Source organism: Drosophila rhopaloa, unplaced genomic scaffold, assembly GCF_018152115.1.
Source record: "Drosophila rhopaloa isolate 14029-0021.01 unplaced genomic scaffold, ASM1815211v1 contig_133, whole genome shotgun sequence".
Taxonomy (NCBI): domain Eukaryota; kingdom Metazoa; phylum Arthropoda; class Insecta; order Diptera; family Drosophilidae; genus Drosophila; species Drosophila rhopaloa.
The window spans coordinates 1,111,300-1,183,388 of record NW_025335010.1 but is presented as its reverse complement, the minus strand read 5'-3'; the positions used below and the strand labels follow the sequence as shown (position 1 = coordinate 1,183,388).

Below are 72,089 nucleotides of genomic sequence, written 5' to 3'. Positions count from 1 at the left end.
TTGCAACAGATTTGAAATCGAAAAGGTGGTTTAAGTAACCAGGAAGTTCAGACTGAAAATGTTAATACTCTTTTGAATTAACAACAAACGCGAACTTGTGTTGCAGCAGCTACGCATTTGTTTATTAGGGCCGAAAATGTGCGTGAGTTGAGACGACGAAAAGGAGTTGCTTCGATCGAATTCGATTTAGCACTGACTTTTTAATTTTCACATAACTGTTTTTTAAGCCTATGCTGACCTAAGGGGGAGGGACGGGTCGAATTCGCAAGAGCGAATGAAAGTTCTATTGGCTCCCGTTCTGGCCTTACAACTAGTTATTTTTAAATCAAAGCGCCAAGTTCGCAAATAAAGACAACGGTGGAAAATATGAAAATGTATATAGACTTATCAGTAAACGATAACTTTACGCAAATAAATTAAAGAATTAGTCCTCTCTGAAGTGAGCTTTGAGTCCACGCCAATTAGGACTTCACCTCTCCGTCTAAATGGAAGGTCAATTTTTACGCTGGCTGCTCTTATTTTATGTTTTTACGCGTCGCTACCCAAATCCCACAAACTATAGAGGGAGACTCAATAATTGCGCTGAGGCTTTTCCATCTATCTTGGCTGAGTACAACATTTGGTTTACCCGCTAGCAATTAATAAAACCGTTATCCCAAGACTGCAACGAAATCGATTGAGTGGTCTACATAGCCGCCGCGAAAAGAATGCAGCAAGTGAGGCCAATTGGTGTTATTGCTGCTTACGTGATCGTCCGTGATTGAGTACAAAAACACCGTCGAGCAAATTGAACTGTCTTTTACAACTAGTTGTGGTTACCATCGTTGCACGCGGGCAATCCATTGTCGAAATTATTAACTATTGTCGAATTACACTTACGCTAAAGAATTTGATTTTTTTTTAAGATTCGTTTGACCGACTCTATAATTCTTCGCCTCGTCGGAAAATAATAACTTTTGATGGGACAATAGACCCCATTACATTTATTTAGCACCTCGAGGAACGAGCCACTGCTTACGAAGTCAACGTTGAAAACAAGCCGCAAGCCATTCCCCGTCTCTTGACGGACACCGCGGAACACTGGTTCAGGACAAGCCTGATACTCGGAAAATCAAGGACAAATTTCAAGAACGTGTTTCTGGATTTCTTTCTGCCACCGAGATATTTTCAGAGACTCGAGGACGAGATCCGCACCAGGAACCAGCGCCAAGGAAAAATTTTTAAACAATACTTGGTAAATATTCGACATATGATCCAACGAGCGAGATACAGTCCGGAACAGGAATTGGAACGAATATATGAAAATCTACGAACAGATTACCAGCTGTTCACCAGGAGAAACGAGTTCGCGATACTGGAGCAACTGACCGCCTTAGCGGTAAACTACGAAGTTACACGAGGTCGAGATATAGGAAATCATACCAGGAGGATGGCCGAACTGCAGCCATCGCCGAGGAGAACTGACCACGGAACCGCGGTATATTCAGGCGAGCCACCAATGAGTCGCCAGAACGTCACGCCAAAACCCAGACGAACACCACTACAAGCTGCTGCGATTCCAGAGCAGATTCCTCAAGTGGGAAATTTGTCAACGGTGCCGAACTTCAGACTCGCTTGCATTGTGCAGAATAGGGACATCTTTCACACGAGTGCCGCAATCGCAGAGTTTTCTTCTGTTGGGAGTGTAGTCGCCAAAGAATACGGACAGTAGAATGAGAGGAGTCTTCGCTATCTCGGGGAGCGACAGGAGACAGCAAGGAGGAATCCCCGGAATTAGGAGATATTCAACAGGTCCATGCCAGCAGAATTATCGCACAGGTACGAATTAGGGGTCGGGTGTTCAACGCAACCATAAATACAGGGCCCAGCTAAAGCTTTGTGAGCGAAAGAGTCGTCCAACTCGTAGAAACACCACATAACGTACGGACGGTACGCACGCAGGTTAGCCTTCATATGGTAATAACGGAGCACCTCGCCTTGAACTGGCTCAACTCAATCGATAACCCCACTGGCCAGATCGCACGGTGGGCGTTGGAACTGCAGCAGTACCAGTTCGACATACCGGCGCGGGAACCAGAATATTGTCGCGGACGCCAGGAGGATATACCTGCATGCACATGCAATCAGCGGATTCAAACTCGTCCAGGACAAGCCAGAAGATTTCCCAGAGTACGTGTACGAAAACCAACAGTTATATAACATATTGGATAAAGACCCGACGATGAGGACATTGTGCCATGGAAACTGTGTGTGGCTAAGGAACATCGACAGCGGGTGCTGTCGGAGTATCATGACCAGCCCACGGCAGGACATATCGGAATCAGAAAGACAACCACCCGGATCGCCCAGAGGTATTACTGGCCGTGACTCTTTCGTGATGTAGCCAGTTATGTTCGTAAGTGTGATACTTGCCAACTGTTCAGATATGCCAAAACAAACCAGCGGGTAAGATGTTTACCAGGCAGATCAGTGAACCCTTTGACACCGTCTCCGCCGATTTTATTGGACCCCTTCCGCGGTCTAAGAGCGGAAATACAATGCTTCTGGAATTTTTGAACGCCTTTTCAAAATGGGTTGATTTGGTCCCCTTAAAAAAAGCTACATCAGCGCATCTTGAGAAATCCTTTTGCGAAAGAATTCTAAATCACTTTTGGATTCCATGCAACCCGTCCTTCGTTATTTAATGCAATGAGCCACGACTCCCAGGGGCCCTGTATGATGAGCGGTGCTCCCCGATCACCCGTCGTGAAAGCGGAAATGCTTCGAGACGTGATCAAGGTGGCCCAAACGCAGAGTAAGCAGCGCAGAACAGCATCACTCGGAGACCTGAAGGAAGCGATCTACGATCCTGAAACCCAGAGCCTGGTACCCGAAAAGCTGGACAACACAAAGGACGCCAAGATGACAGCTCAAGCTTAGCGGTCGAGTGACGCTAAACTCCAGAGCAGCAGGAAGCCCGCACGACGGCGGCACAACATCAGGAAGCCCCCACGGCGGCAAAGCATCTAGAAATACAGATCAAGCCACCAGAACCCCACTCCCCTAAGGGGGAAACTCAAGGCTCCCAGTGTCTACACTTAATCACCGCTCGAAAACTAACACTTAACATCGACCACAAACGCTTGGCCCCTTAGTAAACGTAAAACTAATAACACCTCATTCCCCACAGATATGACGTCGGGCGACTTCCCCGATTGGATGCACCTGGTGCAGTGCATCGAGGAGGCCATTGCGTTATGTCCAGGCCACACGTACAAGCACCTGCAAGGAGCCGGACGAGAACGCACCGCATTTATTGCGGTCAAGACGGGCGGTCCCATTGCAGTTCTGGAGGGCCTCGATCCGGAAGGTGTCGTCCTCGATTACCCGGGGACGGCCAGACCACGGTCACCATGTCAGAGACGATCACCATATCGGACTAGCGCGAACCCGCCGAATCCCCGCCGGTTGCCACGGGCGGCAGCTTTGAACAGAAAACAGGCCATAGCCCGAATCCCCAAGACGACAAACTTTCGTGGGAGGTTAACAGCTTGGACCTTACCCAGCCCCGAGACCCCGGCCGAAGCAGTCTGCTCGGAGACACCGACAGCGCGCCGGCTTCCCCACTGATCAGGCATGGGAGCCACACTGACGACCGTGGACAAGCCGTGGATATGCAACCCACTGTGCACACTGCGCGGAAAGATCCACCAAGGCCAACGACGGAGGGACACTCGAGCCTGGGTCGAGGCTCACGAATACGCAGATGTGGACAAGGAAATACCAGCTCTGATTCCCCGCGACGCTCCCGACGATACAGACACCTGAATGCCAGCTTTGATGCCATTCTGAGGACGCGACACCAACATTTGGAAGCTGGGCAGAAGATATGGACTGGTAAAACAAACAACGCGAGGAGACGCGAGGAGATGCGAAAAGCCATCCCGAGTCCATCGCGGTGACGCCCCCTACTCCATACACTGACGAGGACTGGGTCCGGCCGCCGGGCCACTGGCACATTCGAGTAGATGGGGGTCACATTTCTCGCTCGCTCATGGACCATCTCCACCCACAGGAGGGCACCCACCGGCGAGTGGACCGGAAGTTCCTCTGCCTTGCCGGGAAACGGAATTCACGGTCCACATTAACATGCTCGTCGAGATCACTATCTCTCAATGACGAAGAAGGGCGATTATAAGCATTAAATATAAGTAGTAAATAAATTAGATTTAAGACCAAGAGGCATAACGACAGTTAAAAACAACGCTCATCCCTAGCCCAGACTCGCATCGCTAGCCTGGAAAGCTGGCCGCACACGAGCATAAACATCCCAACGCAAACACAGAAACTCACCAAACAGTGGAGAAAATACGTGTTGGATTGCCACTTCTTGGGCAAGAGGAGTGAAAGCGACCCGTAGCCAGGTGGTCGCTTGACACCTGTGGCGATCCGGACCTAACGAAGCCCCTACCCAGCAGCAGATCCGGGCATAAATAAGGCTTACCCAGCAGCGCCAGGCCTAGAGTCCCATCAGCAGTCGATTGACGGTGACAGCGCGGCCTATCGGAGCCCCAGGAGGACCACGAAGAAGAATGGGTCTCTCTTCTTGTCGAGTGACGACTGGAGACAAGGAGAAGACCAGCTGAGGAACGGTTGTGACGGCCCAGGACCAGCGGCGGAGCGCAAGCCTTCCCACAGCGTGCGTGTGTGTGCGCGAGACGGGTGAGTGGAACTAGGTGAAACCGCATTGAGTGGCCTGAAGAAATACCACGAGGAAAAGAATGAAACAATACAAATGCAACGGGAAGAAAACTTGTAAAACCTAGAAACTCTTGGCAAACTTATTTCTCCTAAATATATACACATGCGCATAACCTATTTACTTGGCAGGTGTCAGGCGAAGCCGACCATATACATCGCTTGGGCCTGATAGCGAGTGCTGGCAATGGTGCATTGGACACATGGTGGCGACCCTTTCAGAGAGTGCCAGAAGTGATCCCACATGGCGGATGCATAGGATCTCACGAGGAAGCCATGTCTTAGAACTGTGAAAAGCGCTCCCCGATTTATTCCTTCTGGTGACCTCATAGCGTGTGCCGTGAGTCCGGCCCAATACGCGTTGCCGCTGACCCTTTTCTCTTAATGCTAGAACCAAACAAAACCGGTTTCCTACTTTATAACCCGGTGGCTAACAACCATCCTACGTCAGCCCACCGTTCATCGAAGACCCTTGTCTTATCTTTATAAATTTTCTGTAAAAAGATCCTGGCGTGAAACTACTTCACAGTATGGAAGGTAGTGGTTTTCTAGATCAAAAACAATGAGCTGAGTCGGCACTAAGCGTGTCGAGCCAGGACGCAACTCCCTTTACAAATGATGACATATTGGACTTTATGCTGAAAAAAGGTGGAGTGTCCTACGAGGGCAGTCCGATAAGTACTTAGGCTCACCGCCCGATGGTGTCACTATCGCAAGAGAAATTTACAATCGTGTAGTTCATTCTCGTAGACGGCTACTGTCAAAATTTCAGCAGAATCGGACTGTAAGGACTTTTTCATAGGCTGGGATAGGCTTCAGTCCGGCCAGAGTCCTCTACAGTTAAATTTGTAGAAACACAGGAGACGAAACGGGACTGGGAGTGGCCGCCGGGGTTTTGTTTTTCGAGATCACGTGGCCTGGGTCTCCGCCTTTACGTAGAGTAGATCGCTCGGGGGCGTAACGTAAACTGCGCCGACACAAATTAGCACCCGGGGTCTCAGCTGGGAGCGAATACGCGGATGCACGTGAGGTATTGGCGATACTTTACTCGTTTCCCAGTTCGGCGGGCGTTCGTATTGCGCAGAGTAAGCCTCGGAAGCGCAATACGGGAACTTGTCCGACGCGAACGAGCACGCGTACAGCCTCGTCGTCCGAGTTGCGTAGAGAAAACGAACCTCGGAAACAGAACACGAAAACGGGGCCGCCACAAATTAACTCGCGTGGAATTCGACTGGGCGTGAGCGCTTGGTGATCGGGGGGGAACGCGGGGAAATCGACGGAAATTATCCCGTCCGGCAAGCGTTCGTATTGCGCAGAGTAAGCCTCGGAAACGCAATACGGTAACCGCGTTGCGTAGAAAAAACAAACCTCGGAAACGCAACACAGAAACCTCACTGACCCGAAAAAGCCCCTCCGCGAAATTCACTGAATCTTATTAGCCAGGCTTGGGGTTTTAGATTTTTCACGAAGTTTGCTTCCCTTTATTCTAATTCTGATTTTTCTCCCTAACCTGAGCGTTAGTAGAAAAGGCCGGCGATAGTTTCCCGCGCTTTTCTCCAGTCTGGTAAGTGTTCGTATTGCGTAGAGAAAATAAACCTCGGAAACACAACACGAAAACATGCCCGACCTGGAGTAACACGTGGGTAGCTTTGGTGTCCGCGTTGCGTAGAGAAAACAAACCTCAGAAACGCAATACGGTAACCTAGCCGACCCGAAAACACTCCGCGAAGGTAACTAAATTTTAAGAGCCAGACTGGGGGGTTTAATTTCACAACTTTATCTTCCTTTTATTCACTTTTTATTTCTCCCTAACCTTCGCACTCAGTATTGTCTATTTTTCTGTTTCTGTGCTTCTTATTCTTATGCCGGAGCTTGGTCTGATGTTGCCGTCCACGGGTCCCTTCCGCTGTTTTGTCCTGCTGGTCCGTTCAGCTCGGCCGCCGCAAAAGAATGAGGCCGATCTCAACCGATCGCGGTTCCACGTCGACACGCTTTTTCCCTTTACAGCACGCTTGCGCTATTAACAGCACTAAGCTTGCCCTTAATCGCACGCTCTGCGCTTAACAGCCCGGGCGCTCGTTCACGGGTGATTGCGATAACTTATCGATACTATCGGCATTCGACCCGACTGGCCAGCTGACCGATCTTTGCTGATCAATACTGGAAACCTCGCGCGCGCATATTTGAAACTAGGATGACTTAAGTTTTAGGCTTAAATATATGTAGGAGATATAGGGTCAGGTTCCTCGGCCATTATAAATCAGGGTTTCTTCATCATTGCGCCACGCTCAGCAGGGATTCGCTCTCCTTCCCCACTGCGCTCTCACATTAAATCTCTCTCTTTCTGCAATATTCTTTGAACTTTATTTATTCTGCATAACTTATACACTGAGAGACTTACAAATAATAATTAAATCTAATATTTCAAATAAAACTCCGACATATATATTTGGAAACTTAACATCTAATGAAACCTTCGGTGGCTTTGACTTAATAATGCCTTCAATGGCTGAGATACTGGGTAAGTGTTTGAGATGAGAGGCGCCTATAAGCGTCCTCACACCCCCCTTTACTTCGGGTTAAAGAGATGGACGGAGGGCCACGGTGACTACTCCCCGTGCGATCACGCTGACGCGAAACTTCGCCCCGTCTATGTGGCGGAGAAACCGCACGCGCCGGCGATCCTGGTTCACATATTGTGCTATCATTGTCTTGATAGTGCGGTTGGCGAGCTCTGTCGGATTTTGCTGGGGAGAGTACGGAGCGGTGTATTCCAGCTGAATACCGTTGTTCCGGCAGAACGCCCGGAAGCTTCGACTGGTGAATTGCGTGCCATTGTCGCAAATCAACCACCTGGGGGCTCCAAAGCGAGAGAAGATCCGGAATCCGAACTCCAGTTGGGCGGCAGTGGCTTTCTTCAATGGGATGAGTTCCACCCACTTAGAGAATATATCGATGAAAACCAGGAGCATGGTGTTTCCTCGCCGAGTCCGGGGAAGGGGTCCAACGAAGTCGGCTCCGACGAGTGCGAACGGCTCCGTAGGTTGGCGGGTGAGTATCTTGTCGGCTGGTTTACACTGACTAACCTTATACTGTTGGCAGGTCAGACAGCTCGTGACATACCGTACCACGTCCCGATGAAGTTCAGGCCAGAAGTAACGCTGGGCGATCCTCCAGAGCGTCTTCCAGATGCCCAGGTGCCCGGCGGAGGGATGGTCGTGGAATTCTCCTAGCACGCGTTGACGCTGTTCTCAGGGCATGCATAGCTTCCAGGGGTTGCCTACCCTGACGTCTGTGGGATGCCCTATGTGTCTATAGAGCTGTCCATTATCCAGGGAGTAGTCCGAAAATTTCTCGGGACGTCTTTGGACCTGCTCCTGCATCTTTCGTACCCATTTGCAGTGGCACTTAAGTTCCGCGAGTAACTGGGGTCTTCCGAGTGGTTGCCGGGAGATGGCGTCGGCGACCACGTTGTATTTACCCTTCCGGTAAAGTACGTCGAACTGATACTTTTGGAGTTCCAATGCCCACCGGGCTATACGTCCCGTGGGATTGTTAATGGAGTTCAACCATTTGAGAGCCAGGTGATCCGTGATCACGTCGAACTTATAACCCTTCAGGTAGCAACGTAACTTTCGGGTGGCCCACACAATGGCGAGGCACTCCTTTTCAGTGGCCGAGTAATTTTCTTTCGCCCGCTCGAGTCGACGGCTCACGTAGGCGATTACTCGTTCGTCGCCCTCAATGTTCTGGGTGAGGACAGCGCCGAGTCCTTTGTCGCTGGTGTCCGTCTGAAGTTGGAACTTATACTCAAAGTTTGGGCAGGTCAATACAGGGGCGGACGACAGTCGCGCCTTAAGTGAATGGAATGCCTGCTGTTGGGGTTCTTCCCAGGTCCACTTTACTCCCTTCCTCAGGAGTCGCGACATTGGTTGTACTAGGGAGGCAAAATCTTGGACAAAATGTCTGTACCAAGATGCGATTCCGAGATGGCGGCGAAGTTCCTTGACGTTAGTCGGGGGATGTAGCCCCTGGATTGCCGCTATTTTGTCGGGGTCTGTCCTGATGCCTTCCTCGCTGATCAGGTGACCCAAATACACTAATCTTCTTTGGAAGAACTTGCACTTACCCCGATTTAAGCATAGGTTCGCTTCTCGAAGGCGAAGGAAGACTTCCCGCAGATTGCGCGCATGATCCTCCCACGTTGCCCCGATGACGATGATGTCGTCTAAATAAGCGAATATCGGGGCCGATGACGCTGTCCAGAGCCCGTTGGAAAGTCGCTGGGGCGGAGTGGAGTCCAAACGGCATGACTTTCCAGTGAAAGAGTCCACGTCCGGGGACAGTGAATGCGGTGCATTCTCGACTGCCTTTCGCAATGGGAATCTGCCAATACCCGTTTTTGAGGTTCAACGTGGAGATGAACCGGGCGTTCCGAAGACGTTCCAGGATATGGTTGATGCGCGGAAGCGGATACGCTTCGGGTATGGAGTGTGCGTTGAGTCGAGAGCAGCAGTTCGTCCACCTGCTCGTTGATGATACGCTGCATGGACGGGTTCTTGGGATAATACCGCTGCTTCAGCGGTCTATCTCCCCGAAGGGTGATGGTTGAAATGCCTAAGCTCCTCTTGGAGCGTTACTGCGTCGAGAGGTTCTTCAGACACTAGCGATCCCGGCGGAGATTCCGCGACTAAGGCCGGGTGTCCGTGAGGGCAATGCTTCCGGAACGGATTGCGCCTCTGAGCGTCCTCTGTATCCGGTTGAGCGAGTAGCTGGTACTTCCCGATTCCTTGCTGGGTTCCCGGAGAAGATCGTGGCGTACCCGGGTCGTCGGGGAACGTTCCTGTCGTTGTGCTGGCTAAGCGGTCCTCACCCCCGAGATACCTCCGAAAAGGGTTCCTTTTCTTGGCCACGGCGGCATCCGGTAGTGGCTGGAGGCTGTACTTGCCTTCCTTGACAGTGACATCGGCCTTCGTGATTCCCGTGGTAGTGTCGGGAAGGACCGGTGGTGGCGAGTGCTCCGATGGAACTGGGGCTGGGTTCCGTCCCGTGGCCGACGTGATGCGTCAAGCGTCAAGCGGAGCGGTGGATCTAATGGTGGGGGAGCATTCCCGGACGAAGTAACCCACCTCAGCCCAGCGACTACAGGCTCGGGCCACGTCGATAGGCGTTTCGGCCTCCTGGGAAACCATCCGGTTTGATATCACTGGATTCGGTGTGCCGAAAGGCGTCGTCGAAGGGCTGCTCCTCGTAGTGTAGCTCCCACTGGCGGGTGGAACTAGTGCTGCTTGTCGTACTGGGTCCCAGTCCCGAGCAATTTCGAAAGCGGTGGCTAGTTGCGTCAACCCTTCCAGCGAGGAAAATTCATGACGCCTTATGAAGAGTTGATACTCCGGCAGCAGGTTCTCGTAGATCCTTTCGAGCTCCTGTTCGAACGAGTAGTTCGCCCGCTGCATCATCAGGCGTAGTTCTACCACATAGAACTTGAAAGGCTCGCCGCCGTGCTGCTGGCGGGTCCTGATCGCATCCTCCAGGCGCTGGTAGTACCGTGGAAGGAGGAAAAACTCCAAGAACTCCCGCTTGAAAGTTTCCCAGGGCACGGCGTGCATCTGGTAGGCTCGGTACCAGCCTTCGGCGCGGCCCGATAGCAATCCGGCGATGGCCCGTGGGATGTCGCTGTTTCGTACGCTGTATGCTGTAGCGCCTTCCTCGACTCGTTCCATGAAGTGCAGGGGGTCGGTTTGCCCATCAAAAAGGATGCCCCACCCCCGAAGCTTCTCGGCGAATGCGGCTGCGGACATGTGCTGGGTTGGTGATTGGGCAGCGGGGTGGGAGCCTTGGGCTCCGCGTCCTGGGCTCGGATGACGGTGTTCTGGGGGCGGCACGAAGAGAAGGGTGTCCCCTGCGCCGGGCATCGGTGAGGTGGACCGGTTGGTCACTACCTTTGGTGTAGGAGCCTCCGGGTAGATGGCCTTCAATGCTGCGAAGCGTTCCCGGAGCGCCGGGTTGTGGTTGGACCCTCCGATGAACGATGCAAGCCGGGGTCGCAGTTCGTCCACCTGGCCGTGGGTGTTCAGACCGAACTCCTTGAGTAGAACTTGGAGTTCGTCCTTCCGCCGGTAGGAAATCCACCTGACTCCCATGGCTCGGGTCGCGGATGCGTCGTCGGATTCGGAGCAGCGCTCCTCCGGCGGCGGACGAAGCTGGTTTTTGATCGGCGCCCTCCGACGCTTTCTGTTCCCGGTTCGTTTTCATCGGTCGACCCGGTGAACGGTGCGGCTGGGTGATCCGGGGTCCACGGTGAGCGTGGCGATTGTTTTCCTCGTCGCGGTGAGTGCTGTAGCTAGCGCTGTAGATGGCGCTGCTGGGACGCAAGCCGGGCGGCGAAGCTGGCCTCCGGCGGGCTCCTGGTGTGAGCGGCCTCTGGGGGCGCTCGGTGGGCGAGCGCTGCTGATCGCTGGGCTGCTCGTGGTGCGAGCTGTCTCTGGGGTGCTCCTGAGGTGAGCGGGCTGGGAAGGCGCTCGGGGCGCAGTTGGTCGCTGGGATGCTCGTGGTAAGCGGCGCAGTTGCGGAGTAGATTGGCGTTGTCGTAAGTGGCAGTACAGATTCCCCTATTTACTCTTTAACTAGGCTTTTAAATCTTGGGTGCTCCTAATCAAAAAATGGACATGGGTCTTTAACTGCGCCGACACAAATTAACACCCGGGGTCTCAGCTGGGAGCGAGTACGCGGGTGCACGTGTGATATTGGCGATACTTTACTCGTTTCCCAGTTCGGCGGGCGTTCGTATTGCGCAGAGTAAGCATCGGAAGCGCAATACGGGAACTTGTCCTACAGCCTCGTCGTCCGTGCTGCGTAGAGAAAACAAACCTCGGAAACGCAACACGAAAACGGGATTGCCACAAATTAACTCGAGAGGGATTTTCGACTGGGCCTGAGCGTGGGCGATCGGCGATAGCTTTTCCGGTCCGGCAAGCGTTCGTATTGCGTAGAGTAAGCCTCGGATGCGCAATACGGGAACTTGTCCGACTCGAACGAGCACGCGTACAGCCTCGTCGTCCGTGTTGCGTAGAGAAAACGAACCTCGGAAACGCAACACGAAAAACGGGGCCGCCACAAATTAACTCGCGTGGATTTCGACTGGGCCTGAGCGGTTGGAGATCGGGGGGGGAATGCGGGGAAATCGTCCGGCAAGCGTTCGTAGCTTTGGCGTCCGCGTTGCGTAGAGAAAACAAACCTCGGAAACGCAACATAGAAACCTCACTGACACGAAAAAGCCTCTCCGCGAAATTCACTGAATCTTATTAGCCAGGCTTGGGGTTTTAGATTTTTCACGAAGTTTGATTCTAATTCTGATTTTTCTCCGGCCGGCGATAGTTTCCCGCGCTTTTCTCCAGTCTGGTAAGTGTTCGTATTACGTAGAGAAAATAAACCTCGGAAACGCAACACAAAAACTTGCCCGACCTGGAGTAACACGTAGGTAGCTTTGGTGTCCGCGTTGCGTAGAGAAAACAAACCTCAGAAACGCAATACGGTAACCTAGCCGACCCGAAAACACTCCGCGAAGTTCACTAAATTTTAAGAGCCAGACTGGGGGGTTTAATTTCACAACTTTATCTTCCTTTTATTCACTTTTTATTTCTCCCTAACCTTCGCACTCAGTATTGTTTATTTTTCTGTTTCTTTGCTTCTTATTCTTACTCCGGAGCTTGGTCTGATGTTGCCCTCCACGGGTCCCTTCCGCTGTTTTGTCGTGCTGGTCCGTTCAGCTCGGCCGCCGCAAAAGAATGAGGCCGATCTCAGTCGATCGCGGTTCCACGTCGACACGCCTTTTTCCCTTTATAGCACGCTCGCGATATTAACAGCACTAAGCTTGCCCTTAATCGCACGCTCTGTGCTTAACAGCACGCGCGCTCGTTCACGGGTGATTGCGATAACTTATCGATACTATCGGCATTCGCCCCGACTGGCCAGCTGACCGATCTTTGCTGATCAATACTGGAAACCTCGCGCGAGTTACCGCACACATTGTTGCGGACACACCGCCGCCCCCCAAACCTCAGCGACTCGATGCTCGTAGTGCATCAACGTCCATCAACGAACATATTTGAGCCGGAAAAAGGGTTTATTTTCATTTTCAACGGAAGGAACACCACCCTTAAAGCAACCTGCAACGACGAAATGCTTTTAAATGGCTCTTTCTTAATACGTTATAGGAATTGTACCATATGGATAAACGGAATAGAATACAGCGACAGAGAGCTTGTAGAACATGATCACTTCACTTTCGTACTTCCACCAGTCGTCAGAATAACCAAAAATCAAACGATCAAAACATTATTATTGGAAAAATTACACTTAGAAGCCCTTTCGACAGCTGGAAAAATCATCAATATGGATAACATAACACACTACAAATTTACGGCCATATACTCAGCAATATCATTGACCCTTATCTTGATCGTCGTCCTCCGATTGTGCCATAAACCACAGACCATCTTCCTCCCACACCTACCGACCGTCACTACCTTGGTGGAGCCGACCATTCCTTCGTTATGGCCCTCACTCCACTCTAGGGGGGAGGAGTTACCGCACACATTGTTGCGGACACTCCGCCGCCCCCCAAACCTCAGCGACTCAGCCAAATGGTCATTAACCCAAACACTGGATGTATAAACGCTGAGTTTGGGAACCAACGGAAGTAAGCAGAACCAACACTTAACAGCTATGCAAAACCACAAACGAGCCAACAGTTCAGTTACGGCAAACTTGCCAACTATGCAGATTCTCATTATGCGAGTTCCCCATCATACCATTTCATTCCCATATATTCCACTGTATTCCACAAGTTACACTTTATGCCCTCTTCCCATAGAGTCCATCCGTCTGAAACGGTTGGGATTTTTGACAAATGTGAAACTCCGATTCCCACAGAGCACATCCACCATCCACCATCCGATAACAGCTGATCTGAACAGCTGTGGCTCATCATTTTAGCCCGTTGCATTTTGCACAACATTTAAAATGAGCACAACAGCGTTATAAATGATACTTGGTAACAGACTGCAAGTGATCTACGCGAACATTCAAAACGAACTAATACGTCTGCAGATTTTTACCAGCCTGCAGACAAAATATGAACAGCTATTGCCCAATATTGTCTAAATGGTAACAAATCAAGTTCATTATATATAAATGTTTGTTTTTTGTTTTATTATAATTTCATATTTTATTTCATTTTAAATGTTCTGCTTAATGTTGTGAGTAAGGTATGCGCCTAGGAAAGAGTGGAGCAACACCTAATGCTGCCACACGGATGGAGCAGTAATTAATTAATTATTACAAGTATAAACTGCATTTTTTGAATTGACGCCTTCCTGTTCAAAAGTTACCCGCCATTATTTTTTTTAAATTTTCGTATTTAATGTTCCAATTTCCACTGTCAAGAAGAAGAACTCAGAGTTGCACCAAAAAAACATCGCCTAACTATCGCATAAAAAAGTCCGTCAAATTTGGATGGGGAACTAACTGGGAATTTTCGGAACGGCAAAACCTTATGGACCATCCGTTCAACGGATGGTGGATGGTGGATGGAGCTCTGTGGGAAGAGGGCATTAGATTGTAGAACAATAAAGATTCATTATAATTTTGACCGAAGTCGAAGAAGGTTCTCATTTATTAAACTCAATCATATCAAAATACATTGAAAACACCCATTGGACTCAACTCGCAGTATACTGGAAGCACCCATTGGACTCGACCCCCAGTATACCTAGATACTGTAATTGGCGCAGCCGGATTCGGACCAGGAGATCGCAAAATGCTCCAGCTCCTGATCATACTATACCTGTAAGATAGGTAAGTGAACAAATGGTGGCGAAATTAAGAAAACAAAAAGAAAGGAAGAATGGAACTAATAAATTAGCCAAAAATATAAAAAAATAAAGAGAAGAAGAAGTGAAAAGTGGCGAACCAAATTCAGGCAAGTGTACAAGTATTAGTGTTCTCAAAAGTTGCGACCGAATATGTGCACATCAAACGCTGATAAGGCACCGGGATCGCATTCTTGAAAAATGAAAAATTCGTAAAATCACATACAACCAAATGCAAAGAAAAACTTTCAATTATACAGATTTGTGACCGAATATGTGCACATCAAACGCTGATAAGGCAACGGGATCGCATTCTTGAAAAATGAAAAATTCGTAAAATCACATAAAACCAAATGCAAAGAAAACTTTCAATTATACAGATTTGTGACCGAATATGTGCATATCAAACGCCGATAAAGCACCGGGATCACGTAATTAATAAAATACAAGATTTTTTTTTCTATAAATAAAAAAAAAAAATATTTACAATTGTTAAAATTTGTGACCGAATATGTGCATATCAAACGCCGATAAAGCACCGGGATCACGTAATTAATAAAATACAAAATTTTTTTTTTCTATAAATAAAAAAAAAATATATATTTACAATTGTTAGAATCTGTGTCCGAATATGTGCATATCAAACGCTGATAAAGCACTGGGACCACATTTAATAAAAATACAAGAATTTTTTTAACACATTAACTGAAAATATTTGCAATAGAAAAAATTTTGTTTTTCTTCGTGACCGAATATGTGCACATCAAAAGTTGATAAGGCACCGGGATCACGTAGCTGAAATATAATTTTTTTATATTCTCTTGTTCTCTCCCCTCACTTGAGCTGAAACTGTTGCATCAGCAGCCTTCGCTTGATGTGGCTTTGCGAACAAATAAGTATCTCCAACTGTACACTAAACGGGAAATTGGTTCCAAACAATTACGTCACTATTACCTCGTTCGAAAATATCCACCTCTTTTTTCTTTATAGTCGCCATATGTTCGCTTGCCTATATTAAATTATATCACCAAATTTTAAACAAATCACTAACTCTATATATATATACATTACAGTCAACACTAAAAAAAACGACACAGGGAGTGGATACCAACGAGAAAACACGCAACAACTAATTACAACAAGTAACATCTACACAAATACTAAACATATTATTAATAATATAAACATATTACATTAAAATTACAAATTAAGATAAATCATTCAGACTCTGGTAATGCATCGGGTTCCAAAATTTGCCAACTTACGAGGGTCCCTCTGACAACCTAGAAACTTTTATTACTAGCGTTGAGGAATTACTAATACTCATTCGTTCCGTAGATCAGACGGCGTATGGACAGTTGATCCTCAGGGCGGTTAGGAATAGAGTGAAAGGCAAGGCACACGATGCATTGACCCTGTGTGGCACACCACTCATCTGGGACGACTTTAAAGCAAATCTTAAACGACTTTACACTAGCAAGAAGACGGAAGCTATATTAATCCGCGAAATCCAAACACTACCAAGCGGACTCTCAATTCATAAGTCATTCATCGCAATAGCAAAATTGAGAGGCCAACTGGTATCATTAACTAATGATTCGGGCCGTGGTGGTCAGAACACCACGGAAAAACACGCCCTTTATTCCGACATCTGCCTTAATGCGTTTATAGTCGGACTAAACGGTCCACAAAAACAATAATTAGATCCCGGAACCCAGACTCTTTGGAAAAAGCTTACGAATTGGCACAAAGAGAACAGAATTTTTATTACCAAAACTCCAAAACTCCATAATAATCGTTACAACGAGAATTCTGGTGAACGACAAAATAATAATCGCCGCGAAATGACCAACAAAGTTACCGTCACCGCGGAAATTCGGGCGAACGAAACCGCCCATACCAACGTCACGAACAGAACCAGAAACAATCTGATAACACCAACACTAAAAGAAATGAGACAAGACAACCATCCCAAAATCGATACGAGAACCATTCATCTAGAAACCAAAACCCATTCCGGGGTAATTCAAGGTCAAACGACAATACCCCTACTGCTTCCTGCAACATCAACGATGGTGCAAATTTTTTACAAGAAGCCAGTCGGATTCTTAAACAAAAAGTCACACGGAAAGTCTTTACCTTATGTCCTTTTGTCTTCAAAATTTCTTACAACTAACCCACACAAATTTCCACCCAAATTTTAATGGTCTCTTGGGCATGGACTTTTTAAGTAGCTTAGATGCAAAAATAAACATAGCAGACTCTGTTCTAGAAATAAAAAAGGCCTCCTTACCAATACTGACAACCACAAATCCGGTAGACACAACACGTACCGTACCACTGAACACGAAGATCAGATTGTCACTCCCTGTAAACATAATGGAAGGGGATTTCTTATTCGAAACCACAACCCTAGACAATGACTTATCAATCACAGGGGGACTATACACTGCACTGAATGGCTTCGCAAACTTTGAGGTTTGCAACACATCGGACTATGACCAAACACTGTTCCTAGAGGAACCACTGCAAGCTGAAATGACTCCTATGGAAAGTACGAGTACTTGAACTGTATGTTCGCGGGGGAAACCGCACAGCCCGCAGACATACAGACAAAATTAGAAATCCAAACGGGACACTTAAACAACGAAGAAACACAAAATTTACTTAAACTTTGCAAACAATTCAAAAAACTTTTTTATAATGAAAATAACCAACTGACTTTTTCGAATGTTGTTAAACACTCAATCCCCACAGTGGACGACGTCCCCGTACACACAAAATCCTACAGATACCCTTTCATACACAAAGAAGAAGTTCGGAAGCAAATTTCAAAAATGCTTCAATAAAATATTATCCGAAATAGCCATTCCCCTTGGAGCGCACCTGTATGGGTCGTGCCTAAGAAAACCGATTCGTCAGGTCAGAAAAAGTGGCGATTGGTAATAGATTTTCGTAAATTAAACGAAAAAACAATTTTAGATAGGTATCCAATACCTAACATAGCGGACATATTGGACAGTATAGGGAAAACGAAATATTTTACAACAATTGATCTGGCTAGTGGTTTTCATCAGATTGAGATGAATCCACGCGACGTAAACAAAACGGTGTTCACTGTCGAAGACGGACATTATGAGTTCACAAGGATGCCTTTTGGTCTTAAGAACGCACCGGCGACATTCCAGCGCGTTATGGACAACGTCCTGGGAGATCTGATAGGGAAGGTTTGCCTTGTATATCTCGACGATATTATTATATTTTCCCCTTCACTACAAAACCACATAACAGACATTAAATCAGTATTTACTAAATTACAAACAGCTAACTTGAAAATACAACCCGCAAAGTGCAATTTCCTAAGAAAAGAAATTGACTTTCTGGGACACATTGTTACACAAGAAGGAGTGAAACCTAATCCCGACAAAATTCAGGCAATAAAGAATTTCCCTTGCCCGAAAACTGTTAGAGAAATTAAGTCTTTCTTGGGCTTATTGGGTTATTACAGGAAGTTCATGAAAGACTTCGCTGGAATAACCAAACCTATAACTAGACAGCTGAAAGGAAAAAAATCAATAGTGATAGACGAAGAATTTAAAGAAGCAGTAGCCTATTCTAAAAATCTCTTGTGTAACGACCCGATTCTACCTTACCCCGATTTCTCGAAACCGTTCCTTTTAACCACAGACGCGAGTAACTACGCCATAGGCTAGGTATTATCTCAAGGACCAAACACCAACGATAGGCCTATTTCATTTGCCAGTAGAACATTATCTGACACCGAAGTAAGATACTCAACAATAGAAAAAGAGATGCTTGCGATCGTTTGGTCTGTAGGACACTTTAGACCCTACCTTTTCGGGCGCCGATTCAAAATAGTGACCGACCACAAGCCGTTAGTCTGGCTGGAAAATCTTAAAGGCCAAAATCCAAATTTACTTCGGTGGAAAACCACCCTAGCCGCTTATGACTACGAAGTGGTCTATAAAAAGGGATCCCAGAACGTCGTCGCTGATGCACTCAGCAACCTAAATGTAAATGAAGACCGAGCTAGAATAACAGTTGTTCAGAAACCACTGAACTATTTTAACATCCAAACAATCTTTCAAATTGGTCCATCAATTCCAGTACAATTAATTACTCCATTTCCTCATAAAATAAGACGAATATTTTCGGAACCAGAGTACACATTTGACGCAATCACAAAAATACTACAGACTATTCTAAAGCCAAACAAAACGCATGCCATATTTTACAGGAAATAACCTGTACAATATTTGTCGTTGCTCATCATTTCTAACCGACCTTCCCGATCTGCAAGAACAAAAACAAAGAGTTCAGTCTTACCATCTTAATAGTAACCACAGAGGTATCGACGAAACCCTTAACCATCTTAAAAGAGACATTTATTTCCCACGCATAAAGGAAATTATTACACTGATAATTAAAGACTGCGACATTTGCCTAACACTCAAGTATGATAGACAACCTCACAGACCTTTCTTCCAAGCCCCACCGGCACCAACAGAACCTTTAGATGTCATTCATATTGACATTTATGTAATCAACAATATAAATAACTTGACCATCATTGATAAATTCTCTAAATTTGCACAAGCATACCCATTAACTAATAGAAACTCAATTAAAGTAATAGCAGCACTGTCAAGATTTTTCAGTACCTTTGGCTTACCAAAAAAAATTGTCTTTGACCAGGGTGCAGAATTTTCAGGAAACCTGTTCACTGATTTTATGAACCAGTATAATATAGAAATTCACATTACCTCATTCCAACAATCAAACGCACCTGTTGAAAGACTCCACTCGACATTCACGGAACTCTATAGAATAATTGCTAACCGCAGGAAAGAACTCCAACTCCAATCTGATCAGGCGGATATATTCGCAGAGGTATTGACAACATATAACAATGCAATATACTCTAGCACTGCTCATACACCGTTCGAACTTTTTCATGGTAGAACCCACATGTTTGAAAAAACAGTGAAATTCGACAACCACCATGACTATTTGACAAAACTGAACGAATTTAGGTAGGAATTATAAAAGGAAAACTACAACAACTAGAAGCCAGAATAGACACCCTACTCCCACACGCTAGAACAAAAAGGGGTTTAATTAACGGCCTAGGAACCATCCTCAAGTCAATTTCGGGTATTTTAGACAACAACGATGGACAAAACATACTTGCAGAACTCAATACCCTAAAAGTTACCTCCCATGCATTACAAAATGCCCAGGAAAAACAGGAAAATTTCGATAAGCAGGTTATTATTAGACTTAATAATATTACGAACCATATAAATAGCGAACAAATCAAAATACAACATTTTCTAGACACAGCACAAAACACTATCTTCAAAGAACTTAGGGAAGATAGAGAGAACATTTTTACACTCCAATATATTAACCGAATAAATTTCCATATTGACACTTTGAAGGAACACATTAATAATATAGCTGAGAGCCTTCTGGCCAGCAAATTGGGCTTAATCCCAAAATTTTTGTTTAACAAACAAGAAATAAATACAACAAGAAATATGTTAACCACACAAAATATTACCTTACAATTAGATGAACACATCTATAATATACTTACACCATCTTGTTTTACTTTTAATAACAAACTATTGTTTAACGTTAAGATACCAATTTTCGATACAAAAATCTATAAGTTCACCCACATCATACCCCTACCAGTAAATAATTCACATTTCATAATTTCCCCCGAATTCTTGGCACATGATAACAACACTATACATCAATTTCGCGAAAGCTGCCTTAAGGTGGAACAAGAGTTCTTCTGCCAGGGAATACACACGGACTCGACAACAAAAAACAACAAATGCCTGTCAGACATTGTCAAAAACGAAAAAGAGACAAAATGTGATTTGATAGATAAAGGTCACGAAATGAACTTCGATTTAGCGTCGCTTGTGAACAGTTGTGTTTACCTTTGTGCTCTGAGTTTTTGTATTTTTTCAGTGATTTTGTGCGAGTGTTTTGTGTTAATTTATTTACAAAGCTTAACTTAATACATATCTGTGTTAGAAATTTTAAATAGATCTCCCAGTAAACGGGTATGTGTTTAGAATTGTTTTAACATTTCTATTAGATTTGTTTAATCTCGTAGCTTTCTTAGTGTAATTTACGCTCTCTATACTTGCTAGAACTCTTTTACTCCCTCTCAATCTCTCCCGCTCTATTTTATAACTGTAATTTACTCTCTATGAACTTCTGGTAGACTTGTTCGTTTATTTCTCTAACTCTCTCTCTCTCTCTTGCATGCTTTACATTGCATTTGTTTATTGATTAAAGTTGTTGTGTTGCACAAGCCACGCTCAGTCGATATAAGATTTATTCTCTCGTGCTCTCTTTATTCGACTTAATTTCGTGATCTCGCGCTCTTACTTTTTTCGTGTTTTGTGGTTTTTGACAATTTGATTTGATCCCAGTGCCAAATTTACTTTGAGGTATTTTTCATACTCTTATTTTTTTATTTTGCTTTAAACTTACAATGGCTCTTGTCTGTTCTAAGAAAAATTGTACTCTTGCATCTTCAACTAAAGACCCTTTTATTTTTTGCTGGCTCTGCGATTCGATGATGCACGTTAAATGTGCAGGATTTACTGGCAGAGTCAAAGATTTCATTGATCTTAATTCTGGTCTCATGTGGTCATGTGGGTCCTGCAAGGAAATGGTTGTTGAGATGAGTGGCTTTATGAGGCAGACTCGAGACAGCTTATTGAATATCTCAGGAGCTTTTAAACAACTCAATGAGGGGTTCAATTCCGTCTGTGCCCAGTTTAATAATAAAAAATTATTAACCGAGTCGCCTAAACGTAAAAAAGCCAGTTTAACCGCCGTTAATATGATTGTGGAATCCACCCCAAATCCGAACTTGGTAGCAGCAGTTTCTGTTGACACAGGGGTAAATGAACCAACTGTGCCTATGGATACAGCTAGTTCGGGTGGTACGTCTGTTTCCAGAATAAAAGCTACAGTACTGGCTAAGTCAAAGAATTCGTTGCCGACCGTACCTACAGGTACAGTAGACACCGTTTCTGGTTCTCAGCCCAGTGTGGTTCAGACTGCTGGTGGGGGCCGTAAGAAACTTTCAGTTGTTCCACAAAGGAAGCAATTATTTGTTTCTAGATTCACCCCAGATACCACATCTGAGGATGTTTTGGAATTTATACGTGAAAAATTCCCATCCGAGGATATTGCAGTTGAACAATTTCGATTTTCTTACGCTCGTAGGATATCGTCTTTTAAAATATTTGCTCCGCCTGATGTGTTTAATGTGTTACTTTCTGAAAGTTTTTGGCTTAATGATGATTTAGTAATTAAAGAATTTGTTCCAAATAAACCGAGAACAAATAACAGGCCTTCCACTGTGCCAAAAAACTAAATAGTTTATTCTTGGCGTATCAAAATGTTAGGGGACTAAATATGAAGCTACACAAGCTTTATGCCGACTCCTCTGCATTCATCGAAGATATTTTGGATTTTACGGAAACTTGGCTAAAACCAGAGATATCTGACTCTGAAGTTCTGTCAAATAACTTTAATACTTATAGGACCGATCGCTCCTCACGTAAGGGGGGCTGTGTACTGATTGCTGTTACCTCTAGCCTAACATCCGAAAGAATTCTCACTCATATCCCAAACGAAATTGAATTTGTAAGTGTGAAAGTTTCTTTGCAATCTTTATCTATTTTTGTTACATGTTCCTATATTCCACCTGGCTCTGATCTAGTAATTTATGAGCACCATCTGTCCGCAATAAAATCCGTACTATCCCTGCTTTCTAACAGAGACCTTTTGATTGTTTTGGGTGACTTTAATCTACCTGATATTTCTTGGTCTCCTCCCACTGACTCACTTGTCGCTATACCTTTATCCGCCCATGATTTTGTAGATGGCCTTTTAGAATTATCGTTACAGCAAGTAAGCTTTATACGAAATTCGTTAAATAGACAATTAGATCTTGTGTTTGTTTCAGACCCGTCCGAGGTCACGGTATGTAGAATTGACGCTCTTGTTGTACCTGAAGACCGATATCATCCAACAATGGAATTGACAATTTGCCTCCCCTGCTCTGATACCCTCTCTCCTTTAGTGCCCCCAACTAAAATGAGATGTTTTTGTAAATGTGACTATAATAAACTTAACGATATGATTTCTCATTATAATTGGACAGACTTGTACAATTGTACAGACATTGAAAGTGCCACTGAACTATTCTATATAGCGTTAAATACTTTTTTTAATGAATGCGTTCCTGATAGGTTTCCTTTAAACCTAAACAGGCCTCCTTGGTTTACCAATGCGCTTCAAAGACTTAAAAACCTTAAATCAAATACTTATAAAAAGTATAAAAAATCGGGTAAGCCATCAGACTTTTCGAAATATGTAGTGGCTCGATCGGTATTTAATGTTCTCAACAGTCATTGCTATTCTATGTATCTAAATCGATGTAAATTTGAATTTTCAAATGATCCGAAACAGTTTTTCAGCTTTGTTAATGCCAAGCGTAAGTCATCGTCATTGCCTTCATCGGTACGTCTAAACTCAATGGAGGCATCGACGGATTCTGACATTGCTGATTTATTTGCTGAGTTTTTCCAAACCACTTATAGTTCGACAGCTTGGTCAAATTCTAACTACCCTAATCCCTTAAATAGGGCAAATTGTATTTTTTCCCCTTTAATTACTGAAAACTCTCCCTTAATAGATTTAGAAACAACAACGCCGACTTATTCTCCCGGTCCAGATGGACTTCCTGGATGTGTGCTCAAGTTTTGTGCGTCAACCATTTGTAAACCGATTCTTAAACATTTTAATTTGTCTATTTCATCATCAGTTTTTCCTACTATCTGGAAGGACTCTTTTATTATTCCACTTCATAAAAAGGGTGCGAAGGCTGATGCCAAGAATTATAGAGGTATTTCCAAATTGTCGGCAATTCCTAAAGCATTTGAACGTATTATCACTTCTCATTTGCAACATTTATGTTCCTCGCTTATATCACCGTGTCAGCATGGTTTTGTTAAGCGAAGATCGACCACCACCAACCTTCTCGAATTGTCATCTATTGTAATAAATGGATTTCAGAAAAAAATGCAGACTGACGTTATATATACAGATTTTAGTAAGGCCTTAGACTCCGTCAACCACTCTCTTCTCTTATTCAAATTAGATCTGCTTGGGTTTCCTGGTAATCTATTAACTTGGATTTCAAGTTACTTGAATGGTAGGACTCAGAGGGTTATATTCAAGAATTCTGTTCAAAATTGATCTACGTGACATCTGGAGTCCCTCAGGGAAGTCATCTGGGCCTTTTGCTGTTTACTTTGTTTATCAACGATCTTCTATGATAGAAACACATTCTCGTGTTCTAATATATGCTGATGATGTTAAGCTTTGTTTATCATATAATGATATAGTGTCGGGATTTAACTTACAGTCAGATATTGATTGTTTTCATGAATGGTGTGAGAACAACCTTTTAAAGTTGAACTACCTTAAATGCAACGTCATGACTTTTTATAGGGGTACTCCTACGTTTATTAGTTATTTTCTTGAAAATACGTCACTCGACCGTATATATTCAGTTAACGATTTAGGTGTTCTTCTTGACCCTAAACTTAAATTTGACTGCCACATAATGGCCACTGTTAATAAAGCCATGAGTGTTCTTGGCTTTATAAAGCGTTGGTCAAAAGAATTTGATGACCCTTATACGACCAAATTATTATTTACCTCCCTTGTCCGTCCTATTTTGGAATATTGTTCTTCGGTTTGGAGTCCACAATATCAAGTGCACATTGACCGTATTGAGTCGGTACAAAAAAAATTCTTCTTTTTGCCCTTCGTAGTTTGAACTGGGATCAAAACGTAAGGCTACCTTCCTACCAGAGTAGATTACTGTTGCTTAATTTACCTACACTTGTAAATCGTAGAAAAATGCTTGGTACTATTTTTATGCATAATCTTATAAGAGGTGATATTGATTCTGCAGTACTTGTAAACCGCCTAACTTTCAATGTTCCTGTTAGACTAACACGAAATTATATCCCTCTAAATTTGCCACGATGTTCATCAAATTTTTGTCTGCACGAGCCCTTTCGCGTTCTATGTAATACTTATAACAACCTTTATCATCTAATCTGCATTTTCACTTCTATCCCGTTACTAAAAACTAATATTTTAACTCATTTGCTTTTCTCTTAATTGTGCCTTTTATTTTCACTTGTGTCTTGTCTCTATTTAATTTATGTATTTTCCTCGCGAACTCCCATTTTTTGCCCAAATTGATAATAGGGCCCGCGCGTAACAAGCACGTGCTTGGTGTCGTTGGGCCACTTGTTTGTACTGCTCGTAGTGCATCAACGTCCATCAACGAACATATTTGAGCCGGAAAAAGGGTTTATTTTCATTTTCAACGGAAGGAACACCACCCTTAAAGCAACCTGCAACGACGAAATACTTTTAAATGGCTCTTTCTTAATACGTTATAGGAATTGTACCATATGGATAAACGGAATAGAATACAGCGACAGAGAGCTTGTAGAACATGATCACTTCACTTTCGTACTTCCACCAGTCGTCAGAATAACCAAAAATCAAACGATCAAAACATTATTATTGGAAAAATTACACTTAGAAGCCCTTTCGACAGCTGGAAAAATCATCAATATGGATAACATAACACACTACAAATTTACGGCCATATACTCAGCAATATCATTGACCCTTATCTTGATCGTCGTCCTCCGATTGTGCCATAAACCACAGACCATCTTCCTCCCACACCTACCGACCGTCACTACCTTGGTGGAGCCGACCATTCCTTCGTTATGGCCCTCACTCCACTCTAGGGGGAGGAGTTACCGCACACATTGTTGCGGACACTCCGCCGCCCCCCAAACCTCAGCGACTCAGCCAAATGGTCATTAACCCAAACACTGGATGTATAAACGCTGAGTTTGGGAACCAACGGAAGTAAGCAGAACCAACACTTAACAGCTATGCAAAACCACAAACGAGCCAACAGTTCAGTTACGGCAAACTTGCCAACTATGCAGATTCTCATTCCCCACTCGAATCTGCTGATATGCGAGTTCCCCATCATACCATTTCATTCCCATATATTCCACTGTATTCCACAAGTTACACTTTATGCCCTCTTCCCATAGAGTCCATCCGTCTGAAACGGTTGGGATTTTTGACAAATGTGAAACTCCGATTCCCACAGAGCACATCCACCATCCACCATCCGATAACAGCTGATCTGAACAGCTGTGGCTCATCATTTTAGCCCGTTGCATTTTGCACAACATTTAAAATGAGCACAACAGCGTTATAAATGATACTTGGTAACAGACTGCAAGTGATCTACGCGAACATTCAAAACGAACTAATACGTCTGCAGATTTTTACCAGCCTGCAGACAAAATATGAACAGCTATTGCCCAATATTGTCTAAATGGTAACAAATCAAGTTCATTATATAAAAATGTTTGTTTTTTGTTTTATTATAATTTCATATTTTATTTCATTTTAAATGTTCTGCTTAATGTTGTGAGTAAGGTATGCGCCTAGGAAAGAGTGGAGCAACACCTAATGCTGCCACACGGATGGAGCAGTAATTAATTAATTATTACAAGTATAAACTGCATTTTTTGAATTGGCGCCTTCCTGTTCAAAAGTTACCCGCCATTATTTTTTTTAAATTTTCGTATTTAATGTTCCAATTTCCACTGTCAAGAAGAAGAACTCAGAGTTGCACCAAAAAAACATCGCCTAACTATCGCATAAAAAAGTCCGTCAAATTTGGATGGGGAACTAACAGGGAATTTTCGGAACGGCAAAACCTTATGGACCATCCGTTCAACGGATGGTGGATGGAGCTCTGTGGGAAGAGGGCATTAGATTGTAGAACAATAAAGATTCATTATAATTTTGACCGAAGTCGAAGAAGGTTCTCATTTATTAAACTCAATCATATCAAAATACATTGAAAACACCCATTGGACTCAACTCTCAGTATACTGGAAGCACCCATTGGACTCGATCCCCAGTATACCTAGATACTGTAATTCGCGCGCATATTTGAAACTATGATAACTTAGATTTAGGCTTGAATATATATTTGGAAACTTAACATCTAATGAAACCTTCAGTGGCTTTGACTTAATAATGCCTTTAATGGCTGAGATACTGGGTAAGTGTTTGAGATGAGAGGCGCCTTTAAGCGTCCTCACAGGACTCCTAGTTTTGTTTTGACTGCGCGTGGAATCAGACGTGCCCGCGGATTTTAGAAAAATGAAGAAAGAGCAATACCGGTTCTGATTCGATTCTTGTTTTTGGAAGGGAAATTGCGCAGCGAAATCAAAGAGCGCTTGGATGCTGTGTACGGTTGACTCCTCTCCTTCGATGGCGACCGTCAAAAATTGGTTTAACGAGTTTCAACGTGGTCGCATGTCGGTTTTTGATGAGCCACGCCCAGGTGCCCCGAAAACGGAAGAAGTTTGAGCAACCCTGGGTCAAGTGTATCGAGCTAAGGAGATTATGTTGAGAAATAAATCGCCACTTTTCCAATATATTCGTTTTTCTTTTGGAGGCTAGATACTTATCGGACCATCCTCGAATATCTGAAGAAAATCTTTAAAATCAAAAAAATTCTGAAAATACTCCCACTTTTTAAGCTTACTGACCTTTTCGAGACTCCTCAAAAATCAACTTCCTGTAAGGGAAGCCGAGAAATATGTATACCCGTTACTCGTAGAGTAAAAGGGTATATTGTATTCGTGCAAAAGTATGTAACAGGTAGAAGGAAGCGTTTCCGACCCTATAAAGTATATATATTCTTGATCAGGGTCACTAGCCGAGTCGATATAGCCATGTCCGTCTGTCTGTCCGTCTGTCCGTCCGTATGAACGCTGAGATCTCGGAAACTATAAAAGCTAGAAGATTGGCATTTTGCATGCAGATTCTAGGAGTTCCTACGCAGCGCAAGTTTTTTTCAAAAAGGTGCCACGCCCTCTTTAACGCCCACAATCGCTTATATACGATTTTAAAAATTTAAATATTTCGGAAAAGTAAAAATGCAGTTTTATTGTGTTTATCAATACCTATCGAAATGTAGAAGAAATTTTTCAAATCGGACCATTCGTTAAAAAGTTATGCGTGATCAAAGTTTCTATCTCTATCTCCCTCGCACTCCCTTTACCTGAGTAACGGGTATCTGATAGTCGCGGCACCCGACTATAGCGTTCTCTCTTGTTTTTGTTTGGATAAAGCGGGTGTTTTTCCGTTCCTGAGCTAAGAAGAATAAAAGTCTTTAGATTTGAATGTGAGGACAAAATAAAAATATTTTTCTTTGTTTTAAATAATTTGATTAGTAATGATTAAATGATGAGTAAACGCTCTTTTCCTGTTATTTTTGATCAAAAATTAAACAGTTATTTTTAATACATGGATATATCTTATTTTATTTATTAAGTTATTAGATTTGAATACTATATATTTAAGTAATATGATATTTTACAATAAGTTGGGTAAATGCTGTAAAAACTGTTTTGCTAATGAAATATAAAATAATATTTTGTCCATAATTTAAAATTTAAATACTTTTTATGCAGTTATTTCTCTTAAAATAAGTAACAAACCAGAACACATTTTATAATTGCTTTCTAACCATTTCTGAAAGCAATGCAGACTCATTATTCGACATAACGGCACCACTTGAATCCTTAGCTCTATAAGAGGTGCTCGTTGTGCGTTGTATGGTTCTGTCTTCATAGCGGGTACGACCCTGTGAAGCCATAGGTCTATTGAGGGTGTTGTTTGCGTTATTTGGTGAACTTGGCGGAGTGCTATGAGCGGTAAAATTTTTACTTATAAAATCCTGCTCTTTCCATCCATTTTTTTTATAAACATCACGTAGTTCGTTATGTTGCCACATAGTGTATAAAACTTGGCTAGCAAATTTTAATACACAAGATGTATATTTTTCTTTTCGTCTTGTTATGTTCATAAGACGATCAATCCCACCTGAATCTAAAAGAGAACGAGAAAATTCCGGATTTTTTTTAATAACTTCATTAATTGTTGCTAATACAGCTGTTATTGTGTCATCTGACGTATTTTGGTCATGTTGTATATTTCCAGATGGAAGTTTCTGAACTAAATCCCGCATTGCATACTTTCCAATAAGTTCTTTGTTGCGTTGATCAATAGCTAAATTGCGCAGTGCTGTGGCAACTGCACAAACTACGCGGTCCACTTCCATTCTAAGAAGTTCTACAAGTATTGGTAGCCCTTTCTCTTTACGCACTGTTGCACGAATATCAATACTAGGTTGCCAATAGCAGGCGGATAAATTTTGAATTGCTCCTGCTGCGGCTTCAAGCGTTTCTGGATTAGAACAACTTTGTAATAATGACAGATAGTATTGAACTACTTCAGGTTGCCATAATTGCTCATATCCCTTATTCAATTGGTTATAAATCATAGAACCTTTTGAATATTCTGTTGAAATGTTGTATTCCTGTAAATGATCGGAATTATGAGTAGCATCTTTTTTTTTTTTACTTGTCCCAAAGCATCCTAAATTTTCCCCTGAAAATAAGAACAAAATAACTATATTAGCTATAATAGTAGAATAAAATATGATAAAACATTTAATATATACGAACATGTTGGAACTTATATCTGTTTTTGCTAAAGCATCCTCCATAAGATCAACTTTAAGCAAGGGAAGGATATCTTATCTTCTATAGTATCAGTTTCTGATTTGACTTGACTATATAAAAAGACATTAATAGCCCAAAACACAACATCAAGTAGTTGAAAATGTACCTCAAAACGCTCAAAAACTAACTTCCCTGCAGGTCCGAAATTCATCACCACAAAAATTCATCGCCCTTTCATCAGCAGCCCACTGCCATGCCGGCACAGCCAAAGGCAAAGTCGGCAGAGCCGAATGCGACGCAGGCAAGGCCGAAACTCCCAGTCGACGATCGTAGGAATTCCCGGCGGACCAAGGCGCGATAGTAAAGCGAAACTATCGCAAAATGTTCGTAAACGGACTTATAAACGATAGAAATACGCAAGCTTTTACTAAAGTCTCGTTAAATGCTCGTAAACGGACTTAGAAAAGAGAGTTTAGTAAACAAAAACCGGGCGACATATTTTTCAGCCTTTTGAGCTCGTTTATTAAATAAACAAAATCGGTAATTAAATTATAATTGAGTTTTTAGTTTAGTGCTGTGACAAAAAAAAAAAACAAAACAAAAAATCACATGTGCATTCTCCGTTTTTCAGCCATATTCTTGGAATTTTGCGGTGGAATTAACTCATCGTGCCGTTTTTTGCAAACAGAAGTGCATACGAATTTAATAATGTCATTGAAAGGGAAGACCAGGAATTTTATATGCGAACCGAAACATATAAAAAAACAGTGCTGCTATGATTAATACTATTTAAGAACATGCGGCAGAGATTTGTTTTCTAGAGGAATTTTGTGATAATGTTTGTGATTGTTCTAATGTTTTAGTTGAGAATTACGAACCAAAAAGTTTTAATACTTGTCTAGGTCAGTGGATGTCTGAAAATAATATCAGCAGAAGGCCAGCTAATGATTTGCTTCAGTTGTTGTCTGATAAAATTTCTGGCTTGCCACGAACCTTTAAATTTTCTTTATTTGTATGCCCTTGCAGAGGGTATTATAATTTCAGTCAAAAGTTTGCAACGCAGTGAAGGAGACATTTCCGACCCTATAAAGTATATATATTCTTGATCAGCATCACTAGGAGAGTCGATCTAGCCATGTCCGTCTGTCCGTCTGTCGGTCCGTCCGTCCGTCTGTCTGTCTGTCTACGCAAACTAGTCCCTCAGTTTTAAAGCTATCTGCTTCAAACTTTCCCGGATCGGGCGACAATATCATATAGCTCCCATAGAAAAAATCGGAAAAAATAATTCAAAAATATAATAATAACTTCGTTTTTAATTATTTTTTGTTCTTTGGGATTTGGTAATATTTAAATATTATTGAATTACGGTTTTAATTAAATTAAAAACATCAGCTTGCGGAAGTTGGCTTCTTTCTTGTTATATTTGATACAATATTAAAAAAAAATATAGTACTGCTTTCACCTTTATAATATCTTTTTCTACTTATATTAATTTCGGCTCGTTAATTATATGAAAATCGCCTCGCTAAAGATATCACCAAAGGCTCGCAACAAACTGAGCGACCAGTGATTCGTTTTTTTATCGTTTTCGGATCCGAGGCGATTGTCGTTTTACGTTAAGTTTCGGGTAACTATCGTTTGCGATATCAACGTTTAAACACAAAAAAATTTTCATCTCCCTCTCTTACTCTGTCTCTCTTCCCATAAGATGAGCTGAGTAATAAAAATTAAAAATGCCTGTTGCACACCCTTGAAATTAAAATAACATCAGTTTTGTTTTTGTAATAAATATTGTAGTCGATACTTATTAATTATATTATTTTTATTGATAAACATTTTAGAATAACATAGGTTATGATCGGTTTGAAATAAATGGATTCATTTATAAGGTAAATTTAAATAATGTAACAGATCGAAGCTGAGATTTTTTGTGAAACTAAATTTATCAGAAATTTAGGCGAGTGTTATTTATTTCATTATTCAAATGTTTAGAATGTGACAATTTAAATAGTTAAACTTGCAAATGATCGCCCCCTTGGAACTTAAAAAAAAATATTTTATCGCAGGGACTGATATACAAATAAACAACAAAGAATTAATTACACACCTTTTTTATATTGACAGAATGTTATAAGGTTGGAAAAAAGGAATTTTATCTGTTTAATATAAATAAAGATTTTGAAAAAATAGCAGCAAATTTTGTTTCTGTTTTTCTATCGCTTAAACTGTACCTACATATACTGTTAATATTTGTATACCCTTGCAGAGGGTATTATAATTTTGGTCAAAAGTGTGCAACGCAGTGAAGGAGACATCTCCGACCCTATAAAGTATATATATTCTTGATCAGGATCGCGTCCTGAGTTGATATAAGCTTTCTGTCCGTCTGTCTGTTTCTACGCGAACTAGTCTCTCATTTTAAAGATATAAAATTGAAACTTTGCACACACTAGACTTCTGCATGAATGTACTCATTTGTAGCATAACAGATCTGTACAGTAGTGTAGTGTTCTTAAAAATAGATTAGATTAGATAGATAGTGATTCATTTTCAGTGTACTCACTTCGAGTGAGTACAGTATATGGTTGTACTCTGCGTGAGAGAGTACTACATTTGTCCCTTTTTAAACACGCTGTACAGCTTGTGTGTTGGGCTGTGTACAACTGTGCAGATGAGTGCAGTATTTTAAATTAACTAAATTCTCAGAATTAGAAAAGGACAAACTTTTAAAGACGTAGAAGATATGATGATTAATATTCATATAAATTGATGACATACAAAAATTAATTATACCTACACAAAACATCGATAATATATTTTCATATTATTCAGAACCCATTCAGAGCACTAACATTTTATCATATATTCAGGATGAACTTCAAACATATAAAAATTTAAATAAAGCGTGTAGTGAAGATTTTGATGTTCTGCAATGGTGGTCAATTAATAAAGACCGTTTTCCTCTGCATTATCAAATTAGCTGCAAGATACTAGCACCTCCAGCGAGCAGTGCAGCATCGGAAAGGGCGTTTTCTTTAGCCGAAAATTTAATTAGCGAAAAACGGTTAATAATTGCCACCACTGAAGACATGGTAAATAAAATAATGTTCATTCATTCCAATATTATTAACTTAAATATAGATTCTTTAATAACATAAAATAACTATTATAATTAGTTTTAATTAAAATATTAATTATTTATAAATTCTTTATTTTATAATAAATAAATACATTTGAAACAAAAATACAAACCAATTTTTTAATCGTATTTATTCTATGACATACATACACACGAGAATTATATATGTGTGTATACGAGTCATGAAATTTCACTCACTGTACAGTAAGTCAACTGCACACCAAAACACTGTACAGTGCGTAGACTACTGCACAACAGCTGTACAACTATGGAATGAGTGAAAACACTGTCAATCATAACAGACAATACTACCCTACTCACTCACACCCACATATACTGGGCAGAAAAAAAAGTGTGTCCACTTCTAGAATATTTGATTCATATGTCGTTTTGGATGCATTCATGCAGAAGTCTTTGCACGTAGTATATATGTTGAAACGGCCGGGATCGGCCGACTATATCCTATAGCCTATAACTTTGGTGTTTGTAAAGTTAGGAAGTTTGGGATTTTCTATGGGTTTTATATTTGGCCAATCAATCCGACCTACCAAATTTCATAAGGATCGGCCGACTATATCCTATAGTCGCCATATAACTGATTAATCGGAAATGCCATAACTTTGGTGTTTGTTGTTGGAATACCCCTATTCCTATACAGAAATTCCATTTTAGTATATATCGCTTTTAGTCTTTAATGAATACTCAGCCTATGGTCACACTGACCGATCTTCTTCCCCTTTCTTGTGACCTTCTTCTTGAGCTAAGTTGTGGTGCTGGTGTTGCGGTAAATTAAAACATTAAAACATTACTCCTGTGTAATTATTGGGTGTATAAAACAATAGGTTATGGGCCCAGTGCATGCCTAAAAGAACAATTGATTTGTGAAACAGTTTATATTAAAAGTCTTATTTCCATTTCTTAGAAATCTCTAGTTCTTGTGAAATTGCTAGTTCTTGTGAAATTACATTGAGTTGAGTTCCGCGTGTGTATACCTACACTTGTACAAGTGCATATGTATGTACAGTAAAATGGATAGGGCAAAACGTAATATAAAGCCATTCGATGGCGAGAAGTACGCAATTTGGAAATTTAGAATTAGGGCTCTATTGACCGAACTGGATGTACTTAGGGTCATTGATGAAGATTAGTATACCTGAGAAAGTGGACGAACAGTGGAAGAAAGCAGAGCGTTGTGCAAAAAGTACGTTAATAGAGTACCTTAGCGATTCGTTTTTGAACTTAGCTACAAGCGATATAACTGCGCGAAAAATTCTTGGAAATTTGGACGCTGTATATGAACGAAAAAGTCTGGCGTCGCAGTTGGCAGTCCGCAAACGCTTGCTTTCTCTTAAGCTATCATGTGAAATGTCCCTATTGTCCCACTTTACTATTTCTGATGAATTAATAAGTGAGTTGTTGGCCGCAGGTGCAAAAATAGAAGAGATGGATAAAGTGTCTCATTTGTTGATTACATTGCCTTCGGCTTACGATGGCGTCATTACAGCAATAGAGACGTTATCAGAGGATAATTTAACATTAGCTTTTGTTAAGAATAGATTGCTAGACCAGGAAATTAAAATTAAAAATTATCATAATGACACTAGCAGGAAAGCTTTAAGCACGATCGTTCAAAATAAAAACTTCAATAATAAAAGCAATTCATTTAAAAATCGTGTAACTAAACAAAAGAAAACATTTAAGGGAAATTTTAAGAATAGGGTTAGATGTCACCACTGTGACAAAGAGGGACACATTAAAAAGGATTGCTACCAATATAAAAGAATTATAAATGAAAGAAATAAAGATAATGAAAATAACAATAAACAAGCTAATACCGCAACATCACAAGGCATTGCATTCATGGTAAAAGAAGTGCAAGAAAACCTCGCGGTAGATAAGTGTGGATTTATACTTGATTCCGGTGCAAGTGATCATCTGATAAATGATGAGTCGCTGTACATCGATAGTGTTGAGTTGGTGCCGCCGCTGAAGATCGCTGTGGCCAAGCAAGGCGAATATATTTACGCATCTAAGCGTGGCATTGTGTGTTTTCGCAATGACCACGAAATAACGCTGGAAGATGTGCTGTATTCCGAGCAGGCTGCTGGAAACTTGATGTCAGTGAAGCGCCTACAGGAAGCAGGAATGTCAATCAAATTTGACAAGAATGGAGTTACCATTTCCAAGATTGGATTGACGGTGGTCAAGAATTCAGGTATGTTTAACAATATACCTATTGTTCAGTTTCAAGCATATAATATAGATGCGAAACATAAAAATAATTTTCGATTATGGCATGAGAGGCTTGGGCATATAAGCAACGGCAAGTTATTAGAAATAAAACGAAATAATATGTTTAGTGATAACAGTCTTTTAAATAATTTAGAGCTATCGAATGCGAAATTTGCGAATCATGTTTAAATGGAAAACAAGCAAGGTTACCGTTTAAACAATTTAAAGATAAATCCTATATTAAAAGACCCCTATTTGTTACCAGTTACACTAAATGTTACACTAAATGACAAAAATTACTTCGTGATCTTTGTTGATCAGTTTACACACTATTGTGTAACTCACTTAATAAAACATAAATCTGACGTATTCAATATGTTTAAAGCCTTTGTAGCAAAATGTGAAGCTCATTTTAATTTGAAAATTGTTAATTTGTACATTGACAATGGGAGAGAATATCTCTCAAATGAGATGCGTCAGTTTTGTGTTAATAAAGGTATTACTTATCATTTAACAGTGCCACACACACCACAGTTAAATGGTGTTTCTGAAAGAATGATTAGAACCATCACAGAGAAAGCTCGTGCCATGGTAAGTGGTGCACAACTTGACAAAAGTTTTTGGGGTGAAGCAGTATTAACTGCAACTTACTTAATTAATCGAATTCCTAGTAGAGCAATAGTTAATAGCGTGATGACCCCTTATGAGATGTGGCACAATAAAAAGCCTGATTTAAAACATTTGAGAGTGTTTGGTGCAACTGTATATGTGCAAAATAAAATCAAAAAGGGAAAGTTTGATGATAAATCATATAAAGGTATTTTAGTGGGCTACGAAGCAAATGGTCAAAAAAAATAGGAAAGTTTGGATTTTTTTATGTATGTAACTATTGTTTATATTAAATGAATGATTATATTTTCTGAAAGTTTAGATTGTTGACAATGTTTATGCAAAAATTTTTGAAAAAATATTTAATAGTTTTTAAGGTGTGGCTGTTTCCCTTAAACGCCTTTTTTTAAAAGAGCCTTGCGGTGATAATTCCCCAGGACGAATGGGTCAACTGATACCGAAAAAATAAAAATATTTCATTAGTTGAAAGTAGTATCCTGTACTTGAACGAACGTTTTTAAAATTTTTTTTTTTTTGTCCATACGGGAACGTTTAATGCAAAAAATGACGTTTTTAGACGCAAAAATTCTTACAAAACTATCTATTTCGGCGAAATAAAAATTTTTACATGAAAAACGATCGTTCAAGTACTAATAAAATTCATTACGAACATTTAAAAAAAAATTTGAAGAAAATCTGTTCAGTAGTTTTTCGCCAATCCATATCACGGCAAAGTCATTTTTAAAAAAAACCATTTCGAGATATTCGCGTTTAAAGTTTCAAGTTTGGGTTTGGGCGGGGACGAGGCGCGCGGCTAGGAGCGCTGTAACTTTTTTTCTACTGCTCAAATCTCTATGAAAATTTTAGGAAATATTCTCAAGAAGTTGTTCTTTAAGATAAAGCAAAAAAAAAATTTCGATTTTTTGAAAATGAAAAAGGTATATACCCCCTTAAACTGTGGGATGCTGTTAATGAAAAATTTCTCGTTGCAAGAGATGTGGTTGTCGATGAAACCAATATGGTGAATTCTAGAGCTGTTAAATTTGAAACAGCATTCCTGAAAGATAGTAAGGAAAGTACAAATAGAAATTTCCCGAATGAAAATAGGGAAATTAAAGAAACAAAGTTCCCGAATGAAAGTAAGGAATGCGACAACACACAAATGCTGAATGATAGTAAGGAAACGGATGAACATTTTCTGAATGAGAGTAAGAAAAGAAAGCGAGATGATCTCCTGAATAAAAGTAAGGAATCAGACAACCCGAACGAGAGTAGGGAAAATCAAACAGCTGAATACTTAGAAGAAAATGGATCTGCTAAGAATCCAATTGGAACTGATGATATTGAAACATCGTGTAGAAGAAGTGAGAGATTAAAAACAAAGCCCCAGATATCATATTATGAAGATGATAATAATTTAAATAAAGTTGTATTAAATGCTCACACTATCTTCAATGATGTTCCAAATACATACGATGAAATTCAGAATAGGAATGATAAATTGTTTTGGGAGGAAGCCATAAAAACAGAGTTGAGTGCTCATGAACTAAATAATACCTGGACAATCACAGAAAGACCTAAACATAAAAACATAGTAGATAGCAAATGGGTATTTCCCGTTAAATATAACGAACTAGGAAGTCCTACTAGATATAAAGCAAGATTGGTTGCACGAGGGTTTACTCAAAAATACCAAGTCGATTATGAAGAGACTTTTGCTCCTGTAGCTATAATTTCCAGTTTTCGATTTATTTTATCGTTGGCAGTACAATATAACTTGAAGGTTCATCAAATGGATGTAAAAACTGCATTCTTAAATGGCACGTTAAAAGAGGAAATATATATGAGACTTCCTCAAGGTGTACAGGTCGAAGGTGACAATGTATGTAAATTGAATAAGGCAATTTACGGACTTAAACAAGCCGATAGATGCTGGTTTGAAGTCTTTGAGCAAACATTGAAAGACTGTAAGTTTGTAAACTCTTCCGTAGATCGCTGTATATATATCCTTGATAAAAGTGATATCAAGGAAAATATTTATGTGCTTTTATATGTTGATGATGTGGTGATAGCTACGGGGAATATGACAACAATGAATAAATTCAAAAATTATTTAATGAAAAAGTTTAGAATGACCGACCCAAAAGAAATAAAACATTTTATTGGTATTAGAATAGAAATGTATAAAGAAAAAATTTTCCTGAGCCAATCTGCATATGTTAAAAGAATCTTAAGTAAATTTAACATGGAAAATTGCAATGCAGTTAGTACTCCCTTACCAAACAAACTAAATTATGAGTTACTTAATTCAGATGAAAACTGCAATGCTCCATGTCGTAATCTCATAGGATGTTTAATGTACATAATGCTATGTACACGTCCAGACTTAACTACTGCAGTAAATATTTTAAGTAGATATAGTAGCAAAAATAATTCCGAGCTATGGCAGTGCTTTAAAAGAAATGCTGAGTTTAAAAATACATTAATTGGTTATGTAGATTCTGATTGGGGAGGAAACAAGATTGATAGGAAAAGTACCACAGGGTATTTATTTAAAATGTTCGATTTAAATTTAATTTGTTGGAACACAAAAAGGCAGTAGCAGCCTCATCAACTGAAGCTGAGTACATGGCATTATTTGAAGCTGTGAGGGAAGCGTTGTGGCTTAAATCTCTTCTTAGTAGTGTTAATATCAATCTCGAAAATCCAGTTAAAATTTACGAAGATAACCAAGGCTGTATCAGTATAGCAAATAATCCCTCATGTCATAAACGAGCCAAACATATTGATATCAAATATCATTTTGCCAGAGAGCAAATTGAAAGTAACACCATTTGTCTTGAGTATATTTCCACAGAGAATCAACTTGCTGATATCTTCACAAAGCCGTTGCCTGCCGCCAAGTTCCTTGAAATACGACACGAGTTGGGATTACTACAAGATGACTGATCCGCTGTTTGCTGATGCTGAAGTTTTTTTAATACATATTTGAATTTAATCGATCTCATGAAATAATTTTGTTCTTTTTTTGTATAAGCATTAAGTTATTGAAATTTAAAATTCTTTGTTAACATATGTATATGTAAGAATGATCTGATCGGGTTTTTCTGGGTTTTCCCCGTATCCTGGCGGCAAATGCTGGATCATATAACTTCCCAGAATGCACACCACCCACACTACGTACATAACAATTACAAATGAATATAATGTTAAGTTTATAATTTTATAGATGTTATTTCTGAAGCGGCGTGGTGGAATACCCCTATTCCTATACAGAAATACCATTTTAGTAAATATCGCTTTTAGTCTTTAATGAATACTCAGCCTATGGTCACACTGACCGATCTTCTTCCCCTTTCTTGTGACCTTCTTCTTGAGCTAAGTTGTGGTGCTGGTGTTGCGGTAAATTAAAACATTAAAACATTACTCCTGTGTAATTATTGGGTGTATAAAACAATATTTGTTAGGTTAGAAAGTTGGGATTTTCTATGGGTTTTACTTTTAGCCAATCAATCCGACCTATCAAATTTCATAAGGATCGGCCGACTATATCCTATAGCTGCCATATAACTGAACGATTGGAAATGCCATAACTTTGGTGTTTTTAAAGTTAGGAAGTTGGGATTTTTTATGAGTATTAAGAATGCATCATATGAATAATTTTGAAGAATATAATTTACAGAGTATTCTGCAAGGGTATATCAACTTCGGCTCCGCCCGAAGTTAGCTTTCCTTTCTTGTTAAAGTTCAGAACAATTCTAAGGCTAGAGTTCAATGTAGCAACTCAAAAATAGAGATAGTAGATTTACCTGAACAAGGAATAATAACTTTAAGGTCAGATTGTACTGCTCGAACTGATGATAAAATCTTGGTTGCTCAACACAGTATTCAGCTAGAAGATCAGGGAACATTAGCTTTGACTTACATTGGAGAAGTCAACGAAATACCAAAGATTATTTGGAACCCGTCTGAAATGCCATTAATTAACCATACGGACGAAATCAATCGTTTATCAAAGCAAATTCAATATTTAAAAACTCACAAGCTAGAATTGAGGGAATTAGACTTTCACCTTTTAACTGGACATGCATCCCTCATTTTAGCAATTGTAATAATAATTATATGAACTGTATATTTTATAAGAAAAATAAAAATACAAAGGCAGTTACAAGCCATAGCATTACGCAGCGGTATGCTTAATTTTTAAATTAGTAGATGCAATAAATCAATGATATAAAAATGTTTTATGTTAATAAATAAATAAATTTACTAACATGTAAAAACACAATAATTGCAAGCCGTGGAAAGGTGTCAAAATTATTATGCAAAATAAAATATATCGAATTAATACAGTCCACTAATTTTGTATTGCAATGTTTTTGAGAATAAATGAAATAAATTGTAATTAACACATACACCTAATCTTGCCGGCCCTTGCCAGAATGTTCAGACGAGCACTAATAAAAATAAAATATAATACTTTATGAGCTCTGTACATGTCATGTGACAATTGTAAATCGACTCAGAGCCCTACAAGGGAGCGGTGTTAGCACTTGTAATCTGTAAGTGCAGGCCACTTGAGCCTAACCGAAGATAATCACTTGAGATGTTTCTCACACTGCACCAAGGGTTCCTGTGCGGGGGTCAAATGATAACTCTCCCGCTCAGGCAGACGCGGCCTCTGCGTAGGCCACAGTTAAGACCAGAATAAAAACTTCATGTTAGTTTCCTAAGCAGGGACTTAGAAAATAAAATTCAGTTTTAATACAGAACTCAACTGAAAAGGTTGTTTTATTTAATTCATCCCTTTCAACCTTTTTTGAAAAGAGGAATAGCAAATGATACCTTCCAAATATTTGGGTATTGGGAAGTTTCTAGAGATAAGGTAAACAACTTGTGAAGAGGTTTGCACAGAGCCATAGCGCAATACCTAAGCACGCACCGACGAATACCATCGGGCCCTGGCGAAAAAACAGGCTTAATACGAAGAAGATCCAAAAGAAGAGAGCTTTCTGTTAAAGTGGGACAGAATATGAGGTTTGACTTGGATATGGTGTAGGAATAAGGCTGTGATGAATAATCTAAAGTAGAGTAAGACGTTTGAAAAAATTGGGCAAATAAATCGGCTATTGCCTGATCGGTGGTTGCGGTCATGTTTTCGAACGACAGCGAGGAAGGAAAATAATTATTAGCTTGGTATTAACGAAATTATAAAACTGTTTCGGGTCCTGAGAGAACTGGACCTTACAACGGTTTAAGTAACTATTATAACACTGAGCATTAAGCACGGTAAATCTTGACCGAGCACTTAAATATCTAGTAAAAACTGATTGAGAACCGGTATTTTTATATTTCCTAAAAAGTCTGGACTTTACATTTCTTAAGTGTGTCAACTCTTTGCTAAACCAAGGTGATTTATTGAAAATTGACGGATAGTACCACGGAACACAGGAATTAAAAAATGAGTTTATTGCAGTGTAAAAAACATTAACTGCATCGGACATATTATTGCATAAGTAAAGATCAGACCAATTAAAGCCAGAAATAAAATTATTTAGCCTCAGAAAGTTTGGCCGCGGTTTACCGATTACACAATATATATGTGTAAAAATATAAATTATACAAAAAGAAAAAATTCAATAATTTTTACAATTGATATTACTTAAACGAAAGTTTATGTCAAATAACAGCTTAGCTACCAGAACCAAATAAAATATTTGTCCTTTCATGTTAAGTAATCTCGTTACCCTTGTTTACAGACTCTGGTATTAAAATTCATAAATTTATAAAAAAGACTTCCAGGCAGCATAAACTATCAACAAACCACTATGTATACTGTACACAAATTGCATAATTAATAAAAACCAAGTATTAAATAAAAAAAAATGAATTTTTATTTACCTTTAGATGAAGATGGGATAACTCTTTCAGGTGTTATAAAGGGATGCTTGTCGTAATTGGGATCCTCAACTTCTTGACATCTGTACGATAGATTACGAAGTATGCATACGCAATTTTCAACCGTTTTATTTCCAATATTATTTTTCTCAATCGCTGCTCTTACTACATAAAGAAGACATTCAACTAAATTTTCGCAATTTCGAAGACATCCTCTTGCATGTTCTCCAGCAGAACTGACATTTCGTAAAACACCAGAAGCATTTCGAAATACTGTAGAGAAACATGTATCACCACAACTAACAGCGTCCCAACCGGAATGTGGCTTTATAACGCTGCAAACAATAGCAGCAAGTGCTTCATCAATAATTGACCGTTTCAGATCTTCACAGGACGACATATTCCATAAAACTCCAGTCACAAGTTCTTTTACTTCTGTTTCCTGAGAGCGACAAAGAAGATGAACCAAGGCGTCTATTCCACCAGCGTTTTTTATTCCACGTTTGTTTTCATCGTTTTGTCTGCCGTAAGATAAATTTCTCAGAGCACCACAAGCATTTCTAAAAAGGTAATGTATAGAGAAATATATTACAACAAAAGTTTAAAGTTTCTACCTCAGGAAATTAATATATATTAATACTTAAAAATAATTACAATTAGGGCAAAATAATAAATTTAGTACAAACTAATCGATTCAATCTCAGCTATATAATGACTGCCGTTCCCACTTCTATGTGCAACAGAAAGAAAACTACTGTGCTTTCATTTAGGCGGACATAGCTAGATCGATTCGCCTGTTATTTACAGCCTTGGAAAAGCTTTCTTCCAGCAGTTACATTCTTTTCACAAATGCACCCAGGTAAATTTGCCGTACTCTGTTTCGTGAGTGATAAATAAACGTTGAGATTGATCAAGAATATATATACCTCATAGGGTCAACCACGTTTAATTATGTTTCATACTTTTCAATGAATAAAATATACCCTTTTACCCTACGAGTACCGGGTATGTTGCTAATTTAATTCGGTTTTGATACACAAAAACATTTTAATTCACATTTGTTGTTAAAGCGCAACTTTTATAAGTAGTAAATTATGTGCGGTACAAAAGAAATAAAGAATCTAATACCACAACACTTGCTGCCCAGCTAATCAAGCATAGTCTTAATCAAATTAGTTTAAGTGCCAACATGAATTGCTTCTTATCCACCATCGCAATCAGGGCTGTCGCATTGTGTTCAGTTCCTGATTTGCGCAGCATGCAGCATGCAAACAATCTTCACAGTCCAACTGGTTACATTTTACCATTTTACTCTACGGGTTACGGGTTTCAAAACTGGCATCTGAATGAAACTCGGCCGGTGGTTGTGATGATTAAGGCATTGGTGACTTAACTCGATATCAGTTATTTTTTTGAACTATTATTAAGAAAATTTAGATTCTTATCGGTTTTACTAATTACGATTTTTTTCCAGTTCCTTTAGAAATATATTTATTTTTATTTTTAAGTTAGTCTGATTGATTACTTTATCAAGTTTCGTTTCTTAAGAACCAATTTGACTTTTCATCAGAAATATTTTAAGTAAAGAAGGGTTTAAACCTAGTTAAATTTATAACGTAAATAGGTAAAAAACAAAATCATTAATATTTTCACAATTTATATTAAAGTGCTCTTGCTAAACAATAAAATTGCAAATAAAATTTGAATTAATTGTCCCATGCGCTTCAAAAACAACTAACAAAAAATGAACGCAACACATTAAAAATAAAAAAAAAATAGAAAAAAAAGGATACAAATACCAAAATAATTAAGATAAAGTAAGCAGGGCCGGGCGTGGAATATCTCAATTAGAACCACCACAAAGTAAGAACCCGCTAGAACATTATCTATGTATTCTATAATCGCCGCCGTCGACTAAATTCTGATTATTTAAATCCACTTGACATAGTTTAATGTCAAGAAAATCATGTTAGAAATTGACTAGGCCGAAATTGACTAGCACCACTTACGAAACCATATCATACTACTATTGAAGCGACAATCGACACGGGTACAGTAACAGAAGAAAAATCAGAAAAGTCAACCACACGAATACATTGCTTTCGGAGACTTTCTGAGGCTTAATAATATTGGCTGATACCCTTTATGTTTTTATACCCTTGCAGAGGGTATTATAATTTCAGTCAAAAGTTTGCAACGCAGTGAAGGAGACATTTCCGACCCTATAAAGTATATATATTCTTGATCAGCATCACCTGGAGAGTCGATCTAGCCATGTCCGTCTGTCCGTCCGTCTGTCCGTCCGTCTGTCCGTCCGTCCGTTTCTACGCAAACTAGTCCCTCAATTTTAAAGCTATCTGCTTGAAACTTTCCCAAATGTTGTCTTTCTATTGCAGGTAGTATATAAGTCGGAACGAGCCGGATCGGGCCACTATATCGTATAGCTGTCATATAACTGAACGATCGGAAATGCCATAACTTTGGTGTTTTTGAAGTTAGGAAGTTGTAATTTTCTATGGGTTTTATTTTTGGCCAATTAGTCTGACCTACCAAATTTCATAAGGGTCGGCCGACTATATCTTGTAGCTGCCATATAACTGAACGATTGGAAATGCCATAACTTTGGTGTTTTTAAAGTTGGGAAGTTGGGATTTTTATGAGTATTAAGAATGCATCATATAAATAATTTTGGAGAATATAATTTACAGAATATTCTGCAAGGGTATATCAACTTCGGCTCCGCCCGTAGTTTGCTTTCCTTTCTTGTTATTAAGCAGAATTAATGACGAGGGTAACTTGCCTGAAATAATCTTCTTAATATTTTCGATATTTAATTTAACTTTAAATTTTAACTTTAATTTTTATTTAAATCCAATACCAAAATAAGTTAACCTGTTCACAACACCAATTTATTCAGCTTTATTGAAATCAATTTAGCGTCCCTAACATAATCGTCGATTCAGATCCGAAATTAAAGTTGAAATTCCAGTTGAAAGGCTTCCTTTTTCCTTCGTTTATTCAGGAACCGGTTGCATCCAAATTTAAAAAATATATTTTTAACAAACAAAAGCTATTGAAGAATTCAATGCCAAAATTCTTCGATTGCCGACGATAGAGGTAAAAAAATAGAACAATTAATTAGACATCAAGCGGCAGTTCTGGAATCTATGTCAAGAACTATGACCAAAATAGCTTCAGAAACAAATTTACCTATAAGTCCGTAATCGATAATTTATGGAAACAAATTGAAAATCTTTATTTTGAAATCCATAAATTTTCATTGCTAAAAAAACAATGTTACAATGTTGTCAACCATCAGCTAAAACTGTTTCTGCAGCATTTTAACAACTTCATTTTTAAACAAGAAAGGAAAGCTAACTTCGGGCGGAGCCGAAGTTGATATACCCTTGCAGAATACTCTGTAAATTATATTCTCCAAAATTATTCATATGATGCATTCTTAATACTCATAAAAAATCCCAACTTCCTAACCTTAAAAACACCAAAGTTATGGCATTTCCAATCGTTCAGTTATATGGCAGCTATAGGATATAGTCGGCCGATCCATATGAAATTTGGTAGGTCGGATTGATTGGCCAAATATAAAACCCATAGAAAATCCCAACATCCTAACTTAATAAACACCAAAGTTATGGCATTTCCGATCAATCAGTTATATGGCGGCTATAGGATATAGTGGGCCGATCCTTATGAAATTTGGTAGGTCGGATTGATTGGCCATAGAAAATCCCAACTTCCTAACTTTACAAACACCAAAGTTATGGCATTTCCAATCAATCAGTTATATGGCAGCTATAGGATATAGTCGGCCGATCCCGGCCGTTCCGACTTATATACTGCGTGCAAAGGAAAGAAGGTTGTGTACAAAGTTTCTTCGATAGCTTTAAAACTGAGAGACTAGTTTGCGTAGAAACGGACATGGCTATATCAACTCAGGAGGTGATCCTGATCAAGAATATATATACTTTATAGGGTCGGCGATGTCTCCTTCACTGCGTTGCACACTTTTGACCTAAATTATAATACCGTCTGCAAGGGTATAAAAATAGTTTTACTATCAAATTTCTTTAACGGGATTTTTTCTACAAGTCGTAGAAAACGCCGAAGATAGAGCTATAATAATAAAGGAAACACACAATCGAACTCATAGGGCACTAGAGGAAAATCATAAGCAAATCAGTAGATTATATTATTGGCCCAATCTAACCACAAAACTTAAAGAATACATAAAAAATTTTTAAATTTGCAATGAGAACAAATATAAAAGATACCCCATTAAAATTCCAATTAGAGAAGCCCAATACCAACTAAAGAAGGAGAAAACTTACACATTGACATATACTATACGCAACGTTTAACTTTTATAACTTGTATAGACGCGTACTCTAAATTCATAGTAGTTAAAGAAATTCAGATTAAATTAAATATAGAAAATAAAGTAATGGAACTACTTCAACAATTTCCCCAAGCCAAAGTATTTATGACAGACAATGAACCGTGCTTTACATCGGCCTAATTTAATTCTTTTGCTCAAAGATGCGGATTAACTTTACACTACGCAATCCGAGGCACATTCGACACTAACAGAATTAGCACGCTGCATAAAAGAAGAATTTAATCTAACCGATTAATCTGAAATTGTAATTAGAGCCGAATATAATCAGAGTATTCATTCCACAACAAACAAAAAACCTTTTGACATGCTTTATAATGAAATAGAACACGATAATATTAAAAAATACTCAGGAGAAAATGTTAGAAACACATAATGAAAACAGAAAAGAAAAACAGCATCATGTAGGACAAGTTGTTTATGAAAAGAAATATGGAGAGAGAAATTAAAAATATATAAAAAGCAAATAGTTAAGGATGTATGCCTAATAAAATAATAATCAACAGTAGAAACATAATTATTCACAAAAATAATATTAAGAATTAATAAAATTTTTTTTTAAACTTACAGAAAATACCTTAATACCTATTTTATCAATTGTAATATTGGCCAGTTCAAAAATAATTAATTACTCGAACCATGCATTTTTTCATACCTATGAATCGTACAACGATTTATTCCACGTAACTAATTTAAGTTTTTATAAATAAATAATAAATATAGAATCAGATAATAAAAAAAGGGATTCAAATAAAAGGTCACAATGGGAAATTAAATACGACATGGAAGTAATCGAATTAATTTAATCTCAGTTCATATCAGCTAGATTAAAAAAGGGAATAAATGATCATTTCATTAAAGTAAAAAATAAAATAAATGACTTAATTGAAAATAATAATAAACAGTCTATTATAAATTCCAAATTGCTTAAAGAAATAGAACCTATTTCTGAAGATTTTTAAAATGTTTTTATTGATCAAGATTTACCACTAAGAAAACATCGCTTACTATGACCTTATACTATAACCCTTGATACTATAACCCTTGCAAAAATTGAGGTTTTTAATACAAAAATTGTAAATAATGAAGATATAAAAGAAATAGTATGAAATAGCCAGTAATTATCGCTGACTAGATGGATATCTCTGTGTTCAAAATCGCACTACATGAAAAACTTTCAATAATTTATATAGAATACCAAATAATAAAATACAGATGCGAAATATATTAAGCTCGATCCATTTCCAAAACCGATGAAAAATTGTTAGTAAGTAATCAAGTCGCAAAATGCGAAAATACATATTGTGAAATTTCTACATTTAAGAAAGAACTCTTTAATAATTATTGCACTTTAAATTTAGAAAAAACATGTTTTACCCGATTATTAAAAGGTGAACAATCAATTTGTAAAAAAAATAAAAAAATAAACATTATCAAAGTTGGTGCCATTTTAATAAATGGTAACAATATTGTCAACAATTCCGCATTAAATGGTTCATTCTTAATAACATTTTATGGTACGACAACAATAAATAAGGTTTCATATACCAATTTAGAGAACGAAATTCTTAATCATATAACTACAAAACAGTTCAAAAAATTATGAAATATCCGATTATATATTATCAAATAACTCGGAACTCACTTTAGATAATATAAACATTTTAAATCCATTTATTAAAATTATTAATACCAAAATATCAATATCCTTTATACCAAAATATCTATATCCTCTATATTATTAATTTTAATCATTATATATTTGATTTCTTTACCTATTATTAAATACAAAATATTTGTAACCAAAAAACAACGGCCAGAATTATAAAAAACCTATTAACGAAGAAATATTTTTAACAGAATTAAGAGAGCACTTAAACAAAATCCATAATGAATCGGGACGATCCATTTTAGAAGGTGGAGAGTTATCCAACCCGTGAAACGGTTCCACTTATGGAATTAATAAACAAATTTTTAAATTTAATCTCAGCTATATTGCCCTTGCCTTCAGCGACATTGCCTTTGTTTAAGATTCTGCCTTTGCCTTTTCCATTAACTTCGAGAGCCGCGCTTAACCTGTCCTGCTAAGATAAATAAACCAATCGTAAAGTAAACACAAGCCTCGTTCGAAGCCCATACTTTCACGTCGAAGCCCAAAGTATTGCGTTCTAAGTTAAATCATATTGCGTTCCGATTTTCATTTCACAACAAGATGCGACAGAAGCTTTTAGATTTCAGAATTAAGAAGTCAGTCGGATTAAAACCGAGATCGTTCATATCTAGGAATAACAAAAAAGGAAAGCTAACTTCGGGCGGAGCCGAAGTTAAAATACCCTTGCAGAATATTCTGTAAATTATATTCCATTCATATGATGCATTCTTAACACTCATAAAATCCCAACTTCCTAACTTTAAAAACACCAAAGTTTTGGCATTTCCAATCGTTCAGTTATATGGCAGCTATGGAATATAGTCGGCCGATCTTTATGAAATTTAATATGTCAGATTGATTGGCCAAAAATAACACCCATAGAAAATCCCAATTTCCTAACTTAACAAACACCAAAGTTACGGCATTTCCGATCGTTCAGTTATATGGCAACAATAGGATATAGTCGGCCGATCCTTATGAAATTTGGTAGGTCGGATGAATTGGCTAAATATAAAACCCATAGAAAATCCCAACTTCCTAACCTTACAAACACCAAAGTTACGGCTTTTCCGATCAATCAGTTATATAGCAGCTATAGGATATAGTCGGCTGATCCTTATGAAATTTGGTAGGTCGGATTAATTGGCCAAATATAAAACCCATTCCCAACTTCCTAACTTAACAAACACCAAAGTTATGGCATTTCCGATCAATAAGTTATATGGAAGCTATAGGATATAGTCGGCCGATCCCGGCCGTTCCGACTTATTTACTGCGTGCAAAGGAAAGAAGGGTGTGTGCAAAGTTTCAATTCGATATCTTTAAAACTGAGAGACTAGTTCGCGTAGAAACAGACGGACAGACAGACGGACATGCTTATATCAACTCAGGAGATGATCCTGATCAAGAATATATATACTTTATAGGGTCGGAGATGTCTCCTTCACTGCGTTGCACACTTTTGACCAAAATTATAATACTCTCTGAAAGGGTATAAAAAGTAAAGGAGTCTTGATGTATCAGAGAGTTAGTGATTTAAGGTCAATCACCAATAAAATAAAATTTAAAATAAAAATTCTATTTTTTTAATCAACCACAACGATCTAAATTAATTTACATGGCTTAACATTGGATTGGCATCACATTTTGCTAATCTGACTCAAATTCGAGGTTACTCATTAACTTAAATCATGATTGTTTTTTTTTTAACCTTCAATACACTTTTTGTGTCTTCAAATGACAGTTTGTCAGGATATCTCTTTCTCATTATCCGGAGTATTACACGTCCTCGCGTGCATGGATTAGCATTGATTTCGAAGTTACTCATTAACTTAAATCATGACTTTTTGTTTTGCTTTTTAACCTTCAATACACTTGTGTCTTTAAATGATAGTTTGGCAGGATATCTCTTTCTCATTAGTAGCTTGTACTCTTATGCGCAAACCCGACCATTTGGCTTACAATTTATCACAACACAGTACAGGCTCTTGCGGCCACTTGCGACGATATGCACCTTTAGTGCCACAATCTCTCTTTAGATCAAACCTAGCCTCTGTGAGTGATGTCCTGTGCACCCTTCTTAGGTGACAGATCTCAACTCATCTCCTGCGTCTATTTCAACGCCATCACTCTCTTCGACCAACTCACATGCAACTCGTTTATCTGGTAATTTTCGCATAATTTTGATGCCGTTTCGAAACAGTATTTTTACGACTGGCGCATGAGGTTACTCAAAAACTATAAATTTTAAATTTTAATATGTTATTCTATACATATATAGCTATGGCATGAACTAGGATAAATCAAATCGGTGAAGATGTTCTTTACTTTTCAACTTGATTTGTGGCTGAAAAAAAGGAAATTTTCAAAAAAAAATTTCAAAGGTCGGCCATTTTGTTAGTTTTTGTTCGATATTAATAATCCTAGTTCATGCCAGAGCCAAACATGTACTCTTCCTAATCCCGTTGGAATTTTTGGTTTCAGAAGTTCAGAAATCACATGAAAAGGGCTTCTGTTTAATGACAAAAAAAAAAAAAAATGATGTACAATTTTGTTCTTCTTTTCTAAGACTTCTAATAAATGGATGAAAAGTTACAAGCCTTAAAAATAATATGTTTATTTACCAGTCCATTGAAAATAGTAAAAAATTTGAAATCGAGAATGGGGGTTCCCCTTAAAAGTAACTGAATTTTATTTGATGAACAGAAGTCAAGGAATCGACCACAAGCAAAGCTTCAGGGTGTTCAGGGTGTGATATAGGAAAACACACTTGGTAAATGTGTCTATTTGTACTATAACGTATTCCTTTAAGTCATTTTTGCGGCTCAGCTTCCCACTAATATCAATATGTACGGTATGCCAGGGAATTTATACCTTGGGAATGGGGTGCAGTTCCATTTGCACCTTGCCTGTTGGGGGTTTGGAGAGCTTACAGGTTATTCAGTTTTCCACAAATTTTCTGACGTATTTTGTTCATTTAAACCGTCGTCGCATGCAGACGTGTATTTATTGTGCTCCGGGAAAAAGTATTCAATAAAATCACAAAAGTGCAGTGACCGATTTAATAAATCTACTATAACGCGAAAAGACGCTTTCTGCGATGAAATCGCGAATGTTTATATTGATTGGTCATTTAATTAATATAAAACTTAACACTTAAAACTCTAATTAACTTTACCACGAATACAATGAGTCTGAACGACGTTCGCACACAACGTCAACGTGAGCAAGACGAGAGACGGCTCTCAATACAAAGAAATAACGCGTACTTCTCTTTTAAAGCAACCGAAAATAATGCAAGCTCTGATCAAGCGCGGGCAATTACCACCAACTTGACCGAGTTCTTAAACGTAGCGAGCGAGAGAGCGCGTTCTTGCTCCCCCTCGCTACCATCGACGTCTCTGCGGCCAAAGAGCGCTGAAAGTGCTCCAATGCAGGTATGCAATAACCTAAGCTCATCAGCAGTAACTAGCACCGCAATTTCTTTAACAACGTCAACTATAACTACAACAACAACTGCAACCGTATCGACTGCGCGTTTAATGACATCATCAGCTAGCAGCGCAAATATTAATACGTCTGCCGCTGCGCTGCCCCAAAAACAGAACAAAACCAATGTATGTGCTAAGCCGGCTGTGCAGACTGGTATGGATCGCTACATCCAAATCAAAAGGAAGCTGAGCCCTCTAAATTCTCAACGCAAAATAACCCGTAACAATGCTAGCCTAGCTGGAATAGAAACGCCCACGAACTCAAACCGATTTAAGTCCGACGTAACGCCGTAGAGTCCGACGTAACGCCTGCAGAGATATCAAATGCGCTTCAAGAGAAGGGATTTAACGCTAAGACAGTCTTCAACATCCTTAACAGGGATAGAAAGCCGCAGCCACTCTTTAAGGTTGAGCTCGAACCAGAAAGTAAGCCCCTAAAGAAATACGAAGTGCACCCCATTTACAGTTGAGGAACCGCACAAACGCAATGGACCGGTACAATGTGCGAACTGCCAAGAATATGGCCATACAAGGTCATACTGTAAACTGCGCCCGGTGTGTGTAGTTTGTGGAGATCTTCATGACTCCGCACACTGCCCAGCGAGCAAAGATGACTGCAACTCGAAAAAGTGCGGCAACTGCGGTGGCAATCACACTGCTAACTACAGAGGTTGCCCTGTTTATAAGGAGCTGAAAAGTCGCATCCACCAGAGAGGAACTGCCGCCCGCACCCAAAATAAACAGATGACAGCTTCCAGATCAAACCCTGAAGTCTTCTTCTCGACTGCAGCCAGATCCTCACTAGGACCCTTAAACTCTGATAAAAATGTGACTTACGCAAGCGCTTTAAAATCAGGACTGGCTAACCCTGTCTCAAAAAGTTCATTTCTGCAATCAGCATACCAAGAACCGAACACGGCTCAGCAGCAACAACTGCCGGAGCAGTCAAAAAGCAACTTTGAAGATATGATATACAGCCTGCAGCAAAGCCTTACGGAGTTTATGTCGTTTATGCGCACAACTATGCAAGATTTAAGGCGAAACCAAAATCTATTGATTCAAATGCTGGTTTCACAAAAATCCAAATAATGACTTCCCTAAGGATATCTACGTGGAACGCTAACGGCGTCTCACAGCATAAACTTGAGTTAGCTCAATTCCTACTCGACAACCATATCGACGTAATGCTGCTTTCAGAAACACACCTTACAAACAAATACAATTTTCAACTACGAGGTTATTCATTCTACGGAACAAATCATCCAGATGGTAAAGCACATGGTGGGACTGGAATTCTAATCAGAAGCCGTATTAAGCACCACTATCATAACAAATTTGCTAAAAATTACCTACAGGCCACATCTATAAATATACAAACAAATACTGGCAACCAACTTACACTAGCCGCCGTATACTGCCCCCCTCGCTTCACCATAGCTGAAGATGAGTTTATGCAGTTTTTCAACTCACTAGGAGACCACTTCATAGCAGCAGGGGACTACAACGCCAAGCACACACACTAGGGATCACGTCTCGTGACTCCAAAAGGAAAACAGCTCTATAATGCAGTTATAAAAGCCAAGAACAAGCTGGACCATGTTTCTCCTGGCAGACCAACATACTGGCCGGCAGACCCAAAAACTACCCGATTTAATAGACTTTGCAATTACCAAAAACATTCCTAAAAATCTGATAAGCGCCGAATGCCTCTCGGATCTTTCATCGGATCACTCGCCTGTCCTGTTTATTCTACTCCGACATCCAGGCGCATTGGAGCAATCGTTTAAATTGACATCTCAGAAAACCAATTGGGTTAAGTACAAGAAATACATTAGCTCACACATTGAGCTAAGTCCTCATCTCAACGATGAAGCCAACGTAGACAGATTTGTTAATACACTGGAGTCTGTACTCGTCTCTGCAGCTCGAGTTTTAACACCACAAACTACAAGTACACAAAGCAACCAAAAGAAGACAAATCTACAAATAGAACAGCTCGTCCTCGAAAAGCGACGCTTACGTCGAGAGTGGCAACTCCACAGATCACCATCTGCTAGGCAAAGCTTAAAATATGCCTCACGTCAACTCACAAAAGCTTTACAGCAAGAAGAAGCACAGGTCCACCGACGCTACATAGAGCAATTGTCAACATCTAGTACAAAACACTCACTATGGAGAGCTCACCCTACTCTAAGCTCACCGAAAGTAACCGTGATGCCTATTAGAAATCCCACAGGCGGCTGGGCGCGCAGCGATGCAGACAGAGCCAGCACGTTTGCCAACCACCTTAAAAATGTCTTCCAACCAAATCCTGCCACTAGTGCGTTCACCTTGCCGACTTTACCACATGAGCCTCAGCTTCAACATGAACCAATTGAGTTTCGCCCAAACGAAATCGTTGGCATCATCAAAAATCAGCTGAATCCGAAAAAATCCCCGGGCTGCGACCTCATAACTCCCAAAATGATTATTGAGCTCCCATATTGCGCCGTTTGCACTATCACCCAGCTTTTTAATGCCATCGCAAAACTTGGCCACTTTCCAGTGAGATGGAAAAAGTCGATTATAATAATGATAGCAAAGCCAGGAAAAGACCACACAATTCCCACGTCGTATAGACCTATAAGCCTACTCTCATGCTTATCTAAACTCTTTGAAAAATGCGTACTGACTCGGATAAACACATACCTAAGAATCCAGGAAGGAATTCCGTCACATCAATTTGGGTTTCGTGAAAAGCACGGAACAATTGAGCAGGTAAACCGGATAACATCAGAAATTCGGAACGCGTTCGAAAAACGAGAGTACTGTACTGCCATATTTTTAGACGTCTCTCAAGCATTTGATAGAGTTTGGCTAGAAGGTCTAATGTACAAGATCAAGACAATGCTCCCCTACAACACCCATAAGCTTTTAGAGTCTTACCTCTACGACAGAAAATTTGCTGTTCGATGCAACACTGCTATAACTGACGATTTCACTATTGGAGCTGGAGTTCCTCAAGGAAGCGTGCTCGGCCCAACATTATATGTCCTCTACACAGCAGACATCCCAACAAGCACACGACTAACAACATCTACGTTTGCTGATGATACAGCCATTCTCAGCCGCTCAAAATGCCCGATGCAAGCAACTGCGCAGCTCGCACTTCATCTGGTCGATGTAGAAAAGTGGCTTTCAGATTGGCGAATTAAAGTGAACGAACAAAAATGCAAGCACGTTACGTTCACCCTGAACAGGCAAAACTGCCCGCCGCTCATGTTAAACCATACTCTACTCCCGCAAGCAAACGAAGTGACATATCTAGGAGTACACCTCGACAGAAGACTCACATGGCGCCGGCACATTGAAGCCAAAAGAACACACCTAAAGCTAAAAGCCAGTAGCCTTCATTGGCTTATCAACGCTCCCCTTAATCTTGAATATAAAGTCCTGCTGTATAACTCGGTACTAAAACCTATATGGATGTACGGCTCTCAGTTATGGGGGAATGCCAGCAATAGCAATATTGACATAATCCAGCGAGCTCAGTCGAAGATCTTGAGAACAATCACCGGGGCACCGTGGTACGTTCGCAACGAAAACATACATCGCGACTTAAACATTCTACCAGTCAAAGAAGTGATCGCAGAACAGAAGGAAAAGTACTTTACCAAGCTATCGTTGCACCCTAACCACCTGGCGAGAGGTCTTACAAGGTTGATCAACCAATCACGCCTTCGTCGCAATGACTTACCCACCCAGCGACCGACTTGAGGCACGCGCAACCAGAATGCAGTCTTATTATACTGTTAGTTAAATTTTAATGTTAAGATTCGTAAACTTATTGTTAGTCTCAAAATTAAGAGAAGATTCAATAAATAAAAGCAAAGTTAAATAAAAAAATAAAAAAAATTATTTTGACATACTTTCAAACCAATATTGTTCATAGAATTTGTTTAGAGTCTTCTGCCATCCAAGATGCATTATAACCTCGTGCACATGATTAATGACCGACCACCTAAAGGCTCTCGGAGTTACTGTGATACAACAATCCGGCTCTAATTTCATAAGTTTTTGCTCTGTCAACTTGCATCTCATTTCCATTTAATTGTGTTATGATATCAACTATACCTTAATACCTCTGTTGTTCAACGATTAGCCAATTATCCGTTATTAATTATTATCGCGGAACAAACTGTCTAAAATATGAAGCCAAACCTATAAATTGTCTTAACTGCGTGGTTGGTTGACTTAATGCGGACAGAGCTTCAATTTTTCAAGGATTGGGCTTGATTTCGCCATCTGTAATATAAAACCCGAGTTACTTTATTTCTGTCTTGAAGAATGTGCACTTCTTAATATTGAATGAAAATCCGGCATCTGACAAGGTTTTAAGAAACTTTCAATCTTGTAAAAGCTTCTTCTTTGGAGTTGTCGACTATTACATAGTCGACGCATTGAGGGAATTGTAGGCCAGTCGCGTAATGTGCTAATTACATCAAAACAGAACAAGTTTTGTGCATCCTAATAATGAAGCAGATCTTCATTTGGCAAGACTATTAAAAATTATTTTACTGCTTGGCGAAGAACATTTCTTCATTATAAGACCAAAGGAAGTAATTTGGTTGGATCATTGCTGGATAAGTCAACATGTGCTCTAAAGTGCGTTCTATGACTGAACATCTTTCCCACCACTTTTTTGAAAAACAGTATTACAATCAAATGCGAATGACTGTTTATCAAGCTGTTGACGAACTCAATGCTAAAGTGCTTCAATTGGCAGCAATATAAACTTCTTCAGGAGGAGTGGAAAATTCAACAATTGACCACCAAGAGCCGGTTCAGGAATCTATGTCAAGAACTATGAACCAGCTCCATAAAACATATTTAAGCCTAGTACTGCGCTTTTATTGTACAAACATATAAAAAACTTAGATAAATCGGTTGTTAGAACTAAGTGCAGCTATGAACGTTAAATTAGCAAATAATTATCAATAAATTAAAAAAAACGGGTAAATTTAAATTGTATTGTTTTTTAATTTCTTTGTACAGCGTCAGACTTGTAGGTAGTTGATAATATCTTTTAAAGGCTCTTTCCCGCAAATACGGTTTTTGAATTTTAACTGCTTGTCAACAAACCCAGCTGTTTGACAGTTAGACTGTAGTACGCAGGGTTCGGATGAACTCCGAAATTAGTTTCACACTGGAAAGATTAAAGTCTTTCCGCTAGCGAACTCGTTTTTCGATCTGAGTACTAGGCTTTACTTATTCAGTAATCGAAAATTTTTAAATCGAACCTGATGAAGTAGGCTATAGTGTGGAACGATAAAGCAATGTTACAATTTTGTCAACCATATGCTAAAACTGTTTCGGTAGCCAATAATAAAGCGGTGTCTACAATCTCTTTAATACAGGCGAATAAAGTTTCCATTACAATGTTTGATAGAAGCTATCTAAAATGTTAACAATTTCAGGATATTTTTAATAAAATGGCTCACGATACCAAAAATAAAAAAACTTGGAAAAATAAGTCAGGCACTTCAAATTAACAGCAGTTACGCTAACAGAGTGTTTCAATAATAAGCGCGTCTTTTCTACCGATATAATTGAAAAATTGTTTAATCACCGTAATGTGACGTATGAAAAATCAGCATGGCGAAACCAATGAATCGTTGCCAAGCCTTGACAAATATTTGAATCAAGATATGTAGATACATGGTATCCAGTGTATTTTTTCATATGACAAGAAATCTATATCGACTTAAACACACAGTTTATGAGCAAAAAAATTTAGTAACAGGGAAATTCAATAAAAGAATTCCTTGCATGTCTAGAACAACGTTTATTCGCACTTAACGCCATCGGGGGAAAATTGCATAAGAACGAGCCCTGCAGTTCCATTAATCACCTTTTAATTGATGAATCATGACCAAAAATTTATCACTGCTGATGATTAATAGATGAATTTTCATACAAAATAGTGATGAATTTAACATTGGCATGTCCTAGGAGTTAATCAGTGAAAATTCATCACATTTTATCAGTATTTCATCGCAGTTTTATCAGTAATACATAGCATTTTCACCAGTAAATAAACTTATAATATTTCACTTTATTTAATTAAAATATTTTCTTACATTTACTGATTATTATTATTATTTATTATAGTTCTTAATATTAATCTTAATTCAATTTACGTTTTCAGTTGTATTGGGGGTGTTGGGGATGTTTAAGGTTCGGTGCTCTTGGGTACATTTTTTTGACAGCGTGCTTTATGTGCTGGCTCTCCCCGACCAAGTATATCTAAAATGAAAAAATGATTATAAATTATATAAAATCTTACTCAGTAGTACTCGAAAAAAGTTATGCACTTTTTATTGTGTTTCTTGCTTTGCCGCCTGCCAAGTCCAACTTAGTTTATGTTGGCCTATTAGTTTTATTATAAGCTTCACCTAAAATTAGGAATAAAAATATGAGCAGTAAAGGTACAGTTTAAACAATAGAAAAACAGAAATAATAATAATTTTACAATTTACTGCTATTTTTTATATTAAGTTTTATTTATATTAAACAGATAAAATTGCATTTCTCCAACCTTATACCATTCTGTCAATATAGGTACAAAAGGTGTGTTATTAATTCTTTGTTGTGTATTATTTTATATTAGTTGCTTCGATAATTTATTTTTTTTGTTCCAAATGGTCGACGAGCATTGCAAGTTTAACTGTTTAAATTGGCATATTCTAAGCATTTTGAATAATTAAATTAGTACACTCACCAAAATTTCTGATAAATTAAATTTTTACCATTTCACAAAAATTCTCGACTCCGATCCGTTCCCTACGGTAATTAAATGCAAGTTCATGTAAAGACAGCGAGAAAGGCGCGTGCCTTCCAAAAAACAGAAAGCGCAAGAACAATGCCTTCGTTAATCCTATTGTTATTTCCGTTGCACAATTTGTTTTTACATGTTTCTCGTCACCTCAAAACAGGGTATATAAAAGCATGTCCGACTATGCAAAAAATTCACATTATTTTAATTAACTTAATAAATAAACCTCCAACAAGATTTAGAATTATAAGAAAAAAATTATAATGAAATACATAAAAATATTGTTGAAATAGTAAAAATGTAATGAATTAAGGATTCTAATTCGTTGTATTTTTTACTCCTAGAACGTGCCAATGTTAAATTCATCACTATTTTGTACGAAAACTCATTGATTAATCATCACCAGTTATTAATTTCTTTGTTATGATTCATGAATAACAAGAAAGGAAAGCTAACTTCGGGCGGAACCGAAGTTGATATACCCTTGCAGAATACTCTGTAAATTATATTCTCCAAAATTATTCATATGATGCATTCTTAATACTCATAAAAAATCCAAACTTCCTAACTTTAAAAACACCAAAGTTATGGCATTTCCAATCGTTCAGTTATATGGCAGCTATAGGATATAGTCAACCGATCCTTATGAAATTTGGTAGGTCGGATTGATTGGCCAAAAATAAAACCCATTCCCAACTTCCTAACTTAACAAACACCAAAGTTATAGCATTTCCGATCAATCAGTTATATGGCAGCTATAGGATATAGTGGGCCGATCCCGGCCGTTCCGACTTATATACTGCGTGCAAAGAAAAGAAGGGTGTGTGCAAAGTTTCAATTCGATAGCTTTAAAACGGAGAGACTAGTTTGCGTAGAAACAGACAGACGGACAGACAGACGGACAGACGGACATGGCTATATCAACTCAGGAGGTGATCCTGATCAAGAATATATATACTTTATAGGGTCGGAGATGTCTCCTTCACTGCGTTGCACACTTTTGACCAAAATTATAATACCCTCTGCAAGGGTATAAAAAGGTGGAACTGCAGGGTAGCGATGCCGCTGCACTGCTTTTGCCTGTGAAGAAGAAAGAATGCGAAACAGAAAAACACGAAACAAATTTTTTTTTTAACGATTTCAATGTTTCGGTTTTTTATATAGTAAGGGTTTGCAAGTTTGCTCCGTTTGTTATTTTATTACATATCTTTAAATACTTTTTTTGCCGAGTTCATTAAAAAAAATCATTTAACCTGAAATCCGATGAATAACTATTAAAAAAAGAATTGTTTTTGAAAGGGTTCATAAACTTAATCTAGCCAGGGCCAACATCGGTTTTAGTTTTATACGTTTTTACTTACTTATGTATTTCTGGAGAATCATAGGATAGCAATCGAACTAATGGTGGTATACCTCCCAAAGATCTTGTTCGTTGCTTGTTTGGGTCATCCATGTAGCATAAATGTTGTAGATATGCTGCAGCATTTGCCTTAATAGCACTATTCGGATTGCTTAAAAAACTTATAACTTCCGAAAGATTTGGATCCCTCCACCTCATCGTTGAACAAAGATCATTTTCTGACCCTCCAATATATTCATCTTTTTCTCCCAATCTTTGAGGCACAGTATTCAACGAACTCATTGCAAATTGGGGTAATTTAAATTCTGCAGAACTGTCGAACGTTGGAAATTGGGAATCAGCTATTGCTTCGGACCCATTAACGTTATCATTATAAGATCTTCCAGAAAAGGGTTTTATGTTTGAAATTGTGCTTTTAATTCCTGTGTAGTTAGCTTCTGACGTATAAGAGAAAGGTAAAACGGATTCATCAGCGTACTCTGACTCCACGCCACAATGTATACCAGCCACACCATAATCTGGTGTATCCTCAAATTGTCCTGCTTGTGCATATCTTACGGTCGGAGCTAATGAATGATTTTCAATAGCTGGAATGGAAATGTCTGGAGAAGTGGTCTCGATTTTATTTTGGGAGCCAAGAAGTGAACAATGTGGGACTATTTGGGATATGGAACCAATTCCAGGCGGTTTTGTTATATATACAGGCGTGTTTGTAAATCCTGATGCCGAAAATTGTTCAAAATTTTGAAATGATGTATATTGGGTTTGAATATTTCCTGTCTCGGGCGTCAAAGATAGATCCATGTTTTTGTTATGTGATGGATTCATATTTAAACTGAAATAAAAATGTGAGACTATAATTGAAGTTTAAAATGTCAGATTAAATATTTTTAAAATACACTGTGGAAAAAAGTTTAGCTTTATTTTTTTTAGATAAATAAATATAACACTTTCGATTAGTGCGTATATTACGAATCTAGTAGCAATGTTTTGAGAAAGTTTACCGCAAGTTGCCAAAATTAATGTTTTGATAATTTTGAGCTTTAACAACGGCCGAAAGACCTATAGGCTTTACAACGCAATGAAGCCGTTAAAAGTGATTAAAAGTATTACACTCTGTATAAACCAAATGTTTAAATTACTTTTTAGGTCCGAGAACAAATAGGTTTCCACCAAAGCTAACTTTTAAATCAATCTTCTCAAGTGACTTGTTTATAGTTATTATTTATTATTACAAATTCCACAGGGTAATAAGCCCGCCTGCAACTATTAAAATGTCGCGAGTATCTAGGCTCTACCGACCCGATTTTTCGACGAAAATTAAAGTTTTAAAGTTTGGTACATATGATAGTGTCGATGCACATAAAAATATATCTAATTTTCAGACTGATCTGACCACGCCTTCCCAAGCCGCCCATATGAGATAGTTTTCCTCTTATTGATACTTGTACAGTAATAAATAATGCTAGCACTCGTTAAATTCAACAAATGTTTTTCATTTTTTTTAACACTTAACCTTAATATTAATAAGTAAAAAATAACAATCGATTAAAAATGACTATAAATGGGTATTTTACATTTAAAAATGTTCCTAACAGTCGTCGTAACATCAATTTCTATTGAAAACGGATTTTCAGAGTCAGAATTTGAATCACTATCATTATTGCTAGCATCAAAATCGGGAACATTGTTATTATTGTTCATGTTACAAGAATATAGCAAGTTTGGTGATTCCAAAAGTTCAATTACGTCTGCTGGTAGGGGTAGTTTATTTTGGTTACCCAATCTTTTTGTTAAATAGTTGCTTGACACAAGAGGATCTGAGGAATCCATTGCTCTGTAGAAAACGTCTGCCATGTTGTTCTGCCGTGTACTCTTTTGAGCATGTAACCTCCTGTCACTCTTATAGTATTCGTTGCGAGCCTCTGAGGCGTTCTCGCCGAGAACACCTAATGGAAGGATTGATGCTTCTATTATTTGGTATCCGTGCATTAAGACTTTATGGACTGTTGCTGACATTGGAAACCATGGATACAAGGACATGTATAGTGATATGGTTTTCTGACAATATTTTTAAAATTTTGTTGGATCAATTGGTAGGTGACAAGAAATTGAAATTAAAATATTGTTAAAATGTTCAATGAGAAATTCATCAAGATCTAAGATTTCAGCTAGTAGCTTAGGTTGTGCAAACGCCCTCCTTGCTGTATTGCCGTCGTTGGTATTTCCATTGCCATTCTGCTTAGGCTTATCCACATGTAAAGCCATAGCATTCCACATCTGCATCTGAATCGTCTTTTTTTGTTTCGCCATTTCTTTTTTCCATTTTCATCTCTCACTTGCCATTTTTTAAGTTTAATCGAATCCAACCATGTAGAGGACTAATGCCATATTTTAATGCTTCATGTCTTGGCTTAAATTTTGGTGAGTCTATTTTAGCATTTTCCATGAAGACTTTTGGACTCGCTCCACATATCGGACACATTTGGCAAGATTTGGTTTCAGTCAAAATGTTTAAAACTGTTCCATCTAAAAGTGTCATTTGAAGATCATATTTATATTATTTGAAATTGATTTTCCATTTACAACGGAGCTTGACTGGTCTTCAAAATCTAATCGACTGAAGAGTACGATTCATCCAAAATACGTTTCCTTTATGGCCCATTAATTTTAGGGGGATTATTGTTGTCGCAAAAAGCGAGTCGTCAGAAAGCAATGAATCACATCCAAAAAAGGGTTGCTTATAGCTACTTTGTCCGTTTGTTCCGTAAAATCCATAGCTTGCAATAAGGGTCAGACTTAAAGTATTGCCAAGCTGCTTAAAAATATCTTCTTCCATTTGAATTATACGGCAACTAGTGTGGTCTAGAAGACTTTGCAGCGGAACTTCAGCAACTGACTCGGTTACATTAATATGAAAAGGTCTACATTTTGACTTAGCTTCTCTGACTTTGTTGTAAGCAGGAACGAGGACGGAAGCTAACTTCGGAAATCCGAAGTTTTAATACCCTTGCAGACTTTGCCGAAATTGCTAAAACTAAAAAAGTAGCGAAAGGAATAAGGTATATGTCGGCGGCAATGGTATGTCGGCCGGCGGCAAGGGTATGTTATCCATGTTGATTCTTTTGATGATTGACGCAGCTGCACAGCGAGCTCCGATCGGTTAGAATACCCAAGCTCAACTAACTATTTCAGCATACGCGCTCACGTCCGTCATAAACTCACTCAAGTCGAGCGTATGCAGCCAGCTCTGTCTTAATCAAGACTCTTGGTGTCTTACCATCGAACCTCACTCAGGAGCAGAGCGTCTCTGCCTCTACTGCTGTGCTTTCGCTCAATATCAGCTAGTAAAGCAGAAGCAGGGAATTCCCCGAATTCCCAAATTACCAGAATGCTACATCTACTAGGAATCACACTGCGACACGGCCTTCCTGACCTATCACACGTCCTCGTGTGCTACATCCACCACCCATGTCCAAATCACACACCAGACTCTTTTAATTATGGTATCTCTTGGTTTTAATAACATTATTCTCTCTTACAATTTACAAACTTACAGAGCCGCTTACAAAAACAATAACTGACAATTTTTCTTATCTAGGAAACACAATTTCCTTTTGTTTACAAACATAATACATCTTCAACTTCATGATCTTATTCTCATCATTCAATTCTAATCAGAATTTTCCAATAATTCAGATTTTACACAACTTAGACTTGTCTCTCAGTTCCTCAATTCAATTTGGTGTGCACACTTACACCCAAACACCTTGACCCCCGCCATAACACTTCTCATCCCTGTGAGACAGCTGTTTATGGTGCGGTCCTCAATTCAACTCTTGGGACACAGGCGCACGCTTACTGACGCCGTCTATTAGTTCGTTCCCCTCCTGGGAATCGCCATCACTTAGGCCACCGAATTCTTCGTTTAATTCGTTAATTATTTGTCTGCTTGGTAGCGCTCTTAGCCACTCATGTGAATATTTATACGTTCGCTTATTAACTAATGATTTTAGTTCATATCGATCGCGTCTAAGACTTTGATCACCTCAAATGGACCTTCAAATTTGGGGTTGAGTTTTGTCTGATGCCGTTCTTCGTTTTTCAGCAAAACATGATCACCTACGCTATGCCTCATAATTTTTGCCTTAGTTTGTCAAATCTTTGTTGGTCATATCTTGCATTATTTTCCATGTTTTCCTTGGCTTGAATTCTAATCTGTTATCTATCTACATCATTGTCTTCTTCGTTTATTGACAATAAACCAAAAGGCCTAGCTTCTTTTCCTATTAATAGCTCTAAAGCGCTAAACTTGGTGACTCGATTTGCAGTATAATTCATGGCCAGTTGTACTTCAGCCAATGCCTGACTCGTTTCAACTGCTGTCAGCATTGTCTTAAGTGTGCTCATCACGCGTTCAACCTGTCCATTTGCCCTACTAGCTCCGGTAGCGATCAAATGCAGCTGAATCTTTTGAGCGGAACAGAAATTGCGAAAGCCTGAGCTAGCAAAACAACGACCTTGATCCGCTATTATTCTAGTTGGCAATCCAAATAGCGCCACAATCGATTTCACAGCTTTAATACAGCTTTCGGTGTCTATATTCAGTATGTGGTAAAAATAAACAAACTTGGTGAATGCATCTATTAAAACAATGACGTATTCCTTCAAGTCGTTTTTGCCACTCATTTTACCCGTAATGTCGATGTGTACTGTGTGCCATGGTATCTCTATCTTAGGAATTGGATGCAATTCTGCCTGGACCTTTCCATTTGGGGGTTTTGCTAGTTTGCACGTGATACAATTTTCCACAAATCTACGTACATACTTGGTCATATTCTCGAACCAGTAATATCCATATACCTTATCTAATGTTTTTTCCCATCCCAAATGCATAACAGATTTGTGTATGTGGTTGATCACTGCCCACCTTGTAATTACCGGCAAGCACCTTGTTTTACCATTCCTCTTTATTTTCCTATGCAATATACCCTTTCTTAATTCAAATGTTTTATTTAAATTTTCCGGTAACTCGTTATTGCGTAACTTGGATGAAATATTGATTATTTCAGGATCGCGCTGCTGTTCGGACACCAACCAATTGTCGGTCACTTCAGTAAGATTAATACGCTTCTCAATTATTTTATCCGCACACTTATTTCCTTCTGAAAGTGGATTTCGGGAAAGGAAATCGGCATGCGCCATTCGCTCTTCTTTTCTATATTCAAGATCGAAATCAAATGACTGTCAAAACCCCCACCATCTATGCACTCTTGGTGTTAATTCCATTTTGGTGCGACTGGCCTTTAAAGAGTTACAATCAGTGTAGTCGACAAATTTACGACCTTGTAAATAATGCCTAAAATGCTTCATAGCATTGATAACTGCTAAAGTCTCGAGTTCGTACGAGTGGTATTTTGCTTCTGCCGGAGAAGTACATTTGCTATAATACTCCACTACATAGGATTTATTTTCGATTTTATGTAACAATATCGCCCTGTAACCAATGGAGCTGGCATCTGTGTGCAATTCTATTGGATATTGTGGATCAAATATAGTTATACTGGGGCCTGTGTCAATACACCTATTATTTTCAAACGTATTTGTTCATGTTCTGACAAACAGACAAAATTAGCATTATTCTTTGAAGTAAGCGTATACAATGTTTCGGAAAATTTTGGAATGAATTGTCGAAAGTAAGAAGCTAAACCAATGAACTGTCGTAATTGAGTAACAGTTTCCGGAGGTAGCAACCCTATCAATGCCTGGATATTTCGTGCATTTGGCCGAATTTCTCCATTCGTTATTTCAAGGTTCTCGATTTTAGTTTTAAGAAACGAACATTTTGTTATATTAAATGAAAATCCGGCTTTACTTAAGGTGTCCAACACTATCTCTAGTCGTTCTTACGCTTCATCTTTCGTTTTAGCTACTACCATAACATCGTCAATGTAAACAATTGCGAATGTGTGTGCCAACGGACCCAGGGCTTTTATTATTGCACGCTGAAACACAGAAAGTGCGTTCTTCAGACCAAAGGGCATGGTTAAGAATTCGTACTGTCCATCAGGTGTAACGAAGGCCGTTCACTCAATTGAATCTGGGTGTACAGGGATTTGGTAAAATCCACTTGCCATATCTATACACGAAAAGTACCTTGAACCACGAAGACGAGCTATTTGATCCGAAATAAGAGGCAAAGGATATTTATCGGCAATCGTATTGTCGTTTAAAACGCGGTAATCTACACAAAGACGATCTGTGCCATTATTCTTCTTAACCAGCATCATGGGACTAGCGAATGGTATGCAGCTGGGACGAATAATTTTTGATGTAAGCAATTCATCAATTTTGCACCGAACGTGCTTCCTCTCATCATCGCTAAGCCTAAGCGTTGCACAGTCTTTTGTGGATCTATTAGCCTAATTTCCAAATGACCTGTCGTCACACGAGTCATTGGAATTCCGTCAATAAACCTATCAGAGTGACATCTCAACATATTGTTTAATATCGTCTTATCAGAATCGTTTAAATTGGTATCAGAATATATGATTTCTTCATACTTCACTAGACTCAGAACATTTACTCTTTTTGTCTTATAAAAGCAAAATTTATCTGCATCAATTGATACACCAAAGCCCAGGCTTAAAACTTCACGGCCAATCAACATGTCATGCTTCAAATATTTGTCCATAACTACATGTAATAAAACTTCTAAACAATATTGTTTAATATTAATATTACTCAGAACTTGCAATTTGCTACAAATTGAATCGTTACTTATGCCATTTAAAGTTACAATATTGTGAAATCGTTTTCCGGTGAATTGACCAGTGAACATTCGGCTCCAGAATCAAAACAATATGGAATAGACTCACCGGATAAGGTAATTGTTCCACTTGGTGGAGCTACTGTACAAACGTCAACTCGCTTCTCGTAGCTCTTGCTGTTTCCACCAGTACGATTTTTGGGGCATACAGAAGCCACATGTCCGTTTTCACCGCACTTAAAACTTTTAATTTTTGATCGATCCTTCACTCCGGCCGTGCTGCTCACGCTATAACTCCTTTCTGTTGGGGCTGATGCTTTCTCCATTCGAGAGCGGCATTCTGCATATTTGTGGCCAGCCTTTCCACAAAAATGGCACTTCACCTGCGACTGCATTCTTGTTTTCTTCTTGCCCGGACCCGTCGAATATCTGTCCTCCTCGTTGTTACGCTTCTTGAAAGCGTAAGCCTGTAGCTGCTGCTGCAGCTCATTACGAGTCGTCACATTCGTTGTAAACAGCCAACGCAACAAATTATTATCAATTTGAGCCACGTAAGCTAACGCAATCTCCTCCAAATTCTTTGCCTTCCACTTAGAGAGCAATAGGGTGACAATGCGACTGCCGTACTCAGCGAAACTCTCTCCAGTTTTGGGACGTCCTTTCAAAATGTTCATCAGTATGGCAGAAGTTGTCTCAATGCCCACGAAACGTTGGATGAAGAGTTCCTTAAACTGCGGCAATGTGATGCCAGCGAAGCATATTTGGGACAGCCATTGCGATGCACTGCCTTCTAATGCTTTGCTTAACGCAATCACAAGCGCACTGCCTTCGAGAGCATTATCCGTAAAAATTAAGTCCACTGTAGTACACCAAGCTGATGCATCTGCTCCAGCGGTGTCAGGGCAAAACTTGGGTAGAGTGACGTGGAGTGCTCTCCCGTCTATTGCCGGTGCTCTTGGTGCCTGCATGGATTTTATTATTTCCATTAAATTGCGATTTTGCTCTTCTAAGGCTGCCCTATATACGCTAGAGCTGTCCTCTTTTGGCGGAGCCAATCCCACTTCTGATGTCGGCGGCAAGGGTATGTCGGCCGGCGGCAAGGGTATGTTATCCATGTTGATTCTTTTGATGATTGACGCAGCTGCACAGCGAGCTCCGATCGGTTGGAATACCCAAGCTCAACTAACTATTTCAGCATACGCGCTCACGTCATAAACTCACTCAAGTCGAGCGTATGCAGCCAGCTCTGTCTTACTCAAGACTCTTGGTATCTTATCATCGAACCTCACTCAGCAGCAGAGCTTCTCTGCCTCTGCTGCCATGCTTTCGCTCAATATCAGCTAGTAAAGCAGAAGCAGGGAATTCCCCGAATTCCCAAATTACCAGAATGCTACATCTACTGGGAATCACACTGCGACATATACATAAATAAACTAGATTTGCATCGTTTGATGTCAATTGCTTTTATACTGCAAAAATGTCATATAAAAATAGAAAAAAAGGGATACTTTCGCAGCCTTTAAAAATTTTTCCTACGGAAGCTATAAGATATAGACGTAAGATCGGCAAGCGCTTTTACCCTAATCAAGATATGCGTAAATAAATAAGACTTGGAAAATTTATGTCAGTAGCTTACACACTGCGCGAAAAATTCTAAAAATCATCACATTTTAACCGATTTCACCCTATTGTTTCTATGGGAGCTATACGCGCTTTTACCCTAATCAAGGTATGCATAAAACAATAGAGTTTTTGCGACTTGCTCACACAGGCACCTGATGTTACTAAATCAGCCTTTAAAAAGTAAAACAACAACAGCGCTTGACGAATTAGGAAAGTCAAAAAGTTAGACCAGAGTAGACTCAGACAGGCGTACTGAAAATGGCATTATAAATGTTGAGAATACCGGTGAATATTACTATATTGAATATTTTATGGAAAGAAGATGGAAACAGCCATTTTTTTGGCGCGGCACTCCATTTTAATGTTTTGTTTAACTTTATTTTTAATTATTTCTGAAAAAATTAAACAATTTTTGATGTGTCGACAAATAAAGACCGAATAAACATATAATTAAAATATAACTGAATATTTTTTCCAATTATTACTCTTCAGTCAAAAGTTTTCAACGCAGTGAAGGATACATTTCCGACCCTATAAACTATATACACTACTGGCCAAAATAATAAGTACACCCGTGTACGGTTTCTTTAACTTCTCGCAAGACTGCTTTAATGATCATAAAGAAAAACTTAAATTTACTTATAGCTTTTTGATATATATTAGATTATAAAAATAGTTAACATAGGCATTTTTCAATTCATTTATAAAGTTTGTGGTTAATTATATCTAAAAAACATAAAAAAGGGTTGGTCAAAATAATAAGTACACCAATTCTACAAACTCAAAAACTCAAAACTTAACAACAATTTTTCAACATTTCCTTGATTTCCTTAATCTATAGCTAGTATCACTAACCATACAACATATAGACTGGTCATTTCATACAACGAATTTGGTCACAAAATTTTTCACCTCGGGGGCCCCAGTGCTGGAATCGGCAGGCCCCGACACTTCGTGTGCCTTCGGGTTTTTTCGCTCTCGTTCTAATTCTTATTTTGACGCTCGCGCTCGAGTTCGGTCGTTCAGTCGCAGAGACGCGCATTTTGAAGAAGGTTGGCCTGCGCTTGAATTGGGCTTTGTATGTATGCGTGTTCATGCATTCTCATACAGGGGTGCATGTGTGCGATCATTTCATTTCGATGCAGCAAGAATATTTTGTCTTTTGCTACTTTTCAGACTTGGTACCCTAACAATATGGGCGTATTCACTATTGGGTTAATGATAAAAATAAGAATATTATATGTTATAGTATATTTTTAATATTTCAGCATATATTTCATCTTGGTTTACAAATTCAAATCAGTGGTAGCAAAAAAATATTTTGCATATATGTATGTATTCCAATTAATAGAAATCAATCTACTGAGATAGGAACAGGGCACATCGCAGTCGGTGTCTGCGCTTAGTGGTTCAGAAAACTTCAAACCAAATCAGCTTTGGTTGTTGTTCTGCGAGCGTATGGTGCCTGCATAGCCTACCGACGATTGAATTTTAGGGGTGGGTACAGAAACAAGAACGGCTGTTTGGCTTTTGTTTTGTTTACATTTTTTAGGACACTTGTTTTGAATGATATGTTTAATGAGTTTTGGTTGATTTTTTTTTTTGATTCGCAGTGTAATTTTGTTTAATGTTGTTATTTAATGATCTAGTTATATATATTTTTATGTTTGCTTATTCTTGAAAGTCGCCGCTTGAATTAGTTACCGATAAATATACATATGTACATATAATAATTTTATAGTTTTAATCTTGGAAAATAACAAATTGTTTATCCACTATAAAGTACAGACAAAAAAAATTTGAAGTGATTTTCTTAAATTTATATTACTATTTTAAATCAAGAAGTAAACTTTTAATGATTTTTAATATAAAAAAAAATATAAAATTAATTATCATTAAACATAACATTCAAAACAAGTGTCCTAAAAAACGTTCTTGTTTCTGTACCCACCCCTAAAATTCAATCGTCGGTAGGCTATGCAGGCACCATACGCTCGCAGAACAACAACCAAAGCTGATTTGGTTTGAAGTTTTCTGAACCACTAAGCGCAGACACCGACTGCGATGTGCCCTGTTCCTATCTCAGTAGATTGATTTCTATTAATTGGAATACATACATATATGCAAAATATTTTTTTGCTACCACTGATTTGAATTTGTAAACCAAGATGAAATATATGCTGAAATATTAAAAATATACTATAACATATAATATTCTTATTTTTATCATTAACCCAATAGTGAATACGCCCATATTGTTAGGGTACCAAGTCTGAAAAGTAGCAAAAGACAAAATATTCTTTCTGCATCGAAATGAAATGATCGCACACATGCACCCCTGTATGAGAATGCATGAACACGCATACATACAAAGCCCAATTCAAGCGCAGGCCAACCTTCTTCAAAATGCGCGTCTCTGCGACTGAACGACCGAACTCGAGCGCGAGCGTCAAAATAAGAATTAGAACGAGAGCGAAAAAACCCGAAGGCACACGAAGTGTCGGGGCCTGCCGATTCCAGCACTGGGGCCCCCCGAGTGAAAAATTTTGTGACCAAATTCGTTGTATGAAATGACCAGTCTATATGTTGTATGGTTAGTGCTAGTATCCAGTATAGCCACGCTTATTTTGTACAACTTTGGCGATTCGTTTTGGCATACTAGCAATAAGCTTGCGACAAGTATCCACTGGAATGTCATACCAGGTTTTTTGGACAAATGTCCACAATTCTTCGGCATTTCGAAAAGTATTTGTGCCGATACGACGTTTTAAGTGTTCCCCTAGGTTCTCAATCGGATTTTAGTCCGGAGACTGGCTTGGCCAACTCATAAGATTTACTTCGTTTTCGGTAAACCAAGCCTTGACCAGCTTTGAGGTGTGTTTTTGGTCGTTGTCTTGTTGAAAGACCCATCTCAAAGGCATTTTTTTTTTCGGAATATGGTAGTATAACGTCAGCGATTATACTTTTATACCCAAATCGGGTCATAATATCAGATATGCGATGTATCGGACCAACGCCATGCCAAGAAAATCAGCCCCAAACCATTATGCATCCGCCTCCGTGCTTAACGGTCTTCTTTGTGTACCGGGGGACGAATTCTTTACTTTTGGGCGTCGTACATAACGTCTAGGGTCGTTACCAAAAAGGTTTATTTTTGATTCGTCGCTCCATAACACATTGTTCCATTTTTTAAAACCTTTTGGTCCAGACCATGCCAAATGATTTTGTGCAAACTGGCGCCTCATCTGTAAATTTTTTTTCCGAAGTAAAGGAACTTTTCTGGCTTTATGTCCTGTTAGTCCGGCACTTTTAAGTCTGCGACGAACCGTTCGAGATGATATTTCATTGCCGATTTCACCGGCAATGGACTTGGAAAACATAAAGGGATCCTTTTTTGGCAGACTGTCGATGCGGGTGTCCGTCGTTTGGGAAGATTTCTTCTTTCTTCCTCGTTTTTCGGTAGGATCTTTCAATTTTAAGGCATTCTAAACAAAACACACCGAGCGTCCAAGGCTTGTCGCAATTTCTCGTAGACTTTTTCCTTCTCGTTGAAGATTCAAGGCAATCTTCTTTTCTTCCAGGGTACAATGCTTTTTTCGGCCCATCTAAAAAATTTTTTGTAACCCGAATATACTTAAAATGCAAGAAATCATTAAAAATCAACATACCGTAGTCAAATTTTAAACTTAATCCTTTCAAATTTGTGAATAATGGAAGTGTACTTATTATTTTGACCAGACCGAAAACGACCATCCAGAACAAATTTAGGCTTAGCACTGGATAAATGGGGTTCCCAATTTTCATTTTTGATTTAAATGTTTTACAACAATATAACCTTTCAAAATATAATCAACTAGCAGCCCTGCATTCGATAGCTTTCGAGCTATGTCCCAAGAAATGATACCTATACCTATGTACTTATTATTTTGGACAGTAGTGTATATTCTTGATCAGCATCACCAAGAGAGTCGATCTAGCAATGTCCGTCTGTCCGTCCGTCCTTCCGTCCGTTTCTTCGGCAAGCCGAAGTCTATATACCCTTGCAGTTATTACAAATCGACTACATTTCGATTTTTAAGCCAATTTTACTAAAAAGAAAGCTATGTCGATTTTGCGCTGCATTTTGCCATTGTTCCTATAGTTATAGTTAAATTCGATAGAAAATCCATCTGGTCGAGTGGCTCGATTGGATCTCGAGTTACAACAATGCCAGAATGTTGTGGTCGAAACCCTGTTTCGCCAACTACAATTAGTGCTCCAGCCGACAAAGGAAGGTTATGAAGTCAAAATTCTTATTTTAAACTTATATATGGCCTACGCAGCGACCACATCTTCTTGCCCAAGCGGGAGGGTTAAACAAAGAAAAGAGTTTTTCGACTTGTTCACACAGGCACCTGATGTTACTAAATCAGCCTTTAAAAAGTAAAACAACAACAGCGCTTGACGAATTAGGAAAGTCAGAAAGTTAGACCAGAGTAGACTCAGACAGGCGTACTGAAAATGGCAGTATAAATGTTGAAAATACCGGTGAATATTACTATATTGAATATTTTATGGAAAAAAGATGGAAACAGCCATTTGTTGGCGCGGCACTCCATTTTAATGTTTTGTTTAACTTTATTTTTAATTATTTCTGAAAAAAATAAACAATTTTTGATGTGTTGACAAATAAAGACCGAATAAACATATAATTAAAATATAACTGAATATTTTTTCCATTCAAAACCGACATTTCTGTAGTTTTTGACAAACTCGAA

At 39.1% G+C, this 72,089-nt stretch overlaps 1 protein-coding gene and 1 long non-coding RNA gene across 2 annotated transcripts; one reads left to right on the top strand and one right to left on the bottom strand.

Annotated features, from left to right (window-relative positions):
* Window positions 1-26,477: 26,477 nt before the first annotated feature.
* LOC108049149 lies at window positions 26,478-27,238 on the top strand. The gene is made up of 2 exons (XR_001769524.2): window positions 26,478-26,859; window positions 27,009-27,238. It is a non-coding gene; the product is annotated as an uncharacterized LOC108049149 (long non-coding RNA).
* Window positions 27,239-28,102: 864 nt separating this feature from the next.
* LOC108041444 (catenin delta-2) lies at window positions 28,103-60,932 on the bottom strand. Its single transcript, XM_044456602.1, has 4 exons — window positions 60,832-60,932; window positions 58,942-59,775; window positions 41,214-41,770; window positions 28,103-29,258 (listed from the first exon to the last, which is right to left on the bottom strand). The coding sequence occupies exons 1-4, from the start codon at window positions 60,930-60,932 to the stop codon at window positions 28,318-28,320; spliced, it is 2,433 nt and encodes an 810-aa protein (XP_044312537.1). The 3' UTR covers window positions 28,103-28,317.
* Window positions 60,933-72,089: the final 11,157 nt, after the last annotated feature.

Coding starts and splice junctions, on each gene's coding strand:
- LOC108041444 (XM_044456602.1), bottom strand. CDS start 60,932: ATGCACGGATACCAAATAATAGAAGCATCAATCCTTCCATTAGGTGTT. Junction 59,776..60,831: donor TACTATAAGAGTGACAGGAG/GTTACATGCTCA, acceptor TTTTTATTTCAG/TTTAAATATGAATCCATCAC. Junction 41,771..58,941: donor GATTCTCCAGAAATACATAA/GTAAGTAAAAAC, acceptor TTACCTTTTTAG/AAATGCTTGTGGTGCTCTGA.